General features: G+C 44.5%; 1 long non-coding RNA gene across 1 annotated transcript; it reads left to right on the forward strand.

The window, feature by feature from the left end:
- Window positions 1-28,090: 28,090 nt before the first annotated feature.
- On the forward strand, window positions 28,091-56,632 carry LOC138647474 (uncharacterized). The gene is made up of 4 exons (XR_011314980.1): window positions 28,091-28,181; window positions 46,631-46,751; window positions 55,808-55,921; window positions 56,034-56,632. It is a non-coding gene; the product is annotated as an uncharacterized lncRNA (long non-coding RNA).
- The last annotated feature ends 6,017 nt before the right edge of the window (window positions 56,633-62,649 follow it).

The following is a 62,649-nucleotide window of genomic DNA, read 5'->3' on the forward strand; positions in this document are numbered from 1 at the left end:
AGCGACGCTGCAGCGATACCGACAACGATGTCGATCGCTGCAGCGTCGCTGTTTGGTCGCTGGAGAGCTGTCACACAGACAGCTCTCCAGCAACCAACGATCCCGAGATCCCCGGGTAACCAGGGTAAACATCGGGTTACTAAGCGCAGGGCCGCGCTTAGTAACCCGATGTTTACCCTGGTTACCAGCGTAAAAGTAAAAAAAACAAACACTACATACTTACCTACCGCTGTCTGTCCCCGGCGCTCAGCTTCTCTGCACTCCTCCTGCACTGTCTGTGAGCACAGCGGCCGGAAAGCAGAGCGGTGACGTCGTTGGTTGCTGTCACACAGAACGATTTCCTTAACGATATCGTTGCTACGTCACAAAAAGCAACAATATCGTTAACGATATCGTTATGTGTGAAGGTACCTTAATCAGCAGTCTAGTAGCTGTAAATCATTCAGCTGAGGCAATGAAAACTAAATCTCCGAACACTAACAAATACTCGGAGGTCACACCAGCGTGCTCGGGAAAACCCAAGCAACAAGTACACTCGTTCACCACTAGTAAGTACCAAGTCCAGACGTTGAGATCGCACGATGCCAGGGAGATGGCGGCTGTTTTAAATACCCAACATCTTCCTGTAACAACAGCGGACAGAATGATCTCCATTTTTTCCTGTTTTACTATTTAAAGTCCGCTATCAATCATTAATGTTTGTTTAATCACAATGTGATATAGGGAAATTGATAGCTTGTTATGGAAGCCTAAGCCTACTGAAGACCCCTACTGCTGCCATAGTTGTCTTCCTGGGAAGGCGAGCTTCATAGGAGCTTCATTTTATAAAACTTTTTTTTTGTTATTATTACCGTATTTAAAATGATGTTATTTTAAATAATGATAAGTAAAAAAAATTTCACAATCTGACAAAAAGAAAAATTATTTATACGTTTTTTTAAATAAAAACATAAATATTTGTAGAATTGATGCGTTGGCTATAGGACAGGTAAAGAGAAAATGAATCAAGACACCACAAGTGCAGTTTTTTGATCAAAACATTGTATGTACCCCAAAATGGTATCAATAAAAAAGTCAGCTCAGGGTGAAGAAAATCCACCGTCACACAGCTCCAACAGAAACGTGAAAACAGCACAGACCTCAGACATTATCACTAGGGTTGAGCGAAACGGATCGTTCATTTTCAAAAGTCGCCGACTTTTGGCAAAGTCGGGTTTCATGAAACCCGACCCGATCCCTGTGTGGGGTCGGCCATGCGGTACGCGACTTTCGCGCCAAAGTCGCGTTTCGTATGACGCGCTTGGCGCCATTTTTTTCAGCCAATGAAGGGGCGTGGGCAGAGTGATGACATAGGTCTTAGGGGCGTGGACGCCTATCGCCATGTTGTCGCTTGTGCGCTGTAGCGATTTGCACTGTGTAACACCAGCTTTTCAGTTCAGGGACGGAGGAGAGAGAGAGAGAGAGAGAGAGAGAGAAAGAGAGAGAGAGAGAGAGAGAGAGAAAGAGAGAGAGAGAGAGAGAGAGAGAGAGAGAGAGAGAGAGAGAGAGAGAAAAAAAAAAAAAAATCCCATTGCCTTTGCATTGGGTTTCGTGTTTCGGTCGATCCTCGACTTTTCGCCATAATCGGCCGATTTCACTCGACTCGACTTTTGAGATAGTCGGGTTTCGCGAAACCCGGCTCGACCCTAAAAAAGTCAAGGTCGCTCAACCCTAATTATCACCTGCAGATGAATTATATTTGCACTTACTATTCCAAGTGAATTGGATGCAAATATAATTCCATTGTACGTGATAATATTTGTCTGGTGTTTTCGAACAAATGATATGTCTTGGGAAACTCTGGGCATGTTACATATATTTCTCTCCCTTATACCACTTCATGTGTTGTCAGCAGATACCACAAAGTTTGTATCCAACAATAGTGAACGTCATTATTTATTATGTTGAATTTTATTCCTCATTAATTAGTAAGTTAAAAGACTGGAATCTGAGAACAAACTGGGTGCAACATGAAGCTTCTTAGCAATAATTCAAAATCTGTTTTTGGTCTCCCACCTACCTTGCGCCATTTTAAGTACCACATTTTTAAAGACTAAATCCTGCCCGCCCCGATTCAGCAAACAGTTTTTGCCAGATTTTTTACATAAAACTCAAATTTCACAACATTGTTACACAAAGGTGCTCAAAAATGTTGTGTTTTTGTTGTTTTTTTACACCAGTCCCAGTAAGCTCTGCCAACTTTTTAGAAAATGCGTAGAGCTTAGTTGGGATGGCTGTGACCAAGAATGCCAACAAATCTGTCATGATTTCTACCACAAAAGTGGTGTAAGTTACACCAGAAATGTACCTTAGGCTGGGGTGTGTGACACACTAGGGTCCTGGTTGTCACAGTGGTATTGCTTTCCTCATGGGGAGAGTGATGTCACACTTGGAAGCGATGGAGGATTCCTTTTGACAGGTAATCAGCACATACAACACCGTTCTGACTCCAGGCCAGAAGGGGGAGCTCTACACCCGACTTAAGGGAGCTGCTCTCTCTGGACGGGAGGAGGAGTTAGTTGCTAGGCAGTTGGGAAGATTTAGACAGTTGGCGCGAGACAGCAGACTGGAGCAGTCTGAGGCAGAAGGACGTGTGAGGGGCCATACAGCCTGAGGTGCTGTAGCTCCTGGATAGCGAAATACAGAAGGAAGAACAGCCTTTAGCTAACGTGCCAGAGAGCGAAGCACAGGAGAGTGACAATAAGGGGAATAGCTGCGACTGGGCTACCTCCCTGATAGAGTGCAGATACCGGTAACCAGAAGACCGAGGTTGTGTCATACTCTAGGAGGCACAGCAGAAACCGGTAGGACAGCTAGACTACACGTAACCTGTCCCCCTAATACCCAGGAGACACAGTGACATATAGAGCCCGGGTCATGATAGAGACCCTGTAAAAAGGCTCAAGTCACCTGTTACACGGGTTTGTGTCCCACTTCAATAAAGGACAGAGCTAACTGAGAGGATCTTTCTAAGAAGCCCTTAAGCAGTAAGGGACTATAATACCACGATGCTAATAGGAAAGCTTTTAACTTCACCTGGTAAAGCTGGACTCTGAACTCGCTTCCAAGCCAGCCAGACCCTGCCTGTACCTTTGATTTGGTGCCCTGGACTGTGGCTACCTGTTACCATCAGTAAACCAGATAAAAAAACTGCACAACTGCGTCCTTCATTCTTTACTGTACCACTCTCCATCTTCCATCTATTCACCGGAAGCCCTGGGGACCTACTTCATCTGTGGGAAGTTATACTATCTGGCTGCCATAACATCACCCCAGAGGACCCCTTTAAGCAGCATTGGTCACCTCTGACCGAATACCACAGGTGGCGTCACAAACTTTTTTTATTTCAAAAACCTCTTTAAAGACCTTCCTTTTAACATGGGCGCCCAGGGCCATGGACCGGGTTGCCGCCATGACACAACCCTTTAAGTACCGCACCCGGTACCGAGTAACCCACGGCTCGGGCGGGCGACTCAGTGTGATGTGAGAAACTCGCGTGAGTCTCTCGTGTCAATACCCCGCACTGCTGCCTGCATTCGGGACCAGAGCATGCGGATGCATGTATTTCTATGCAGCTGAACGCTCTGGTCCAAGTGCCGGGGGCAGTAACCGGTATTGATGCAAGAGACTCGTGCTAGTTTCTCTCATCACACTCACAAGTGTGACTCCGGCCTTAGCCCCTGATTTGAGTGCATTTCTTGCGGTAGTACATGACATCAAAAAGATGCACCAATTCATTACAAGAAGTGCATGATTCTCAATGAATTTGGCTCATCATATTCCAGCTCGGATGGACGTAATGCGTGCCGGTATTTTTTTTTTCCACGTGCTAGAATTTTATTTGATAAATGGCGAGCAGTCATCCTGTCTACTTTGGTGCAAAGGTTTCCTAACTTCCAGGGAAAAGTTTGCTACAATTGCAATAATCCACAAACTAAACAATGGTCCTGAAAATTTAAAGGTCTTGTCTCATAAAAATTTATATATTCTCTATGCACAGGAGGGATGATTAATGCATGATGTAGAAACAAAGGATTTTTCCAGCACCGGAGTCCTTTTCTTAAAAAATAATTTTCTTTATTCAGACATTTTCATCAGTAAAAACAGTACATACGGGGGGACCCCCAACGCCTGACGCGTTTCGGACCCGTTAAAAATGCTCCTTTCTCAAATGCCTGAAATGTGTCTGGCGTTGGGGGTCCCCACCGTATGTACTGTTTTTACTGATGAAGATGTCTGAATAAAGAAAATTATTTTTTAAGAAAAGTACTCCCGTGCGGATAAATCCTTTGTTTTTACATGTGCTTATACGTGGTAGTCAGCCACTGAATTCCAGGCACAGACGGTCTCTAGCATATTCTGATGAGCAACTATCCTCCTTCCCCTTCCTTTAATTTGATTAATGCATGATAGCTGGTGCTCCAACCATTGGGCCATCACTGATCAAGAGAATGGTCGTAAGTTCCCCTGTTTGCATGAAGAATTAATGAAGATGTACAACCACTGCTTTATTAAAGGGGTTGTCAGGTCATAGGTATTGATCAATAGTAGATCAGTGGGGTTCAACATTGGGCACCCCCAGTGATCAGCTGTCATTTGCTCAAGTGGTGGCTGGATGTAAACACTATGAACAGAGCTGTTGAGTGATGCTTCACCTTCGGGCCATTTTCTGTTTTTTTTTTTTTTTTACGTCCGCATCAAAGTTAGGGAGCCGACATATGACATACCAGTACATCATATGTCATTATGGGATTAAAAATGTAGTAGCAGCTGCCAGGTACTGCAGAACAGCTAGTGTGCTGCAGTAAGCGGCAGCGGCTGCTACACTTTGCATGATCCTGCTCTTAGCATCCGACCTCCACTGGAGCAAATAACATCTGATCGTGGGGTGCCGATGTCTGATCCCCACTGATTCTGCAATTTATAATGCATCCTATATATAATGTAGGTCAGCAATGTCTATGCCCGGTCATGCAGGCTCAGTAATGGTCTATTTGCACAAGGAGGTTTAGACTCCGACGCTAGACCTCTAGAAATTAGGCATTAATCATTTATGCTTTAGATATGTGAAATATTTTGTTTACGGGACAACCAAATCAAAAACCGTTCCTGTAAACATTGCACTGTCAAAAACGGCTTTACCGTAGGATTTCCAGGACAGCATTTTGATTGATTGATTGATTGATTGTATTTCATGCCCCATTGGATGGAAGTGAAGGCTAAGTGCAGCAAATGGCTAGATTTTGAATGTACCAATTACATATAGACTCGATTCGCGTCCTTCTTCTGACCTTTCTCTGACCCAAAGTCCTAATCTGTGTTGCATCCTATTAGGATGAAAGAAGCCAGGCTTGGCCCTCAGCTTTTGGCCATGTCCACTGCCCTGTACAACCTGGATAATCACTTACACTTTCTGGCACTGAGCAGAAACGGAATTGTGCCAACATGGGTAAGTGGCACGTCACATCGAAATCCAGCAGGCAAATTGTGTCAGCTTCCTGGACGCTAATTCTAATACACGTGAAATAATATTACCTTTACCTACTGACTCCAAATGTCGCCTTTATGACAAACAAATCTATCCTGGTTTCACCTTGCAGAAACAAAAGGATAGGAGACAGTGGACGGCTGCTGGGCATTGCATGCATTAATTATCATATCCAATATAGAGGGGTGGATTTATATCTTTTGCCCGTGGGGATGCGTTTTGCTGCACTTTAAAAAAAAACTGAAGCAGAAAAAGCATCATATGTGAGCCTACCGTTATAGCATCAAGAACATGGAGGCAGATTTATCAATACTGTACATTCTGTAATTACTTACCTATTTGTGCAGATTTTGATACAGGTCTTGCTGCTGAGTTAGCACGTAAAATTAAAAATAATGTTTTACTTGCCTTTCTTGCGACTTCTAGGACACAATTTTGCTTGGTACCGCACTGTTCGATGTACTGTGTTGATGTTCCCATTCCTGTGATGATCGACTGGTTTTCACTACTAATTGCCTCATCTAGGTACAGACTTTTCTTCCAGATTTCCTCAACAGAGCAGAAAATGCAGAACTAGTGAAAGGTCAAGAACGGAGTTGAGGTTTCTACCAGGAGAGCAGACATGAGAAACTGTCCAGAAAAGGAGGTTAGAAAAGTCAAGGATGAAACCAAGGATTAGAACCCTGGTGGAACAAACTGGAGCAATTAATCAGACACAGAAAGTCTACGTAAGGAAGTCAAAATAATGAGCAACCAGGAGCATGGAAACAAGAACCAGGACACTAGACTTCATTAACTAGCTGGGAGACAAAAGCAGGAACAAGGTGGACCAGATAGCAGAAGATACGTCAAACAAAACCAAAAAAAGAACTAATCTGTGCAGGTGTAATGGTCTCATGGGCCGAGGATCACATCAACAACCCTAAACACCAGTTAAAATGGTTCCCTTGCACTCTGGGGGCACTCTTCCCCAGGTGACCGTATACTTCCAGCTTTTGGAAAACCTTGCTTACGGCAGGACAAGAAAGGCTCTAGTTCTTGCTTACGGTAGGACAGGAAAGACTCCAGTTTATAAGAATAAAGTATTTTCTACTCCAAAAATGATTAACAAATATAATAGAGTTGAGGATGGGAAGTGCTTTGACATGCCCAAAGCACTTTAGTCTCATTTGCATAATAAATAAAACAGCGATATTTCAGTCAGGGAGCCACAAATTGCGTAACTAAAGCCATGAATGACATTATCTTTTCAGAGAGCATCATGACCATGTAAACAATTTGGGAGGTGGATCGCCCCAACAAATTCCCTTTAAGAACAGTTTCACATACAGATTTGATTTTTGTGTCATTTGAAATCTAAAGAAAAAACTGCACTCCAAGATTTAAAGTGAATTGGAGTTTATTCACCCAGATGCATGATGCAGCAATTTGGAAGTTCACTTTTTTATGTAAAAAAAATGACTAATTTTAATCAGTGTTGTGGATCGATTTTTACCATCAGTGTTTTTTAAATTCTTCTTGTATGTAAAAAAAAATCTGTCTTAGGTTTCCTAGCTTCTCCTGTCATACAATTGGAGTACAACCGATACCACTACGATGCAACTAGGATGGCGGCCATGTACAATCCGACTTTTACATCGACCCATAGATTTGTATGGTTTAGTGTGATCGGTATTTTCTTTTTCAGTCACCAAAAAATTGGACCTCTAGATTATAATGGAAGGCCGATCTTTCTGTGAAAAATGAGGATTCAACAAGTCTGTGAAAGATGGACGTCTAAATGGGGTTTAAAGGCCTCTATACACATTAGATGCCTGCCGGCCAAACAATGCTGCGGCTAGTCGCCATTTCAACCAACTCTCGTACAAAGGTGCATTCATCCAAGTAAACACTCCTGTGTTCTCCGTGAGAAAGCTGCCAGCTGATACCTATTCTGGCTGCTTATATCCAGAGAAACAAAATCTGACACGCCCGATCAACATCTCCCCAGACAATCATTTGGACAAGCTTCCTTATCTACACGAGAGTGTCTAAGTGCGGTGAGATTGGAATAATATACCGCAATTGTTTTGGGGGTTTCTTTTTATGGCATTTATTGTGTGCTAAAAATGACCTTGCATTATTATTCGCTCTATCAGTATGACTGCGTTGATAGGAAACTTGGATATTTATATTTTTTTATTTCAGTGGTGAAAAGAAAACTCAAATTCGTACACAAAAAAAATGTTCCTGTGTCAATAAGAAGTTCACATTTTTCAGAGGACAGCGATGTGTGAGGACTTGGTCTTTTGTGTGGCGAGCTGACTTTTTTGTTGATGCAGCGCCCCAGAGTCCTGGTCATTGCAGTAATAACGTTTTCCTCTAGGGGGGAGTGATGTTACGTTTGGAGGCAATAAAGGAGATCTCTTTACCAGGTATCACAAACATACAACACATTTCATACTCCAGTCCACCAGGGGGAGCTATGTGCAGCGCCCCAGAGACCTGGTTGTTGCAGTATAGCGCTCTGCCACTAAGGGGAGCAGCGGTACGTCTGATGGCACTAAAGAGTTATCCTAACCAGGTATCACCAGAACACATTACACTTCACACTCCGGCCACTAGGGGGAGCAAAAGGCTTTATTTATTGGGCCACTCCTCACACTGGTAAAACTAGGGGCTGGGGAGGAAGTTAGTCAGAAGCTGACTGGGTTGGAACCAGGCAACATCCCGTGGCAGGGGGTGTTGCAGAGAGAAGACACAGGGGGGTCCCTGTCAGGCGTGGGAACCTGGCAGGTGCCTAGCGAACAGAACAGAACGGAACGGAACCGCGCCTGCACACCTTGTGGCGGTATCCTAAGAGAGAGACAAGAGGGGAAGAATATTGTGGAACAGTGTAAACGAGATCAGCACAAAGGAGAGCCAGTAAGAGTCGTGTTGAGAGAGGAAGGCAACATTTTACTGAGGCGCGTAGTCGGTGGCCGGATCACCGTAGGAGTAACTGACTTCAGGCCTTACTTCAAATTCCGCTGGACAATTGATTATAGGTTGGCTGTCTACCTTCTACATCTACAAAGACATAGGGGGCAACATTGGGAGAGGGGCGTCTCTAGGGTCCCGGAAGACCTCCAAGCCTTCCCGTCAAACGGGTGGTGTCCTAGCCATAACATATCTGGGGGACGTTAGAAACTAGCAACATCTGGAACCAAAGAACGAGAGAGAGAGGGAGAGCTGTAGAGAACGAACGAACAAGAGCAGCAGTTGTGAGGACTATTCCGAATGCTCAGCAGGGTAGGACCACAACACACAGGCGCTATTGGTAGGCAACGATTTCCATCTGTGAGGGAAACTCTGGATGTGCCCATCGGACCGGCCGGTCTCTGAGAGCCCGGTTGAACGTACTCCGGATTGAGGATCCTGAAGCCTTCAGTAAAGAGGTAAAGAGACTGCAACCTTGTGTCCTCGTTATTGACTGCGCCTTACACCATCACCACCCACCTTACTGGGAAGCCCTGGGGACATACTTCACCCGTGGGAAGTTATACCATCCAGCTGCCATTCCATCACCCCAGTGGACCCCACAGCAGCGTCGGTCACCCTGACCAAACACCACAGGTGGCGTCACGAACCATTGATAGACTGTACAAATCCCTTTACTGGACGCCCCTTAGCAGGGTCACGGACCGGGTCTAGCCACCGTGACAGCCTCAGAACCGAACCAGAGAGGCCCGGTACCGAGAACTCGTGGCCCTGTGTCTGGGGGCGCTCCATATGCTCCTATTTATTAGGGCACTCTTCACACTTAGGTAAAACTGGTGTCCTGGAGAGGAAGTTAGGCAGTTGCTGTCCGAGCTCCGCTCAGGTAGTTGGTCCCTGACAGGGGTGGGAGCCTGTCAGAGGCCTAGACAGAAGGTCACGGAGCTGCGCCTGCCCCTCGTGCGGCAGTTCCTAAGAAAGGACACGAACAGAGAACTGTATTGTAGAGAGGGTGAGAAAGAAGTCATAGCAAGTGGAAGTGGAAGCCAGAAGGAGTTCTGCCCTGCACAGGCTGCCTCCTTCTGAGGCGCAGGATCCGGAAGCCGGAACACCGAGAGAGCAACAGTCCTTTATGGCTTGCTCCAGAGACCGGCAGGACAGCTAATTTCACGTTACTGATCTGCCCCATACCAAGTTGGCACCCACGAGAGGCCGGGGCATGATAGAGTCCCTGTAAAAAGCCTCAAGCCACAGGTCATATGGATTTGTCCTATCCATCTGGGGGACAGAGAGGGAGACATAACACCTACAACATCTGTGAGGACCTTATGAGAGGCTCAGCAATAAGGTTCTACAACACCCAGGCGCTAGAGGAAGGCTACTGATTTCCACCTGGATAAGGGGACTCTGGATTTGCCTCCAAACCGGCCAGACTCTGCCTACCCTGTGATCTGGTGCTCTGGACTGCGGATGCTGAAGCCTTCATTAAAGGTAAAGAGACCTCAACCTTGTGTCCTCGTTCTTCACTGCGCCTCACACCATCCATCATCTACACCGGCAAGCCCTGGGGACATACTTCACCTGTGGGAAGGTATACCAACTAGCTGCCATAACATCACCCCAGCGGACCCCTTAAAGCAGCGTCGGTCACCCTGACCGAATACCACAGGTGGCGTCACGAACATTTCCTCTTAAAAGACCTTTCCCCTTTTACAACGGACCTCCCGAGGGCCACGGACCAGGTCAGCCACCGTGACATCCCGCTTGAGAACTGAAAGACCCGGTACCGAGTACCCCACTGCCCTACGGGGGCGCTCCATTGATACCATTTGCAGAAGATATGATGTTTAAATCGCTTCATATTGCATTTTTGCAGAATTACAAACTGAAAAATCGCATTTCTGCTGTTTTCATTTATTTTTTCCTTATGGCTTTTACCTATCTGGTTACATATTTTGATAGATCCCACTTTCACAGACAAGGCAATACCACATAAGTTTATTGTTTTTAATATCTTTACTATTAATTGGTTGGTGATTTGAATATTTAGGCTTTTTTTCATATTTTTTAACTTTTTTAACTTTTGGATACATGCGATCGTCTCTGATCAGTTATACAGAAAACTGCAAATCACTGTCTTCTATGAGTGCCGGTCGCAGGCTGCCATTCATAAGAGCACCGTCATGACAGGCACGGGGTCTTCAGCAGTCATCGGCACCCTGCAATCATGTCACGGCGGGGGGAAACAGAAAATTGTGCCCCTGTGTAGCGTTCTGTAAATGCCGCTATCAGAGATTGATAGTTTGACAGCTGTATTTAACAAGTTAAGAGCAGCAGGACGAACTCAGCTCTAATTACTGCTATAAGAGGTAGATGATGCCTGTATAACACAGCCATCATCTGCTGGGCACTGTGCAGGATCAGCTCCATACACATGCTCTTTGTATTAGATTTCTTGTTTCTTACTCATGCAGAGCCACATTGAAATTCTACTGATTTCCAGACAACCTTTTTAACATACTCTTTCCTAACAGCTAAGGCTTTGCAAAAATACGGTAATGTGCAACGATATTGGATTTCGAGAGAATTATGTAAGACATCCTAAAATTTTAGACTGAAATCACAATCAGCACTTTTATTTGGCAATTTCTAAATACAACAACCAGATAATAGATGGAATATGAGAATGACTACCATTAACTGACCAGAATTTTGGTTTTACGTATGTGTCAAACAGCGAAGATATTGGGAAGGCTTTGTTCAGACTGTTTTCATGAAAATTGGCACCACTGACGCAAAAAAACTCTACAAAAATTCTAAAAAATAGAGTCCTTGTACTAAACTCTATGGAAAAGTGACTTTGTACAAGAACTAGAAGTGTATGTAGTGTGACATTATCTACGCCATGTGTTATTTTGATGATTTTGACACAATTTCCTCTATCTGAAAAGATTCCTTCTAGTAAAGCGTCATTCTTATGTTATATTTAAATGACAACTTTTTCAAGCAGAAAACTCTTCAGGAAACTCAGGATTTTGTTTAGCTGAAGTTTCTTCTGTGTCGGTTATATGGTCGCTTGAGTGTTTTTCTGACGTTTTTAGCCCCAGGTAGTTTTTAGGAGGATATTGTTATGATTTTTGGGAAGTTTTTTCTCTGTCATTTTCTGGTCTTATTTTTCATTCCATTCTATAATGAACAAACCATTAGAGTTTTTTCACTCAAAAACAATAGCAAAATGCTCAAAAAACATTGTTCGTCTTCTGGGCATCTTTTGAGGTTTCCTATTGACTTGGCTTGTAAAGTACAACTGAAATTTGCCAAAAGACTGGACAGTGGACATGCAACTTCTCTGTTTTTAGAAACGTCAAGAGATTAAAAAGTTGTTGGAAAACTTGAGCATCTGCACAACAAGAAGTCTTTACTTAGAAATGCATATGTTCTTTCTTTTGACCTTTTTTGATATTTTTTTCAGGCAGTTTCCTCCTGAAAATACATTATATGCACATAGTCTTCCTGTACTTTTGGTGTGTTTTTTGTGCTGTTTTTGAGCTATGGTAGAAAAAAATTTGCTGAAAAATAAAATGCTCTTAAAAATTAAATTCCCCCTTACAAGTGTTGATAAAATGCTTCACAATGCTCTTGTTTTAATAAGACAAGGCAGAAATATCAGGGGATTTTCTTTGGATTACCATGGCAGAGTAATTTACAGTATAAACAGTAAAATTCAATTATATTTTGGGTACTCTGCAGATTTTCGCTATTTACAAGTAAAAAAAAACCAATGACTATCTGAGCATATCCTGCAGACTTGGTGAATTATATATTGCAAGTGCTGATACTATAATTGATTTTGCAGGTGGGGGGGAGATTGCAGACCAGACCGTATACATGGAGTCCGCTCGGCACAACACACCACAATTCAGGCAGTACACATTAGCTTTCCAATCTAATTTCTGTTACCTCCCCAAAGCAAAAAGCTAATTACACTGCACAGTACACAGCTGGGGCTCGAGTTTATCCAGGATCTCTGTAATTAAAGCACATGCCTTAATTTAATATCCAGCGTCATTACGTATGCAGTGAAAGCGCACACCATTATAGCCACTGCATTATTTAAAGGGGTTGTCCAGTGTAAGATGATAAGTCTGAAGTCACTCTGTGTGACTGCAGACTATTGAGTTGAGCGCTGTGAGTTGCGAGGATTCGCCGATTTCTGAGCCGGGAACGGCGGTGATGTATAACATGTGCATACTCCCGGGAGATGCCGACTAGCAGACTCAAAGTTTATTGAGCGAGGCCATGCCCACGGGACAGCCCACTAATCGACCAGGCCCACTAGATGGCCATGCCCATGTAAGGGGGTGTGCAGGCCACTGGTTTGAGCCCTGTATTCCTGTGCATGCCTACCTAATGAAACGGGGTATGTTTTGTGTTTGCTGTGTGCCCGGTGAGTTTATGATAGCTGACACTGTTTAATATGATAATGGCTGACACTGTTCTGATATCTGTGTGTTGGGGACAGGAATAGGGGCAGTCAGTGGCAGTGGCAGGTCAGTATTGGTAAGGGTTATGGCAGTGTAGTTGTGGGTTAGTGTTAAGAGGGCACTGAGTGCAGAGTAAGAGATTAGATTGTGTTGAGAACTGGTTTCAGAGTAGTGACAGTTGAGAAAGGGGGCGGAGCCAGGTAGCGGCAGGGAGAGCGCCTTCCTGAGGTAATTTTCAGTTAGTGGGAGGAGCTAAAGCTGTGTGAGGAGACTTGTTCTAGAAGGAGCTGTGACAGAAAGCTGAAGAGAGCAACAGTGTAGAGTTAAGAGAGCGAGGCAGCCTGGAAGAATCAGTGGCTCGTCTGTGGGTTACCTCCCGTGACGTCTGGGACTTACGGTCCGAACAGGAATTGCGAAGGCAACCTGAATTTTCACCCAAGATGGGGAAAGTGGACAAGGAGCACTCAGTATCAGCCAGCTGGATGGTTCAGGAAGCTGCGGGCCTGGGAGCCATGGTGCAGGAAGCAAAGCTGAGGGAGCAGACCAGGGAAAAAGCAGGAGATGGATTACTCATGTATTGGGAAAATGGATGGACTGTAAGTGTTATGAAGATGCACGAGTTAAGTAAAGTTTTATTGAAAATTAATCGGGACTTTGATAAAATCATTTGTGTGTGTCTGCGACGGATTGGAGCCCTGTATGCTGTGAAGAATTCTGACTCACAGGTGGGTGAACTACTTGACACACACAGCACACCACAAAATGGACATGATATTTCTGTAGCGGAGCGTCAGGGTGTGATGAGGAAGCAGCAGCAATCCCTCGGTACGGCTACCACCCTGGCCCCCGTTACACCCACTAGACAGCCATGCCCACTGCACGACCACGCCCACTAGTTGGCCATGCCCACTAGATGGCTGTCCCCACTAGATAGCCATACCCACTGGACGGCCATGCCCACTGTACGGCCACTCCCACTGTATGGCCATGCTCACTAGACAGCCATACCCACTGGATGACCACACCCACTTGAAGGCCATACCCACTGGATGGCCGTGCCCACTAGATAGTCATATCTACTGGACAGCCATGCCCACTAAATGGTTGTGCCCACTGGATGGCAGCGCCCACTTAAAGGCCATGCCCACTGGATAGCCATACTCACTAGACAGCCATACCCACTGGCTGGCCATGCCCACTGGACAGCCATGCCCACTGGATGGCCATTCCCATTAGATAGCCATACCCACTGAACAGCCATGCCCACTAGATGGTCGTGCCCACTGGACAGCAGCACCCTCTAAATGGCCATGCCCTCAGGATGGCCATGCTCACTAGACAGCCATACCCACTAGACGGCCGTGCCCATTAGACAACCATGCCCTCGCTCTGTAAACTTGTATGGGGCAAGGCCATACTCACTACGCGGCTTCTTGCCCAAGAGTGTGCATATCGCATACATCACTGCCATTCCCAGCTCAGAAATTGACGAATCCTCGCAGAGCAGAGTGCGTGCACTGAGGGGATTCAAAAATCTGAAGTAAACAGAATGTCTGCAGACTTGTCAATTTAGACTGGACAACCCCTTTAAGGCCTCGGGATAATAATTGCCATGAATTGCTTACATATACCTGAAAGTGATAACTGACATTATTTTGCAGCTCTCTCTCAGGCTACGATCCCTCATTGCGCTTTTGATGACTTTATGATGTTGCAGATTTTCTGCACTGATTAACTATTTTTCTTTGTGTTTTTGAGTGCATTTTTTTACATGTGGTTGTGACGCTGCGGTGTTTCTTTCTTGTTGGTATGTCATGTTATAATTGTAGCTGCTTTGTTTTTGATACCTCCTGCAATTTGGCTTTGACAACATTTTATTGATACAGTCATGTGCGGATTCCATGTGCTTTTTATGCGATTACACCATGGAAACGTGCTAAAATCACGTGTGTTATTTACCTGTGGAATTTCCGCATCTAATGCAAGTGTATGGGGAACATCTGCACATAAAACTCAGTGTACCTGCAAGAGAAATTGACATGTTGCGGATTTAAAACTCGCACCACAGATCAGTTTATGCTGAGTGAAAAAAATATATATAAATCCCGACCCGAGCGTGACAGCTTTATATGTTTCTATGCAGCTGTCATGCTCAGGTCAGGAGAGCCACCGGCCAGTCCGTGCATTGTGGTCCAATCTTGGTACGATTTTAACCGCCATCTGACTGTGCCCTAAACTACGCCATAAGTAAATGTTATACAGTTACAAAGTTAATACAGATTTAAAAAGATATGTGTCCAACTGAGGGTTAGGAGTTGCTACAGAGGATGGGGTATGTATACATATATACAATCGGGTGCATAACAATCGCGGTCACACAGGGTGTGACTGGGCCTGGAGGAAGGGGTGGGGGCGTCAACACCAATTTCACCTGGATGTATTTCAGATGTGGATAACCCTGGGGTGTGGCTATGTAGCTGAAGAGAGAGGACGCACCCTGGGAGAGCTCCTAATATCCTGACTACATCCTGCCATTAAGACCCCTTCTAAGTGTGGGCAGGGCCGCCATCAGGGCATGACGGCCGTGACTGGCGTATGGGGCCCGGTGAGCAGAGGGGGCCCGCATCGGACCCCGTCTTATCTGCTCACCGGGCCCCTACCGGCAGCCGCAGGCTGAACCGGGCCCTTAGCGCCGACGCTGCAGCTGTGTAAAGCTATTGACGTGCGGGCGCGGGCCCGCACGCCAATATTTAACAGCCGCGGCGCCGCCAGCCAATCTGAGGCTGGCAGGCGCTGACGTCAGCCGCAGCGTGCGCGCATGTCGCCGGCGTCTGACATCTTTGTCAGTCGCCGGCGAGTGCATGCACGCTGCAGCTGCGTGGAGACTTCGCCCGCCGCAGGAGCGCGGCAGGTAAGAAGAACTTCTTTTTTTTTTTTTTTCTTGAGAGCGGCGATCCGGGGGTCCAGGGAAGAACGCTGGACACAGGGGCAAAACGCTGGACAGAGATGGGGCAGAGTGCTGGACAGAGATGGGGCAGAGTGCTGGACAGAGATGGGGCAGAGTGCTGGGAAGAGATGGGGCAGAGTGCTGGGAAGAGATGGGGCAGAGTGCTGGGCAGAGTGCTGGACAGAGATGGGGCAAAGTGCTGGACAGAGATGGGGCAGAGTGCTGGACAGAGATGGGGCAGAGTGCTGGACAGAGATGGGGCAGAGTGCTGGGAAGAGATGGGGCAGAGTGCTGGGAAGAGATGGAGCAGAGTGCTGGACAGAGATGGGGCAGAGTGCTGGACAGAGATGGGGCAGAGTGCTGGACAGAGATGGGGCAGAGTGCTGGACACAGATGGGGCAGAGTGCTGGACAGAGATGGGGCAGAGTGCTGGACACAGATGGGGCAGGATTGGACACAGATGGGGCAGAGTGCTGGACACAGATGGGGCAGAGTGCTGGACACAGATGGGGCAGGATTGGAAACAGATGGGGCAGAGTGCTGGACACAGATGGGGCAGAGTGCTGGACACAGATGGGGCAGGATTGGAAACAGATGGGGCAGAATGGAGACAGATGGGGCAGGATTGGAGACAGATGGGGCAGGATGGATACGATGGAGACAGATGGGGCAGGATGGGGAGATCATATGGGGCAGAATGGATACTCATGAGGGCAGGATGGGAGAACATATGGCTGGAGCCTGCAATGAGACACACGGGGGCTAGGATGGCGAATATTACCATAGGGGCTAATTAAGGGATATTATTATTGCAGTGATGTATTTATTTTATTTTTTGAGTATACTGTTTTAAATGGGGGGAGGTCCTGTTACTGTGCAGAGTGATACTATGTCACCTTCTTTAAGTGGTGTAATGTAGAGGCTGTGAAAATTAAGTAATGTATTCTGCAAGTGGAACTCGAGATAACTGTGTTATTTCCTGCAGAGACGAGTCCTGGCTGGAAGAAATGATGGCGGTCTGTGCTGGATGAAAGATGAAGGACTTCACCTAGAGACGTCACTGGTGAGTCAGTGTTAACTATACACTGACACTATACACTGTATACTATATACAGAGGTCCTGTGTACAATGTCACCAGTGATCACTGTATTACTTATACATTATATACAGAGCTCCTGTGTATAATGTCACCGGTGATCACTGTATTACCTGTACACAGACACTGCTTACTAATTACAGATCTCCTGTGTATAATGGCACTGATGGTGATAGTATTGTGGGTTTTTTTTTATTACTGATCAGTATTGTAGTATTCAGTCACTATGTGGTGGTAATATGCGGTCTGGTCATGGTGTTGTGGTATTTGTTCCTTGTGTTTGATATTATTCGGTCACTGTGGTGGTAATATGTCATCTGGTCATAGTGCTGTGGTATTTGTTCTTTGTATGTAGTATTATAGGTCATTTTAAAAATTGAAAAATAAATAAAAATATACCTAAATTGTATTGCATATTTTAACAAATATTTAATAGGTTACAGCAGAGTAGGGCCCGGCCAAAAGTGTGTACCGTGTTCTGGTGGTGGCTTAAAAAATCTTTTGGCCAAAACAAAAGCTGCCGGCTATATGTGTGATCTGGTGATGGGAACTGTCAATGTGTGATAGGTGAGAAGTGGAGATTTTCCAAGAGAGAGCGGTGGGACTGTGGACAGTTTGAGGGGTGGAGCGTGGAGGCGGGGATGGGGTGGAGCCTGGGCGGACTCTCAAGGGGGCCCCGAAAATTTTGCCAGTATGGGGCCCCGAAATTTCTAGTGGCAGCCCTGAGTGTGGGCTACCTGTCGGGCCTGAGACCCCTTGGAACCTGGAGGGTGTGTGGCTGCTGCAGGAAGCGCTGTGAGGACCTGAGAGACACCGGGAACTGAGGGAGTCTGCACGGTCGATGGGATTCATGTGATGCGACAGCCATTTTACAAGAGCGCGCTCTAACAAGCTACAGAGTGGCGCCAACTTCTGCTGGTGCCGGGACTCCCCCCTGAGCCTTAGGAAATCCCTGGTACCTGCGGGTGAGTGCGGCGGGGCGCTGGGAGCTGGAGGGACTCGGACGATGGTGTCGGTGTGAAGCGGTGGTCACTGCACAAGCACGCGCTCTGACAGAAGGAGACGCGATGCTGATCACCATAATTGCAGTGCTGTCTAGGAGGTGAGCACACATTCTGAACTCTATTAAGGGGACGGGTGGTGAGTGCTCTGGAAAATTGGGCCCTGCGCTCCCCTATCAGCAAGACACTTACCCTACCGGTGCTATTGGATCTCCCCCATGGGGCTGTGGGGTACTCGGTACCTGGTCCTTCGGTTCACAGGGGGATGTCACGGTGGCTGACCATGGCCCTGGGACGTCCGTATTAAAGGGAAAGGTCTTTAAGGGGAATGTTCGTGTTGCACCTGTGGTACTCGGTCAGGGTCACCGACACAGCTTTAAGGGGTCCGCTGGGGTGATGTTATGGCAGCTAGATGCTATACCTTCCTACAGGTGAAGAATATCCCCAGGGCTTCCCGGTGTGTATATGGTGGATGGTGAAAGGCACGGAGAAGAACGAAGACACAAGGTTGCAGTCTCTTTACCTTTTCGGAAGACTTCAGCATCCACAGTCCAGGGCACCAGATCACAGGGCAGGCAGAGTCCGGCCGGTTTCGAGGCAAGTCCAGAGTCCCCTTGTCCAGGTGGAAATAAGTAGCCTTCCCTTGTGCTGCAGTGGTGTATTCCCTTACTGCCTATGGCTTCACATAAGGGTCTTACAGAACAGATGTGGTGTCTCTCTCTGTCCCCCATATAGGATAGGACAATACCCATATGAATGGTGGCTTGAGGCTGTTTATAGGGACTCTAGCACGCCCCAGCCTCCATGGGTTGCCAACATGCCTCCTAGGTGTAGGGTGGACAGGTAACTTGCAATTAGCTGTCCTTCCGGTCTCTGGAGCAAATCATAAAGGTCCTTACTCCCTCGGTGTTCTGACTACCAGGATTCTGTGCCTCAGAAGGAGGCAGCCTGTGTAGGGCTGGTCCCCTTCTGGTATCCTCTCCTTTGCTACAACTTCTGTTATGACCTGGTGGTCAGGACAATAATGGACCTGGTGGTTAAGAGCATACGGAATGACCTGATAGTTACTGATAATAAAGGACGAGCTCTGGGACGTGGGAACTCTGCTGACCGCAATCCCTAATCCTATCACACACACTAGAAATAGCCGTGGATTTCTCCTAACGCTCCCTATGCAACTCGACACAGCCTAAGGAACTAGCTAGCCCTGAAGATAGAAAAATAAAGCCTACCTTGCCTTAGAGAAATTCCCCAAAGGAAAAGGCAGCCCCCCACATATAATGACTGTGAGTAAAGATGAAAATACAAACACAGAGATTAAATAGATTTAGCAAAGTGAGGCCCGACTTACTGAACAGACTGAGAATTGGAAAGGTTGCTTTGCGGTCAGCACAAAAACCTACAAAAAGACCACACAGAGGGTGCAAAAAGACCCTCCGCACCGACTCACGGTGCGGAGGCGCTCCCTCTGCGTCCCAGAGCTTCCAGCAAGCAAGACAACAATAAAAATAGCAAGCTGGACAGAAAAATAGCAAACCAAAGAAAATACAAGCAGGAACTTAGCTTCTGCTGGGAAGACAGGTCACAAGAATGATCCAGGAGTGAACTAGACCAATACTGGAACATTGACAGGTGGCATGGAGCAAAGATCTAAGTGGAGTTAAATAGAGCAGCCAGCTAACGAATTAACCTCGTCACCTGTGGAAGGAAACTCAGAAACACCCACCAGAGGAAGTCCATGGACAGAACCAGCCGAAGTACCATTCATGACCACAGGAGGGAGCCCGACAACAGAATTCACAACAGACTTCCTTCACGCTCGCTGCAATACAGTTCTGCCTTCTGAATGTCTCTTTCTGGGAGCTGCAGCTCTGAGGGCATGCACAGCTCCTACTACTGTCTGGAACTCACTAACATTCCCTACAGACTACCAGTTATATATATATGGGGAGTGACCTAATAAATAGGAGCAGAAGCTCCCCCTGGTGGTCTGGAGTGTGAAATGTGTTGCATGTTTGTGATACCTGGATGCAGTTATCCTTCTTTGCCTCCAAACCTAGCATCACTCTCCCCGAGAGGAAAGCAATACCACTGCAACGTCCAGGACCCTGTGGTGCCGCACTCCCCCCATATTAAATCCAGTACTCCCAGACTGGGAAAAGATAACAACAGTTACAGGTTAGCAAAAGACATACAAAGTTTTGAAATGCTATAAAACAAATTAATATTATATCTAAGCTACCCTTTATGGGAGGTGAGGACTCTTTAACGTGGCGTAACAAAACATATTTACATTGTGGATCCACTTTTAAACATAAAACAACTTAATGGAACAGTGCAGCAATTAACTAACGATGACACACGATTACCCGGACGGGTATACTATCTTAGAACTTCAGAGTGTAAAACTTCCATTATATTCGCTATCTGCACCCAACTCTATCTAGAACAAACACATTCTTTATTCAAGTGCAGAACTTCATATCAACCCCCACGGGCTCACTATATTTTCTCTTTATTTTATTCAAGGTTCATTACCATATCAGACTATCTAACTAACGGCTATATAAAACATTACCACTTTAAGAAAGTGCAACAAATAGACTTCCCCTTTACGGGTGCAAACTATATTCAAGTCCTTTTCCTTTTGAGGTAGTGCAAATGTACCAATACTCAAGTCAATTAATAACGTTGTAACAGCAGAAACAATGCGAGGGACCCATCATTAACCCTCAATGTTGGTCTTGGGTGGACTACAAGGCGTGTATGCTGACCCAGAATTCTGCCACACCAACGGGTTTTTTTTCAGGTCTCTGTAAAACAAAACACTTTCTAGCAACATTAGAACAGTCTTTATAGAAGCGGTCTCTGTAAAAGCTTCCTCTTGTAAAACCAGTAGGAAGCACCCTTAAGAAGGTGCAAACTATTTACAAGACAGTTTGTGAATCATTCACTGTCCATGACTCCAATGTTCTTTAAATAGAAGGTAACTGTGCAAAACACAGGATCCCTTTAAACGTGGGACCCCTTTAAGAAGACACCCTGGTTGGGATTATGAACTTATAAACGGTAGAAGCAAAAAGTTAACCGTTAACTATATACAGTCATTTTCAGATTCTTCTTTTACTTTCTCTTATGCTGGGAGCGGGCCTACCAGTGACTCGTCGGCCTGCAGCGTGACAGTCAGAGGCCTCGGTGAGATAAATCACTGGAGTGGGGTCAGTAGCTGTGGCAGGAGCAGCTGCGGGAGCGGGGCCAGTCACCGGGGCAGGGTCGTTCCTCATACCTGCTTCAGATGCGGTCTCTCCGGTGACGGTCAGCTCCACCTCCACTGGGGTCTGGAACGCTGGTTGCAGGGCCTTGTGCTGCGGCGCTGTTATCTCTGTTTGCAGCATCTTGCTTTCTGGCAGGGCCTTGCTTTCTGGCTTCAGAGCCCCGGAACTTCTTTCTTGCTCTGGACCAGACGAGGCTGCCGACGGACGTCTGGTCAGGCTCCCGATGGAGGTCTTCTTCCACCCGGCCACAGCTTCCAGCTCCTGGTGCACGAGCTGATAGATGCGTTCTTCCTCTTCTTTCCGCAGGAGGTCCGGATTCATCATCGGTGAAGGGTGCAGTTCTTGCAAGTCCTGGCTGGGAGAGTCCTCGTGCTCCATCCCACACTCCGGGGTCCGCTCACCTCCCTCCTTCCTCACATCACAGTCTTGAAAGGGGGCGGGCATATTTTTTGCGCCGCTCTGCTGGACCCACCCATGATGGCACGCCTTCTTCTCCAGCGCTCCTTGTGGCGCTGTAATGGCGGTGGTTTTGGCGGCAATTTTGGCAGCCTTTTGCAATACACAGTCTTTCAATAAATCACAGTTCAGGCACAATTCTGGCACAATCTTTAGGTGCACATGACCCGATTTGCAGGCTTGAGTAGATCCTATTCGTGACGCCAAGGTTGGATCGCCCCCATGAGGCCGTGGGGTACTCGGTACCAAGTTCTTCGGTTCACAGGGGGATGTCATGGTGGCTGACCCGGTCCGTGGCCCTGGGACGTCTGTATTAAAGGGAAAGGTCTTTAACGGGAATGTTCGTGTTCGTGACGCACCTGTGGTACTCGGTCAGGGTGACTGACGCTGCTTTAAGGGGTCCGCTGGGGTGATGTTATGGCAGCTACATGGTATACCTTTCCACAGGTGAAGTATATCCCCAGGGCTTCCCAGTGTGTAGATGGTGGATGGTGAGAGGCGCGGAGAAGAACGAGGACACAAGGTTGCAGTCTCTTTACCATTACTGAAGACTTCAGCATCCACAGTCCAGGGCACCAGATCACAGGGCAGGCAGAGTCCGGCCGGTTTGGAGGCAAGTCCAGAGTCCCCTTATCCAGGTGGAAATCAGTAGCCTTCCCTTGCGCCGCAGTGGTGTAGTCCCTTACTGCCTATGGCTTCACATAAGGGTCTCACAGATGTAGTGTCTCTCTCTCTGTCCCCCGTATAGAATAGGACAATACCCGTATGACTGGTGGCTTGAGGCTGTTTATAGGGACTCTAGCACGCCCCGGCCTCCATGGGTTGCCACCGTGCCTCCTGGGTGTAGGGCGGACAGGTAACTTGCAATTAGCTGTCCTGCCAGTCTCTGGAGCAAAGCATAAAGGTCCTTACTCCCTCGGTGTTCTGGCTACCAGGATTCTGTGCCTCAGAAGGAGGCAACCTGTGTAGGGTTGGTCCCTTTCTGGTATCCTCTCCTTTGCTACGACTTCCTTCACGCTCGCTGCAATACAGTTCTGCCTTCTGAATGTCTCTTTCTGGGAGCTGCAGCTCCGAGGGCATGCACAGCTCCTTTGGACCCTCTGTCCACCTCAGACTACTGTCTGGAACTCACTAACTTTCCCTACAGACTACCAGTTATATATATATATGGGGAGTGACCTAATAAATAGGAGCAGAAGCTCCCCCTGGTGGTCTGGAGTGTGAAATGTGTTGCATGTTTGTGATACCTGGATGCAGTTATCCTTCTTTGCCCCCAAACGTAGCATCACTCTCCCCGAGAGGAAAGCAATACCACTGCGACGACCAGGACCCGGGGGCGCCGCACTATTACTTTGGAGGGTTTGGCCCCCCTCCTTGCTGTTGCCTCTGCAGCTGCTGTGGGCCCCCCCTGGTGCATGGAGCTCTAGTGCAGACTGGGAACTGTTTCAATTATTACTCTGAGCACCTCACCCATTTAGTGCCGCCTCATAATATAATATAAATACTTTACACCAGCCCTGCTATCTCTGTGACTAGAACTTGGCATTATTCCATTATATGACTTCAGTTATTTTGCTGCCTCTCACTTCTGTCAGCTATGCAGCACTCCAAGGGATCAGGTGCTGCTGACAGACTGAAAAGATATGCCAGAGATGACCCCTCGGATGGTATGCGAACCCTTAGAAATAATCCCTCTCTGGCTCAGCACAAAAGCCGCCCTTCTGATAGTAATGAGGAGGGGGAACAAGAAGAACTGACCCTCAAACAGGCATCTGAACAATTAATGCAAGCTATCTCCTTAAGCAGATCATCTCTTAAGGTACCTTCACACTAAATGATATCGCTAGCGATCCGTGACGTTGCAGCGTCCTGGCTAGCGATATCGTTCAGTTTGACACGCAGCAGCGATCAGGATCCTGCTGTGATGTCGTTGGTCGGGGCTAGAAGGCCAGAACTTTCTTTGGTCGCTGGATCTCCCGCTGACATTGCTGAATCGGCGTGTGTGACACCGATTCAGCGATGTCTCCGCTGGTAACCAGGGTAAACATCGGGTTACTAAGCGCAGGGCCGCGCTTAGTAACCCGATGTTTACCCTGGTTACCATCCTAAAAGTAAAAAAAACAAACGCTTCATACTTACCTTCCGCTGTCTGTCCTCCGGCGCTGTGCTTTCCTGCACTCACTGTGAGCACAGCGGCCGGAAAGCAGAGCGGTGACGTCACCGTTCTGCTTTCCGGCCGCTGTGCTCACAGCCAGTACAGAGAAGCAGAGCGCCGAGGACAGACAGCGGAAGGTAAGTATGAAGCGTTTGTTTTTTTTACTTTTAGGATGGTAACCAGGGTAAACATCGGGTTACTAAGCGCGGCCCTGCGCTTAGTAATCCGATGTTTACCCTGGTTACCGGCATCGTTGGTCGCTGGAGAGCTGTCTGTGACAGCTCTCCAGCGACCAAACAGCGACGCTGCAGCGATCCGGATCGTTGTCTGGATCGCTGCAGCGTCGTTTAGTGTGAAGGTACCTTTACTGAAAAAATAGAAGATGTGCACACTGAGGTGGGCCTTCTAAGGCAGGATATGCAAGCCATGAGAGGACGTATCACAGAGGTCATAAATAGTAGAATCACCATCACGCCCATGGAGGCTAAGTTGACAAAGGTGGCTGGCTCTATAAATGCCTGGAAACAAAAAGCAGATGATTTGGAGAACAGACTGCATCGGAACAATATCTGAATTATTGGTTTGCCAGAACGCTCAGAGGGCCAGCAACGTGAGCAATTTTTAGAGAGCTCGCTTAAGACCTCTCTGGGAGATGAATTCTCCTCAACATTCTCTGTAGAGAGGGCCCACAGGGTTCCCAGAAGACCTCTCCCTCCTGGAGCTCCACCGAGACCTTTTTTTGGCGCGTCTTCTCAACTGCAACGATAGAGACACTATTCTATGACTGGCATGGCAGAAAAGCCCTATCAAATTTCATAACGCCACAATCTCAATTTTTCCGGATTTTTCAATGGAGCTTCAGAAACAGCGGGCGCAGTTCATGGAAATAAAGAAACAACTCAGAGACCAAAATGTTATGTACTCCATGATTTATCTAGCTCGACTACGAATTGTTCATGAGGGTTCTTCTATATTTTTCACTGATCCGGAGGAAGCGGCTGAATGTCTTCGGACCCACCGGGCGTCCAATGCAAAGATATCCTAATGTATTTATGATTCTACCAGAATTCTTTTTTCATCTTTTTCTGACAACTGTATAATGGAGCTCTCTGTGTGGGCGTCCAACCCAACAACGATACCGGACGCTGAACCTAGCGAGGGTATCCCCGTTTTCACTTAGTAATAGGAGCACAGGACTTCACTCCTATATGGTTTGGTTTTTGCTCTTTTTTTTCTTTTATGTTTGTTCTATTTGCTATTTAGGTAGAAATCGCCGCCAACAGTTCTCTTGTCCTCTGTGTGATGTCCCTAGACTCTGCCCAGACACTAATGTATACCATATTTTGACATGTAAGTATGGGATCTGAAATAGTATGTATGACCTGGAATGTGCGGGGTATCAAATCTCCCCGGAAAAAAATCAAGGTATTTTCACAGATCAAACGCTATCATCCTAATGTCGTAGCGTTGGTAGAGACACATTTGACTAGAGACACGGCCCGATGTGTACAGAAACCATGGGTACAATGGTCCATTCACGCGTTTTACACTAGCTACTCGAGAGGGGTTTCATTGCTAATTCACAGAGATGTTAGATGGGAAGTTAGGGAGGCCCGGAGGGACTCTGAAGGTCATTTCGTTTTTGTACATGCATTAATTAATACGTAATATTATGTGTTTATAACCCTCCTCCAGCTAATATATCAGTTCTTCGGATGGCAATGGCTTTTGCCCTGAACTTCCCAGATGCAAATCTCATTTGTATGGGGGATTTTAATCTAGTTATGGATAACCGCCTTGACAGACTGAGATTAGGTGATGAGATAGTTGGAGAGCCCCCCTCTCAGGCCCCATCCCAATTGGCTTTATTTATGGGGGGAAGTGGATGGCTGGATTTGTGGAGAATACACCACCCTGAGATAAAAGGATATGTCTGTCACTCATCCACCAGACGTTCCCTCTCGCATAGACTATATATTTGGATCCGAGGGATTGGCAATGTGGGTGGATAGCATTGAACATGGTATTAGGGGAATATCAGATGTGGATAACCCTCAGACACATGTTCAAGTGATATGTATTACGAAGCAGAGACCCACCGGATCACTGTGCTGCAATACACTCTGCCAGACAATCAGAGGCCGGCACCTTACCAGTGCTGCGCAAAACATGGTAGCAATGTCATGCGCCGCCTGTGCCAAAGTCTGCTGCTGGCTCCTGCGCCTGCTACAGAGAAGAACGCTACATGGTCTGGGTGCAGGGGAAGGTGAGTAGAATTGTTTATTTCTTTTTTAAATGTGCTGGAAAAGAATGGAAGGAGCCTGGGATGAGGGGCATTATAACAGGATGGGAACATAATACCAGGATGGGAACATTATAACAGGATGGGAACATTATACCAGGATGGGAACATTATACCAGGTTGGAAACATTATACCAGGATGAGTGCCATTATACCAGAATGGGGGATATTATACCAGAATTGTGAATATTATACCAGGATGGGGGACATTATACCAGGATGGTAAAATTGTACAAGGGTGGGGAGATTAACCCAGGATAGTAAAATTATACCAGGATGGGGGCATTATACCAGGATGGAGGATATTATATCAGATTTAGAGACATTTTACCAGGATGGGGGAATTATAATAGGGTGGGGTATATTATACCAGAATGGGTGGCATTATACCAGGATGGGAACATTATACCAGGATTGTAACATTATACCAGGATGGGGGACATTATCTCAAGATGGGAACATTATACCAGGATGGGGACACTATACCAGGATGGAAGATATTAAATCAGAATTGGGGACATTTTACCAGGATGGGGGAATTATAACAGGATGGGAACACTATACCAGAATGGGAACATTATACCAGGATGGGAACATTATACCAGGATGGGGACACTATGCCAGGATGGGGACACTATACCAGGATGGGGACACTATACCAGGATGGGGACACTATACCAGGAAGGGAACATTATACCAGGATGGAAAAATTATACCAGGATGGGGACACTATACCAGGATGGGAACATTATACCAGAATGGGAACATTATACCAGGATGGGAAAATTATACCAGGATGGGAACATTATACCGGGATGGAAATATTATACCAGAATGGGGGATATTATGCCAGAATGGAAATATTATACGAGGATGGAACATTATACCAGGATGGGGACTCTATACCAGGAAGAGGCCTAGGATTGGGAAATGATATAGGATAGGGCCCAGGATGGGGGCATTATTAGTGTAAAGGTTCAAGGACATCATTACTAGAAGGGGCACAGGATGGGGGAGGTTATTCAAGTTATAAGAAGGAGCAAGGACAAGAAACATTTAATACATGGTTTGCAAAAACGAATGTCTATGTCATCAGACCAACATGCTGGTGGCAGAACAGGTTCAAATTTTGCACCAGCGCCTATTGGACTCTAGTTACGCCACTGTGCACAACCACAATGCATAATTCAGTACGCCCCAAAAGACCTAATCTATCCCTGCTAATCCCAATTGTCCAAACATTCAGCAAAGAACTTTACACAATTGCGTAATGTTTTTTTAATCTGTGAAGAAGTCGCTCATCCCACTTTCCCGACTCTTTTGGAGGATTCGCTGACTCTAAACTACAAGGAAAAAATGTGAGTTCCACATCATGGCAACAGCTACAACATATTAGAGCCATACTATTACACCCATTCCGCCTGAAGGGAGAAACCAAATGATCTCATCATATAAATCACATGCATCATTTGGCTTGGATCAGGGAGTAGGACAGAATTACACGTATCAATACAGGAATCGCTCAGGGACATTTCAGCACCGCGGACAGCAGACGCAGCGGATAGTCTGTACATGGGTACATAATAAGGCTTGCAGGCATAATATTCATTATGTGGAAGTGATTACGCTGCACAAAATCCGCCTCGATGTCTGACCGACCAATGATGCAGACACCAGTGTGATAGATAGGGGTCTGGTTTATGTACACGTGAAATGCTGGCGTACGTCCCCGGGTTTGTGTATTGATGATTAGGTTGGTCGCTTGTGATAGGATGATTGAAGGCCTGGCTCAGAGGAAGAGGACGATCTCTCGGCGTTTCTAATATTATTTCACTTCATTGGACAAATCCTAATGTTGGGGGAGGGGTGGAAACAGCACATTCCCATGTTTGTGTCTCCAGTGGATGTGGAAGCAGCTGTATACAGAGGTTGCTCTCACCTCCCCGGCAAGAAGAGAAGCAGCAGACATTCTACAGATGCAGGTGAGGACCACATCTCAGGAGGATGCTGAGACCCTGAGTGAGTTCATTCGTCTCTGCTTGTTTCTTCTACCATTATTTCATCCCAGATTCCATTATAACCGAGCACCGATAGTGACATCAACCATTCACATCTGGCCTCATGCATTCACCAGACCCTTGTTACATGGATTTGCAGAATTACGGCAGCCCACCCTCCCCTTGTAGCTACGCTTCTGGATCATATTTGTGCAGCTTAGGAGCTTGTGCCTTCTCCAAATTAATAATTAACCTACTTAATTTGTGAAATGGTAAAGCAAGAAAAAAAAAAAAGAAAAGTCATTATTGTGATTTCTGGATGAAACTTGATGGATGGGTATGAGAAATAAGAGTTGTGGAGTGTAGACGTTGTAGAAAAGATCCATACAAAGGAGAGAGGGGGAAGCAGGGTCCGGGCGTCAGGAATTAATGGCACCCATACCTCCAGAGTGTGGAGATTGTCTTCGTTTTTCACATTCTTCCTTACTCCTCTGGTTTCTTTCATGCAGATTTAATTTAAGTGTGAAAACGGAAACACCATGAACCGAAATGAAATGCACATTCTGGGCTTTTTTCTATTGCAGAAATACAGACACTTTCAGGGTTAATTATTTGTTTATGTATTTATTTTACTTAAAGAGTAAACATTGTTTTAATTTTTATTTTATAAATCAACCATAAACATTAGCATAAGCGACTTTGTAATATATCTTATCAGAGAAATCTGTTTCTTTCACCTTCTGGATTGGTCTTTCATCCTCAATTCATGGATAAAATCCTATCACTGAGACAAGAGATGACAGTTAGTGCTTGTGAACTTCTATGGAGCGGAGAGGGGCGGAGCTGGAGACAGACACATTCTGCTGCCAGCTCGCCTGAAGTGACAGCTACAGCTCTCCATAGAACTTTATAAGCACCAATCGTCATCTCCAATCCCGGGAGAAAATCTCCTGTAATGGGGAAAACATGAATGACAAATTTTGAGAATAAATGATCAGTCCAGGAGGAAAAAGTAGATTTTGCTAATAAGATGTATTACAAAATGTTCTTATTTTCACATGTACTATTGATTTATAAAAATGAATATATAAAATGACAATTACTCTTTAAATGCATGTATAATGAGATTAAAAATAATTATTTTTTCAAATGGGTTTTATTAAAAATAGCGCACCGTTTGGTTTTGAAGGCCGATTGTTTCTCTGCTGAATGATAATTACTGACAATCCGTCAGTGAGCTCTTTCTGAGTTTGTAAATATGCACACAACAATCTGAGAAAAATGGTCTGATTATTCTGATGAGAGTTTGGTCAGAGTGGCATCAGTTTTTCTCAGAGGTGGAAATAAAAAAAAAAAAGTTTCCCCACTTTCTCCTAACAGTCGGTGAAAATCGGACTGCACTCGGATGTCATCCAAGTGCAGTCTGATGTTTTCCATGGACCCATAGACTTGCATTGACAACTTTTGATCCAACAAATTCAGACATGTCTTCAAAAATCAGACATGTGCACAGCCCCATAGAATATCATAGGTGCGAGTGCTATCCATGGAGCCACGGGTAGCACTCATCCGGTATAATTGTTCGTGTGCACAAGCCCTGTTACTGAGTTCATTTCAATTTATTTATGACCACAGACCACAACAAAGGAGAGTTGAACGCTCATGTGGTCATAAATCAGCTAAAAGGAGCTCAGAAAACAAGTAAAAGAGTTACAAGCGAGCTTAATCTGGTTTCACATTTGCGTTTTTTGCCACTACGTTTTAACGCATATAAATGCATGTGTTTTTTTCCCCTATATTTAACATTAAAAACGCATGCTTTTTTTTGTATGCGTTTTGCCGCGTTTGACGACGCATGCGTCGTTTCTATGCTTGGTTTTGTTGCTGAAATGCAACATGTAGGAATTTCTAGAGGCGTTTTTTTGCCGCAAAAAAGCATGCTTTTTTTGTGGCAAAAAAACGTATCGCTCTCTATGTAAACGCATGTGTTTTTAAGCACATGCGTTTGTTTGTGTTTTTAAACGCATGCGTTTCAATAGAGAAAAACAAGTCTACACAGTGATAAGCCACCCCCACCATCAAGGTGATAAAGGGATCCAAACCCTAACCCTAGCCCTAACCCTAACCCTGGGGATCCAAACCCTAACCCTAACTCTACCCCTAACCCTAACCCTAACCCTAGGGATCCAAACCCTAACCCTAACCCTAGGGATCTAACCCCTAACCCTAACCCTAAATCTAACCCTAACCCTAGCCATTTCTATTTATAGTGGGTTTTCTAGTTGATTTTTATGATTGGCAGCTGTCACACACTAATTTTTATTCCAAAAAATATTTTTTGCGTTACCACATTTTGAGAGCTACAATTTTTCCATATTTTGGTCCACAGAGTCATGTCACACGCCCTCTGTAGTCCCATTGGCGGTGTCTGGATCTTGATTTTTCTCTTGTGAAATTTCTCATCATGCGTATCAAAGACGCAAACGCGGTAAAAAACACATGTAAACGCGTAAAAACGCGGCTTTTTTTTACCGCATACGAAAACGCATGCGTCTAAAAAACGCAGCGTTTGTACGCATTTACATGTGCTTTTTTCACCACCTGCAGATGCGTTTTAAATGCTGCGTTTTGAAACGCAAATGTGAAACTAGCCTTACTGATGGATTCTTAGTTATCTCATTCTTCAGCTGGCAATGAGCAAGGAAACAAACAGCCCACTAAGCCAAACGATGCCAAATTTTGAATGGAACCAATTTGCTAAAATTATTTATAGCCCAAAATGCATATAATTAAGCAACAAAAATGGCTATATCTTATAAGACTCACATTTTTTCTAGCTGTTACTTGAGCAAAATATTCTGCCAATTTATAATCCCAATGTTGGAGAATCATAATTCAATCAGTAATGGCTAAAGATCTCTCCAAAACATTAGATGTTTAGGCAAATAAGTCGCTCATCAATAGATGTTTTTATATGAGAGTTACATCCACAAGCTAGGGTTATGTGTTTATCTATTCTACCATTTTTACCCCTTTTTTGATACTTATAAGGACATGAACTGCAGTATCAGGCGCTGCTGCATGTACGGATACGCTGCGCTGTTTGGCAAAATGTTGGAATTTTGAAAATTTTGCAAAAACACATTGCGAGTCCCGTGGGCTGATTCCCGCACCCATCACTGATGTAAGGAGAGGCCAACAACGTGTATCTCTAAATGCTCAATAGTACAAAAGGAAAAGTGATTCCAAGAAAAGCAACGTCTCTAGTTATTATTTGCCCCCGTGCTTCCAGCAAGGATGAGAAGACATTGATTTTCCTTTTCCTTCCTTATAGACCAATGAATCATTTTTTGCTCACTGTGATAAGGGGTCAAGATAGGAGTGGGGTCATAGCACCTTTAAAATGGGGCCGGGGGTCATCTCATACTGGCCAGAATTGCGTAGCTGGAGCCTGTGGGCGAAGATCCGAGTGCTGACAGCCGTGCCCTCGTCACACATGATGCACAGAGATGTTCATTCATATCACTGAGCAGAACACGCTCTTATCTCCCACACATTCTGTCCACAGCCCAATACAGCTTACAGCAGTTTAATCAGTTCCCAGTGTTCACTCTTCTCCGCTGATTAAAAGAATATACAAGTGCTGCCATCTCTGCCTGTTCAGGTAAAAGCCTGCTAGGCCTGGTGGAAAATAAGAATTGCGTATGTGGCCCTTAAACAGTAATTGTTTTTATTTATTTATTTTTTTTATAACTCAATAGTGAACGTGAAAATAAGAAACTTTATAATTTTTCTTATCAGGGAAATCCACGTCTTTGTCCTTCTCAAAATTCTCAACTCATGGGTAAAGTCTGCTTTCAGTCTCATTACAGAGATAGGAAGTGACAGTTAGTGCTCGTAATGTTCTATGGAGAACTGTAAGATTTTGCAGCAACATTTCTGTCTGCCTCCATCTTTTTCCTCCTCTCTCCATAGAATCTTAAGAACACCAACTATCATCTTCAATCTCAGTAATGGAAAAATACTCAATAAAAGATTTTGCCATTTTTACCCATGAATTCAGAGTGAAAGAATCAGAAATATATTACAAAGTTACTTATCCTCATGATTTATTATGTTAATTAATGAAATAAAAAATAAAAACGGCGGTTACACTTTAAATATCTGTTTGAGTGTAAAAAAAAATATTTTTGCAATTGGGTTTTATTAAAAATGTTGCACAGTTTGCCTTTAAATGGACTTTCTATTTTACAGTCTATTGCTGGTAGCAGAATGAGTTAACTTATCCATGAGTGAGCTCATTCTGAGTCTTCTAGGAAAGTTTTTAGGTTTCTCTATGTCTTTATTATGGGCGCCTTTTGGGTATGTCTACATGACGTCTTTTAAACCTGCCAAGTTTTTGAAGCAGAAGACGCTTCAGGAAACTGGCGTTTTTTTTTTCTTGGATGGTTTTCTGAGAGTTTTTTGCAATTATTTTTGTCACTAACGTTTTTTTGGAGGCTTTTTTTATAATGTGTTTTTTTTTACTGTAATTTTCTGGCTATTTTTTCCACTCCGTTCAAACATATTATTATTTGAGCCAAAAAACGGAGATGCTACGGGCCTAGGAATGGATAATGGTGACATAAGCAAAAATGTGTTTTTACGAATTTCCCCCCAAATTTTCACCACTTAAATAAAAAAATCAACAACTACCATACACTACCGTTCAAAATTGTAGGGTCACCTAGACAGTTTTGTGTTTTCCATGATAACTCATACTTTTATTAATCAAATGAGTTTCCAAATGAATTGAAAATCTAGTCCAGACATTGACAAGGTTTGAAACAAAGATTTTTATTTGAAATAATTTTCTCCTTCAAACTTTGCTTTTGTCAAAGAATGTTCCCTTTGCAGCAATTCCAGCATTGCAGACCTTTGGCATTCTAGTAGTTAATTTGCTGAGGTAATCTGGAGAAATTTCCCCCCATGCTTCCAGAAGCCCCACCACAAGTTGGTTTAGTTGATGGGCACTTTTTCTGCACCATACGGTCAAGCTGCTCCCACAACAGCTCAATGGGGCTGAGATCTGGTGACTGTGCTGGTCACTCCATTACAGATAGAATACCAGCTGCCGGCTTCTTCCCTAAATAGTTCTTGCATAATTTGGAGGTGGCTTTGGGTCATTGTCCTGTTGTAGGATGAAATTGGCTCCAAACAAGCACTGTCCACAGGGTATGGCATGGCGTTGCAAAAAGGAGTGACAGCCTTCCTTACTCAAAATCCCTTTTACCTTGTACAAATCTCCCACTTTACCAGCACCAAAGCAACCCCAGACCATCATATTACCTCCACCATGCTTGGCAAATGGCGTCAGGCACTCTTCCAGCATCTATTCAGTTGTTATGCGTCTCACAAATGTTCTTCTGTGTGATCCAAACAGTTCAAACTCGGATTCGTCTGTCCATAACACTTTTTTTCCAATCTTCCTCTGTCCAATGTCTGTGTTCTTTTGCTCATATTAATATTTTCCTTTTATTAGCCAGTCTCAGATATGGCTTTTTCTTTGCCACTCTGCCCTGAAGGCCAGCATCCCGGCATCGCTTCTTCACTGTAGACGTTGACACTGGCGTTTTGCATGTACTATTTAATGAAGCTGCCAGTTGAGGACCTGTGAGGCATCAATTTGTCAAACTACAGACTTTAATGTACTTGTCTTGTTGCTCAGTTTTGCAGCGGGGCCTCCCACTTCTCTTTCTACTCAGGTGAGAGCCTGTTTGTGCTCTCCTCTGAAGGGAGTAGTACACACCGTTGTAGGAAATCTTTTTGGCAATTTCTCGCATGGAATACCCTTCATTTCTAAGAACAAGAAAAGACTGTAGAGTTTCGCATGAAAGTTTTGAGAGTTTAATGGAACAAATGTAATGCTCCAGATTCTCAACTAGCTCAAAGGAAGGTCAGGTTTATAGGTTCTCTAATCAGCCAAACTGTTTTCAGCTGTGCTAACATACTTGCACAAGGGTTTTCAAGGGTATTCTAACCATCCATTAGCCTCCTTACACAGTTAGCAAACACAAAGTACCATAAGAACACTGGAGTGATGGTTGTTGGAAATGGACCTCTCTACATCTATGAAAATATTGCATTACAAACCAGACATTTGCAACTATAATAGTCATTTATTACATTAACAATGTACAGAGTGTATTTCTGAATCACTTAATGTTAGCTTCATTGGAAAAAACTGTGCTTTTCTTTCAAAAAAGAGGAAATTTCTAAGTGACCCTAAACTTTTGAACAGTAGAGTATATATGTTTGGTATCTGCGTAAATGTAATGACCTGGAGAATCGTACTACCAGGTCAGTTGTACCATACAGAGGTATAAATGTAAAAACTTACATAGGTAGAAAAAAGACCTAGGTCCATCTTTAAATATCGTGCTCAGAAGGAAAAATAGTAATCAGAAACTAAAAAAAAGCCCTCATACGGCTATGAGGAGGGAAAAATAATAAAGTTATGGCTCTTGGAAGAAAGGGAGGAAAATACAAAAAAAATTGGAAAATCGAGGTGAAGGGATCAATACAGCTCATTTCTATACAAGTGTACGAGGATGAGCTACTTTGCCAAACAAACACCGAAAATGGGCACGAGCGATGATGTATCTGAAAAAATAAATATTGTATATCCTTTTTGTAATTTCAACTCATTGAAATTGTAATGTCAAAACACAGTCTGTATGGTGCCCTAGTACCCAAAAAGACCAAAATTTATGGCTCTCCCAAGAGTACATAAAACCTATAGATATACAGAGAGTGCTAGCCAAAATTTCTTTGAAAATGTCATTTTTTTATTACACAAATATAAACATACACTAAGGATAAAAATACATATAAAAGAGAGTGTCAGACATAAGCTAACACCATACATTTATTCCCACATTAAATGATAGAGAGTTTCTACACATGATATTAGTCAGAATAATTAGGTCAGGTCAGAATAGGCTAAAAATTAAAAAATGGATAGTGGAATTTTATTTCTACTTCTATAATATAGACCCAACAATAGTGTTTTAATCATGTGTGGAAAACATCCAAAAATGATGACAGAGGTAAGGAAGGAAGTGGAATGCGAAACGCGCGTCAGGGTGCGCCGTCGCTACCATACAGGTTCTAGATGTTTCCCGTGAAGCATCACCATTGTATTTTTGCATGCGTTACTTTTATAGGGCTGTGTCTGTGCTGTTATACCATCCTCGGGCTCACCATATAACTGTGCCCATAGTTTATCCTCTCGAGCACCAATGACTGTGGTCTACTGTTCACTGAGTGCTTGTTTGATATGTGTACAATATTCATTTTGGCGCAATAGTATCCTTGATTCTGTGATATTATGGGAATCAATTGAGTATTTAGTCCTAATATCATTGTGACTCCTCACAGTGCGCGATGTGAGGAGTCACAAGGTTGCAGCCACTTAGTAACTGCAGACTTGTAGCCTAAGACCATACAACCCCTTTAAGCACATGGGGCTGTGCTTCCATACCAAACACAGCTAGGAGTGCTGCTGGCCCTGGAAATTATTGTGTTTAGGAATCATGTAAGGTTTTTCCTGCACTCACTATACATCAGTGTGCATGGCCAGATTTACGTAACTGAAGCCTATTGGCGAATGTCCTGATGTTCGGAGCCTCGTACAATCATTAAACATTGCATGACAATACAGCTAAACCTGGGAGCAAAAAAAATCAACTGATACAAAAAAACACACAAAAAAATTTACTTGGCTACCCCCATACATATAAGGGGAAAATTATCACACGTGAAAAGCTGACAAACGGTTATTGAGAGGTTAATGTCGTGGATATCTCCGTTTTCATGCTTTTTTTGGCGCAAATATAATTAGCTAAATAAAATACAGGATCCATTTACAGAAATGATATAGATTATTAAAGTTGTTGCCATAATTAAAGTTCTGGAATAGTTACATAGTGAGAATTCTACTTTGATGACCCTGGCGTGTTGGATAACGAGAGTATTTTGATTGGATGGTCTTGACCTCTTTCCGCTATCGCTCCTTTACAACAAACCGCTAGTACAAGTCCCCAGACACAAGACGAGCCCTTGATTGATGTTATAGGAACGCTGGCATTTGTACCTTTCACTTCCTATCATGTGCCTGACCGCTTTCTCAATCCTATTCTTCGGCTTGCCCCCGCTCGGAGCTCACCAGAGACCGAACAATCATTTAAGAATTTCTTTGCAAGCTTTCAAAAACATCATGGTTAATTTTCTACGCTACGCTACCATAGCTCTTACATTTTTTTTACATCCGCGCTGGGATTTGTTGACCAGTACATATTGGAGCAGTGATACATCGCAGATCCTTAAATAACCATGCAGAAATGCTTAGTTTGTCCTTCAGAATTGACGATGATTTTCTATTTTGCGGACCAGTTACCTGAGCCGTGTTACACAGGGCAAAGAAATACTTGTACTGAAATGTACAAGGGCCCAAAATGTTATCACAATGAACCAAAAAGCTAAATAAAATCAAGGCTGAAATGATGTTATCGATGTAAAGGACTTTTTTCAATTTTAAGCAAGGGGAGTTGTATCGTGCAGGGAGGTGCAATTTATCAGCAACCCCTTATTTGACCAGGGGCGAAAAAAACTTTTGCTCCTTTAGCAGATTTGTAGATGACGTCTTCTTCAGGCGACTTCCGCATGAAACCCTCCTGAAAAAGTGCCGCAAGAAGTGTTCCATGAAATAATGCGCAGCAAAAATACATTGCTGTGCACATGTTCTGTATTATGTCACTACTTTTAAAGGGTGTCTGTCATGTGAAAAAAAACTTTATTAACCTACAGATAATGGGGTTAATCTGCAGGTTAATAGTGTTCTGAACCTGCACGGTACTCGCACGTAGACCCCCGCTGCAGGAAGAAAATGAACTTTATTCCCCCCCCAGTGGCAGTAAATTTTTAGCCATAGGGATAATGACAGTGCGGGTTCTGTGTATAGAGAGAGAGGTAACTGTGCCTCCAGCACTGACAGCCAGCTCTATTGCTGATCCTGCCATCAGTCAGTGCTGGAAGCGCAGTTTCATCTACTGCTTTCTGTACACAGAGCGGTCACTGAATCTGGTCTGGAGCTATCTCTGTGACTGAATGCTGAACGCTAAGGGAGGGAATAAAGCTAATCCCCACCCCACAAACTTTCTGCTGCCCCACTTACACATACCAAAGCTCGCAAAATCAACAGACAGCCCTGGCACACCACCCTGACCAAAGAACTGAGGCGAGCTTCCAGGGCTGCTGAGCGCAGATGGAAAAGATCCCACTCCAACGAGTACTTCATCGCATTCAAACAGTCCCTCACTACTTTCAAGACCACACTCGCCACAACTAAACAAACCTACTTCTCATCTCTCATATCCTCCCTGTCTCACAACCCTAAACAGTTATTCAACACCTTCATTTCTCTCCTCCGTCCCCCAGCACCTCCTCCCTCCCCACTCATCTCAGCTGAAGACTTTGCCTCATTTTTCAAGCAGAAGATTGATAATATCAGAGACAGTTTTGGTCAACAACCCCCAGAGCCCTTCCTCCTGACTTCCCAGCCCTACACCTCCAAATCCAACTTCTCCACCATTACAGAAGATCTACTCTCCACTCTACTCTCAAGATCACATCTCACCACCTGTGCACTTGACCCGATCCCATCCCACTTCATCCCAAACCTCACCACAGTCTTCATCCCAACCCTAACCCATCTCTTCGACCTATCACTAACAACTGGTGTTTTCCCCTCAAGCTTTAAACATGCCTCAATCAAACCTATCCTCAAAAAGCCCTCTCTTGACCCATCCTCTGTATCTAGCTATCGCCCTAAATCACTTCTCCCCTCTACCTCCAAGCTACTGGAACAACACGTCTACCTTGAACTGTCCTCCCATCTCTCTTCTTGCTCCCTCTTTGACCGCTTACAATCTGGCTTCCGGTCACACCACTTCACTGAAACTGCCCTAACTAAGGTCACCAATGACCTCTTAACCGAGCAAGTGACACTACTCTGTCCTCCTCCTCCTGGACCTGTCGGCTGCCTTTGACACAGTGGACCATTCCCTATTAATACAGACCCTCTCATCCCTTGGCATCACAGACTTGGCCCTATCCTGGATCTCATCATACCTAACAGACCGGACATTCAGCGTCTCACACTCACACACCACCTCCTCACCTCGCCCCCTATCTGTCGAAGTCCCACAAGGTTCAGTCCTAGGGCCCCTGCTCTTCTCCATTTACACCTTTGGCCTGGGACAACTCATAGAATCTCATGGCTTTCAGTATCATCTCTATGCTGATGACACACAGATCTACATCTCTGAACCAGATATCAAATCACTACTAACCAGAATCCCTCAATGTCTGTCACTATTTCATCCTTCTTCTCCGCTAGATTTCTGAAACTTAACATGGACAAAACAGAATTCATCATCTTTCCCCCATCTCACGTGACTCCCCCCCCAACGAACCTATCCATTACAGTAAATGGCTGCCCACTCTCCCCAGTCCCACAAACTCGCTGCCTCGGGGTAATCCTTGATGCTGATCTCTCCTTCAAACCACATATCCAAGCCCTTTCCACTTCCTGCCGACTTCAACTCAAAAATATTTCACAAATCCGTTCATTCATCAACCAAGAATCTGCAAAAACCCTAGTCCATGCCCTCATCATCTCTCGCCTTGACTACTGCAATCTCCTGCTCTGTGGCCTCCCCTCTAATACTCTCACACCCCTCCAGTCTATTCTAAACTGTGCTGCCCGACTAATCCACCTGTCCCCCCGCCATTCCCCGGCCTCTCCCCTTTGTCAATCCCTTCACTGGCTCCCCATTGCCCAGAGACTCCAGTACAAAACCCTAACCATGACGTACAAAGCCATCCAAAATCTGTCTCCTCCATACATCTGTGACCTCGTCTCTCGGTACTTACCTACACGCAATCTCCGATCCTCACAAGATCTCCTTCTCTACTCCCCTCTTATCTCCTCTTCCCACAATCGTATACAAGATTTCTCTCACGTATCACCCCTACTCTGGAACTCTCTACCACAACATATCAGACTCTAGCCTACCATTGAAACATTCAAAAAGAACCTGAAGACCTACCTCTTCCGACAAGCCTATAACCTGCAGTAACCACTGATCGACCAAACCGCATGACCAGCTCTACCCTCGCCTACTGTATTCTCACCCATCCCTTGTAGATTGTGAGCCTTCGCGGGCAGGGTCCTCTCTCCTCCTGTACCAATTATGACTTGTATTGATTAAGATTATTGTACTTGTTTTTATTATGTATACCCCTCCTTACATGTAAAGCGCCATGGAATAAATGGCGCTATAACAATAAATAATAATAATAATTTTCTCCCGGCAGTGGGGGTCTAAGTGCAGGCTCTGGGAAGGTCCAGAACACTAATAACCTGCAGATTAACCCCATATCTACAGGTTAATAGCATTTTTTCACATGACAGGTTCCCTTCAACTGCGACAGTGATTGACTACTGAGTAAAAATAGTGGAAGCACTGCAAGAACAACAGCAAAACTACCAGCAAAGCCACTTCAGGGAAACAACCGCCGGCATCTTCCTGAAGTGACCTTGCCTGGGATCTCTAGGCATATAAATTGACCTTATCAAACCATTTTATTTTCCGCTTCTCTTCTATGTGTAGGTTATAAAGGTCCGGGGGGAAAAAATGTTTTTTGGTTTTTATACTTGCATTATAATTAGAAGCATTTCAGGTCTTACAATTCATAGGAGAATTATCTTAGGGCAATAATTTTACCTACAATATGGACTATGACCAATTCTTTCAAGTGAGTCAACCATTAATATAAAACAGTCATCTCCTGTATGTACATTGGTTGGCGCCTGTTAAATGCAATCCTCTTTCTGTTATGAGAAGACGAGTGAGTGAAAGAGGGTCTCCCCGTATCCCCAGCAAATGGAGCTAAGAGACTTTTCCTGATTTGCTGCCCCAATGATTTAGCTCCAACAATGAGAAATACCCATTTTCTACACGTACTCCCTTAAAAAAAAGAAGAAATTGAATGGGTAACCATTTATGCCAACATCCGTAGGGTTACAAAGGTTGTACGTGCACCAAAGCCCTAGAATGTGGACGAAGTCAAAAGCTGAACTACTGCAGAATAGCAGTGTGTCGTCCCTGGACTGTAACTGCACTTTGTATTGTTAATTTGTTATATAACCTTGTGCATTACTCCTGAGTCGTGATATTACTGCATGAATGATCCCTGTTATATGATATATGTGTTTATTACCCCTTTATAGTGACATCACTGTGAGCATTACTCCTGTGCTGTGCCATTACTGCATAAATGATCCCTGCTACATGGCATACTTGTGTTTATTACCTTTTTGCTGTGATATCACTGTGTGCATTATCCATGTATTCGTACATATGCTCACACAGTTTTTTAAGCCAATTTTGGAACAAATTCTGCAGCAAATTCCACATCAAAAACTGTTTAAAAAATTTTTTAAGTAAATTTTCTCTTGATTTAAATAGGAAAAATAACATATCGGTTCACTCAGGCAGTTCTTTTCCCAACAATATATAAAAAATTATGCCGCACTAAGGTTTCTATCCTTTAAAAGTGAACTTTTAATCCACTCTGCATATGCAAATGAGTGGACTCAGAGTTAGTCCAGCTTCCCAGAGATCAGTCCTTCCATATGGAGTTAAGAACTGGCAGGCAGGAAGTTTTTACCTACCTGCCTGTTCTGCTGGGCAGCAATTTCTGTCAGCTCAGAGAGGTCATGGATGGCTCCTGCGATTTTCCTGCTTCTGTTGACGTCATGAGGACAGAGCAGCATTTTCTCTTCTGCTCTGCTCTGTCGATATCATGTTGATTGACAGCCAGCTCCCCGCTGCCTAAGTGCGGAGAGCCAGCTGTCAATCAACATGACGTCTGCAATGATGCCCCATCAACAGAGCAGATCGGGAGAGGAAGATCTGCTCTGTTGACAAAAGGTGAAATGAAGCAGGAAAATCGCAGGCTGAGCCAGCACAGATCATCTCCATACAGAACAGGCACATAGTAAACAACTACCTGCTTGTTCTTGGCCCCTTAAACAAAAATAATAAAAGCCCTGGATGTCCCTTTTAGCTAAAACTTCATGTGGATTGCATGGCTTTTTATAATTTGCTATATAAGGTATGTGCTGACTAAGAGATACTTTGACTTAATTTAAACCAACTTCTTATAATCCAGGAAATTAATTTCTTGGAGGCATCAGTAATTAGATGATACGCCTAGCCAAGCAGTTCTCAATATAAATAGTACAAATCATGTAAAACATGGAGGTATTGTAATGTGTCCAGGGCGGTAGTCGTGGGCGAGGGCCCGCTGTGTTACCACACCCTGGCACTTTACATTAAAATAGTGTCCCAATTCTCCTGTTCCATACTTGTGATGCATAATACTCACGTTTTTGTTGCAGGCCTCTACTGCCTCCAGTTCTTGAGCAAAAAGGATTGGGCAAAAACTTTTCAATTTTTATAGCCCATATTTATATCCGTTGTTCGCTCGCCCTGAGCTATCACTGCCCTCACTGGCATCTCTGGTCACTGGGATACTCTCCGCAGCTTCCATGGGTCCAGTCCCAACTCCCTTATGCGAAGTCCACTCTGGCTTTCTCTCCGAGGAAGATAACGAGGCACGCTTCTCAGTACCTCCGATGGGCCGTAGGCCCCGTACATCCAGGAATATCCTCTGAAATTTGTGGCTGAAGCTTTACTGCTGCTAACTAGTGATGAACGAATACACTCATTACTCTAGATTTCCTGAGCACGCTCGGGTGTCCCCCGAGTATCTTTTAAGGCTCAGAGTTTTAGTTTTTATTGCCGCAGCTGAATGATTTACATCTGTTAGCCAGCTTGATTACATGTGGGGATTCCCTAGCAACAAGGCAACCCCCACATGTACTTATGCTGGCTAACAAGATACACATCATTCAGCTGCGGCAATAAAAACTAAATCTTTGAGCACTAAAAAATACTCGGAGGACACCCAAGCGTGCTCGGGAAATCTCGAGTAACGAGTATATTCACTCATAACTATTGCTAACCCTTCCGTGCTCTTCATGCCCTTCAGCCCTCTGTCCTTGAACTGCTGCTATCTCTTCTCTGAATCTAATCTCTCATTCTCACTCAAAAAAAACAGGAAGTCATTGTCTTTTTGTCCCACTTGCTCCCTGCAAATTGTGGGCTAGTGCTAAGCATTAACTGTCTTTACTCTATTTGTCCCAGCAGTTTGTTCCTGGGGAGCCATAACCTTTCACCTCCATAACTGCAGTCACTATCCTCTAACAGTATGCACTGGACACCGCACGTTACTCTGGATCCTAAACCCTAACCTATAGGGTCCTAAACCCTAACCTATAGGGTCCAAAACTCTAACCTATAGGGTCTTAAACCCTAACCTATATTTCCACCTGTGCTTCCCCTGCACTTTCCCTAATATCTTCAACGCTTATCACACTCTATACATTTTACATTTCACATGACACAGTAAAACGCTTGACAGTATTCACACCACTCAATTGTTGCCTTCAGGGGCAGGAACACAACAATCCATGTCACGCCCTTACAGCATCTTGACAACAAGCGAGTGTCTTCAGTCTCACTAGGATACTTTTTTTCCTTGTGCAGATCCAATCAAAAGTAGGGAGACTTTACAAAAATGGTACTTGGGGAAAAATAGCATGTTCTATTCCTTAAAGGGATTGTCCAGTCCAAATTGATAAGTCTGCAGTCACTCTGTATGACTGCAGACTTATGAATGCCCCCAGCACATGCACTGGGGATTCACCAGTTTCTGAGCCAGGAACGGTGGCTATGTATAAGTTATACATACTCTGGGTCAGAGCCCGTCAGTGGGCACAGTCTCACTCCATACACTTGTACACAAGTGTATGGCAGCAAGGCCGCTCCCACTGGCCAGGAGTATGCATAACTCATACATACCCTCCGGTACTGGCACAGAAACTGATGAATCCAAGCAGCGCACAATGCGTCCGCGTTGGGGAGTCATAAGTCTGCAGTCACACACAGTGATGGTAGACATTGATTTGGACTGGACAACCCCTTTAAAGGTGTTATCCTCAAACGATAGTCATCACCTAACACTGGAGGTCTGACCCCTGGGACTCCACCGTCCATGAGAATGAGGGTCTTGTGCCTCTTACAAGTATCAGAGCAGTAATCTACATGCATGACCACTGTTCTATCCAAGGAAGTGGTGGTCACACGTGAGCTACGGCGTCCATGAGAACCTATTTAATGAAACGATAGGTGGGCTTCTGTGAACTTTCACTCCATCACAAGCTTCTTGTGATCATTGGGAATTCCACTGGTTGGATCTCAGTGATCATACTGTATACAGCACTGTCGAAAGGTGATTAATGATGTTAGTTGGATGCCTGACATTGTGCCACATGGAGGGGAGAGCTGGAAGAGGTTTTCTCCTTCCAAAAAAAAACATTTATTTAATAAATAATTATAACAGATCGCTTGAATATAAAAACATGGCTTCCGGTTATCTCTGGCTGCAGGTCCTATAGAAATGTTCCCAGATCTGCTTCTGTGGAGAAGAGAACTGCACTGCAGAAGAAAAGCGGCTGGCAGCCAGTGGAGGAATTGGAGGAGAAGTGCATTAACCATGCATGCGCTGGGAAGGATTGATGTTAGCGGGAAGGTCATTGAGGGGATGCAGCTGTAGCCTACAATGGACACGATCAGAGAATATACAAGCATTTCTCTTACATTTGTCTTAAGTCTTAAAGCAGAGATAATAATCTTTATTTTATAATAATCTTTATTTTTATATAGCGCTAACATATTCCGCAGCGCTTTACAGTTTAAGTACAGAGATGAGAAAACAATGTGTGTTTTTTATGTTTTTGGAAAGGGTGAAATCAAGAGTTATAGAGATACATTAGACCTGTGAATCTTAGGACCCCCGCACAGATTAGATGTTAGCTAAACCCGCCAATTTTGGCAGAACTGGTTAACCATTTATTGTGTATGGGGGTTAATTCCCACATAGATGATGTTGGGGGAGAGAAGGATCTGGACATTGCAATTTCATCATCCGATCCTTTTGTTTTCCATAGCGGATGTGAAAATAAGTTATCGCCGATCCCAAGGTGCACTCAGTTTTTTTCTAACAGCCCCGTGAATGTTGAAGCAGTGGAGCGTGCGTACTGCCACTCCATTTTAATAAGGGTAAAAGTCCCCCTTTCTACCGATCGGCATGGTCCCAGCAGTCTGACTCCCACCAATCTATAAGTTATCCCCCTTAAGGCCCCGTCACACATAGCGAGATCGCTAGCGAGATCGCTGCTGAGTCAAAAGTTTTGTGACGCAACAGCGATCTCAGTAGCGATCTCGCTATGTGTGACACGTAGCAGCGATCAGGCCCCTGCTGTGAGATCGCTGGTCGTGTCGGAATGGCCTGGGCCATTTTTTGATCGTTGAGGTCCCGCTGACATCACTGAATCGGCGTGTGTGACGCCGATTCAGCTGTCTTCGCTGGTAACCAGGGTAAACATCGGGTTACTAAGCGCAGGGCCGCGCTTAGTAACCCGATGTTTACCCTGGTTACCATCGTTAAAGTAAAAAAAACAAACACTACATACCTACCGCTGTCTGTCCCCGGCGCTGGGCTTCTCTGCTCTGGCTGTGAGCGGCGCGCAGCCGGAAAGCAGAGCACAGCGGTGACGTCACCGCTCTGCTTTCCGGCCGCTGTGCTCACAGCCAGAGCAGAGAAGCCCAGCGCCGGGGACAGACAGCGGTAGGTAAGTATGTAGCGTTTGTTTTTTTTACTTTAACGATGGTAACCAGGGTAAACATCGGGTTACTAAGCGCGGCCCTGCGCTTAGTAACCCGATGTTTACCCTGGTTGCCCGGGGACTTCGGCATCGTTGAAGACAGTTTCAACAATGCCGAAGTCTTTCCCCTGATCGTTGGTCGCTGGAGAGCTGTCTGTGTGACAGCTCTCCAGCGACCAAACAGCAACGCTGCAGCGATTCGGATCGTTGTCGGTATCGCTGCAGCGTCGCTATGTGTGACGGGGCCTTTAGCTGTGGATAAGTGATAACATCTCTTCACCAGATAACAATTTACATTATCCTTCAGCCACACATCTATGGTCCCCTCATAGGACCATACGTGCAGGTGTACACGTCCGTGTATTCTCTCATCTGAGAAATTCGGGTTGATAATGTAAATGACATTCTGATAAAACTCTGATCAGAATGTCAGCGTAGTGTGATCCAATTCTCTCAGATGAGGAAAAAGTAGGGAAAAGAAAGTCTTCTTCATTCTTTGAGGCCGCAGAACTTGGACTGCACTCAGATGTCATCCGAGTGCATCCTGATGGTTTCCATGCACTCATTGACTTTCAATCCAAATATTGGATCAAAATCAGACATGCTCGGTTCGAGCAAAAAGATGGACTTGTGCGCGGCCCCATAGAATAATATTGGTCCAAGGGCTATCCGATGTTTTGTCAGATCGCACGGAAAATGCAGTGGTGTGAGCAAGCCCTAACGGGGATAGATAGCGCTAAATGCAGTTTTAACTCTTTATAGAAGGGGAAAGTCACAGTAAGATACTGTTCATGTATCGGAGCTGCAATGCATCATTCCCTGTATTTCTGGGCTAAGATAAGGTGTGATATTCACATATTGTGTCAGGCACACGGTCCTATAGACTTTCTTTTAGCCCAGATTTTATACTCCGGTTATCTGCCTGTTTAGTGATAGAATACATAAGGCACTGATCACTAATATGGAAAAATTCTGATATCTACACTATTATTGTTAGCTAATATTTAACATGGACACTTGCACAGAAAAACATTGTGTCAGATCCATTATTGTATGCCAGGTATACACATATTTCAGTTTACTTCTATCTTATATATGTGAACAATGGGGCCTTGTTCTTAGGAGTCATCCGCACTGCAGAGCTCTGGGCAGGCTGTACAGCGACACATGGCGACATTACAATAAGTCACATATTACATTATAGAGTATACAAAAAGGTATGACACAAGTAATGAAAGTTGGGGGGGGCAGCCGCGTGGTTCGCTGTTTTCTCGTAGAACCCTGTTTTGAATCTAAGGACAAATCTGCGTGGAGTTTGTATGTTCTCCCTGTGTATGTGGTGGTCTCACTCCGGGACCCTGGTTTCCTCCTAGACTGCAAAAATATAAGAAAATTGTCCCCTACTGTGTGATATAGATATATTGTGGGTCCATTGGCACAGAGACTGATGGGACAGATACCGCACATCATAGTCATAGAGGGAGCTGAGATGTATTTGTCACATGTTGTAACACAAAGCTTTTATACTGATCCACAGAACACACCTGGATAGCTGAATTCAGCGGATGTTTTACGTAACCCAAGAAAATCTAATTGCTCCACGTCCGCTACATCGGAGACCCAACCCATCTGCTGTACCTTGACCTGCAGTATCTGTGGTATGACTCATTTCTGCAGCAACTATCATGCATCTTTATTACTGTACAATGCAATTATCCAGTGTTTATTACACTGACATGTTTAACCCTAACAGGGATGGCATGTTCTGCTCTTCCTTAGACAATCTGGTAGTGAGAATGCAAACCACACAGTGAGGCCAAATCTGTGAAGCCATGGAGAAAATCTACATCTTGGATTATGGGACATAATGACATTTGTTAACATTTGTTAATTCACATAAACTGGAGGAGTGTGAGACAGCATGGAGAGGAGAAGTGGGAAGACTGCAGTTGTCCTTGAACATGGCAGCTGTGTTGTCAGGAACATCTTCACAGACGCTAACAAATTATGCATTTCTCAAAATTGCAATATAAGCAGTTAATGAAATACACAACACCACATGTACATTATAGTGAGAAAATCCTGGAAATGTAAAAAAACAAAAACATCCTCTTGTCTGCATGCACTCAGTTGCCCTGGAGTCTTTATTCACTCAGATGCTTTCAGCTCTTCATGCACTTTGTTGTTCTCAGCTCTTCATGCACTTTGTTGTTCTCAGCTCTTCATGCACTTTGTTGTCCTCAGCTCTTCATGCACTTTGTTGTCCTCAGCTCTTCGTGCACTTTGTTGTCCTCAGCTCTTCGTGCACTTTGTTGTCCTCAGCTCTTCGTGCACTTTGTTGTCCTCAGTTCTTTGTGCACTTTGTTGTCCTCAGTTCTTCGTGCACTTTGTTGTCCTCAGTTCTTCGTGCACTTTGTTGTCCTCAGTTCTTCGTGCACTTTGCTGTCCTCAGCTCTTCGTGCACTTTGCTGTCCTCAGCTCTTCGTGCACTTTGTTGTCCTCAGTTCTTCGTGCACTTTGTTGTCCTCAGTTCTTCGTGCACTTTGTTGCCCTCAGTTTTTCGTGCACTTTGTTGTCCTCAGCTCTTCGTGCACTTTGTTGTCCTCAGTTCTTCGTGCACTTTGTTGTCCTCAGCTCTTCGTGCACTTTGTCTTCAGCTCTTCGTGCATTTTGTTGTCCTCAGCTCTTCGTGCACTTTGTTGTCCTCAGTTCTTCGTGCACTTTGTTGTCCTCAGTTCTTCGTGCACTTTGTTGTCCTCAGCTCTTCGTGCACTTTGCTGTCCTCAGCTCTTCGTGCACTTTGTTGTCCTCAGTTCTTTGTGCACTTTGTTGTCCTCAGTTCTTCGTGCACTTCGTTGTCCTCAGTTCTTCATGCACTTTGTTGTCCTCAGCTCTTCATGCACTTTGTTGTCCTCAGTTCTTCATGAACTTTGTTGCCCTCAGCTCTTCATGAACTTTGTTGTCCTCAGTTCTTTGTGCACTCTGTTGTCCTCAACTATTCATGCATTTTGTTGTCCTCAGTTATTCATGCACTTTGCTGTCCGAGGCTCTTCATGCATTTTGTTGTCCTTGGCTCTTCATGAACTTTGTTGTCCTCAGTTTTTCATGCACTTTGTTGTCCTCAGCTCTTCATGCACTTTGTTGTCCTCAGTTCTTTATGCACTTTATTGCCCTCAGCTCTTCATGCACTTTGCTGTCCTCAGCTCTTCATGCACTTTGTTGTCCTCATCTCTTCATGCACTTTGTCAACCTCAGCTCTTTTTGCACTTTGTTTTGCTCAGCTCTTTTTGCACTTTGTTGTCCTCAGCTTTTCGTGCATTTTGTTGTCCTCAGCTCTTCATGATCTTTGTTGCCAGAAGCCCTTCATGAACTTTGTTGTCCTCAGTTCTTCAAGCACTTTGTTGTCCTCAGCTCTTCATGCATTTTGTTGTCCTCAGTTCTTCATGCACTTTGTTGTCCTCAGCGCTTCATGCATTTTGTTGTCCTCAGTTCTTCATGCACTTTGTTGTCCTCAGCTCTTCATGCACTTTGTTGTCCTCAACTTTCATGCACTTTGTTGACCTCAGCTCTTTTTGCACTTTGTTGTCCTCAGTTCTTTATGAACTTTGCTGCCCTCAGCACGTTTTGCACTTTGTTGTCCTCAGCTCTTCATGAACTTTGTTGTCCTCAGCTCTTCATGAACTTTGTTTTCCTCAGTTCTTTGTGCATTTTGTTGTCCTCAGCTCTTCATGCACTCAGTTCTCCTCAGCTCTTCATGAACTTTGTTGTTCTCAGCTCTTCATGAACTTTGTTGTCCTCAGCTCTTCTTGCACTTTGTTGTCCTTGGCTCTTCATGCACTTTGTTGTTCTCAGCTCTTCCTGCAATTTGTTGTCCTCAGCTCTTCATGCACTTTGCTGTCCTCAGCTCTTTTTGCACTTTGTTGTCCTCAGTTCTTTATGAACTTTGCTGCCCTCAGCTCTTCGTGATCTTTGTTGTCCTCAGTTCTTCATGCATTTTACTGTCCTCAGCTCTTCATGAACTTTGTTGTCCTCAGTTCTTCATGCACTTTGTTGTCCTCAGCTCTTCATGCACTTTGTTGTCCTCAGCTCTTCATGAACTTTGTTGTCCTCAGCTCTTCATGAACTTTGTTTTCCTCGGCTCTTCATGCACTTTGTTGTTCTCAGCTCTTCTTGCAATTTGTTGTCCTCAGCTCTTCATGCACTTTGTTGTCCTCAGCTCTTTTTGCACTTTGTTGTCCTCAGTTCTTTATGAACTTTGCTGCCCTCAGCTTTTCGTGATCTTTGTTGTCCTCAGTTCTTCATGCATTTTACTGTCCTCACCTCTTCATGAACTTTGTTGTCCTCAGTTCTTCATGCACTTTGTTGTCCTCAGCTCTTTTTGCACTTTGTTGTCCTCAGTTCTTTATGAACTTTGCTGCCCTCAGCTTTTCGTGATCTTTGTTGTCCTCAGTTCTTCATGCATTTTACTGTCCTCACCTCTTCATGAACTTTGTTGTCCTCAGTTCTTCATGCACTTTGTTGTCCTCAGCTCTTCATGCACTTTGTTGTCCTCAGCTCTTCATGAACTTTGTTGTCCTCAGCTCTTCTTGCACTTTGTTGTCCTCGGCTCTTCATGCACTTTGTTGTTCTCAGCTCTTCTTGCAATTTGTTGTCCTCAGCTCTTCATGCACTTTGTTGTCCTCAGCTCTTTTTGCACTTTGTTGTCCTCAGCTCTATTTGCACTTTGTTGTCCTCAGCTCTTCATGCATTTTGTTGCCCTCAGCTCTTCATGCACTTTGTTGTCCTCAGTTCTTTGTGCATTTTGTTGTCCTCAGCTCTTCATGCACTCAGATCTCCTCAGCTCTTCATGAACTTTGTTGTCCTCAGCTCTTCTTGCACTTTGTTGTCCTCAGCTCTTCATGCACTTTGTTGTCCTCAGCTCTTCTTGCGCTTTGTTGTCTTCAGCTCTTCATGCACTTTGTTGTTCTCAGCTCTTCATGCACTTTGTTGTCCTCAGCTATTCATGCATTTTATTGTTATCGGTTCTTCATGCACTTTGTTGTTCTCGGTTCTTCATGCACTTTGTTGTCCTCAGCTCTTCATGAACTTTGTTTTCCTCAGTTCTTTGTGCATTTTGTTGTCCTCAGCTTTTCATGCACTCAGTTCTACTCAGCTCTTCATGAACTTTGTTGTCCTCAGCTCTTCATGAACTTTGCTGTCCTCAGCTCTTCTTGCACTTTGTTGTCCTCGGCTCTTCATGCACTTTGTTGTTCTCAGCTCTTCTTGCAATTTGTTGCCCTCAGCTCTTCATGCACTTTGTTGTCCTCAGTTCTTTGTGCATTTTGTTGTCCTCAGCTCTTCATGCACTCAGATCTCCTCAGCTCTTCATGAACTTTGTTGTCCTCAGCTCTTCTTGCACTTTGTTGTCCTCAGCTCTTCATGCACTTTGTTGTTCTCAGCTCTTCTTGCGCTTTGTTGTCTTCAGCTCTTCATGCACTTTGTTGTCCTCAGCTCTTTTTGCACTTTGTTGTCCTCAGCTCTTTTTGAACTTTGTTGTCCTCAGCTCTTCATGCATTTTGTTGCCCTCAGCTCTTCATGCACTCAGATCTCCTCAGCTCTTCATGAACTTTGTTGTCCTCAGCTCTTCTTGCACTTTGTTGTCCTCAGTTCTTTATGAACTTTGCTGCCCTCAGCTCTTCGTGATCTTTGTTGTCCTCAGTTCTTCATGCATTTTACTGTCCTCAGCTCTTCATGAACTTTGTTGTCCTCAGTTCTTCATGCACTTTGTTGTCCTCAGCTCTTCATGCACTTTGTTGTCCTCAGCTCTTCATGAACTTTGTTGTCCTCAGCTCTTCATGAACTTTGTTTTCCTCAGTTCTTTGTGCATTTTGTTGTCCTCAGCTCTTCATGCACTCAGTTCTCCTCAGCTCTTCTTGCAATTTGTTGTCCTCAGCTCTTCATGCACTTTGTTGTCCTCAGCTCTTTTTGCACTTTGCTGTCCTCAGCTCATTTGCACTTTGTTGTCCTCAGCTCTTCATGCATTTTGTTGCCCTCAGCTCTTCATGCACTTTGTTGTCCTCAGTTCTTTGTGCATTTTGTTGTCCTCAGCTCTTCATGCACTCAGATCTCCTCAGCTCTTAACGAACTTTGTTGTCCTCAGCTCTTCTTGCACTTTGTTGTCCTCAGCTCTTCATGCACTTTGTTGTCCTCAGCTCTTCTTGCGCTTTGTTGTCTTCAGCTCTTCATGCACTTTGTTGTTCTCAGCTCTTCATGCACTTTGTTGTCCTTAGCTCTTCATGCACTTTGTTGTCCTCAGCTATTCATGCATTTTATTGTTATCGGTTCTTCATGCACTTTGTTGTTCTCGGTTCTTCATGCACTTTGTTGTCCTCAGCTCTTCATGAACTTTGTTTTCCTCAGTTCTTTGTGCATTTTGTTGTCCTCAGCTTTTCATGCACTCAGTTCTCCTCAGCTCTTCATGAACTTTGTTGTCCTCAGCTCTTCATGAACTTTGTTGTCCTCAGCTCTTCTTGCACTTTGTTGTCCTCAGTTCTTTGTGCATTTTGTTGTCCTCAGCTCTTCATGCACTCAGATCTCCTCAGCTCTTCATGAACTTTGTTGTCCTCAGCTCTTCTTGCACTTTGTTGTCCTCGGCTCTTCATGCACTTTGTTGTTCTCAGCTCTTCTTGCGCTTTGTTGTCTTCAGCTCTTCATGCACTTTGTTGTCCTCAGCTCTTTTTGCACTTTGTTGTCCTCAGCTCTTTTTGAACTTTGTTGTCCTCAGCTCTTCATGCATTTTGTTGCCCTCAGCTCTTCATGCACTTTGTTGTCCTCAGTTCTTTGTGCATTTTGTTGTCCTCAGCTCTTCATGCACTCAGATCTCCTCAGCTCTTCATGAACTTTGTTGTCCTCAGCTCTTCTTGCACTTTGTTGTCCTCAGCTCTTCATGCACTTTGTTGTCCTCAGCTCTTCTTGCGCTTTGTTGTCTTCAGCTCTTCATGCACTTTGTTGTTCTCAGCTCTTCATGCACTTTGTTGTCCTTAGCTCTTCATGCACTTTGTTGTCCTCAGCTATTCATGCATTTTATTGTTTTCGGTTCTTCATGCACTTTGTTGTTCTCGGTTCTTCATGCACTTTGTTGTCCTCAGTTCTTCATGAACTTTGTTGCCCTCAGCTCTTCATGAACTTTGTTGTCTTCAGTTCTTCATGCACGTCGCTGTCCTCAGCTCTTCATGCACCTTGTTGTCCTCAGCTCTTCATGCATTTGTTGTCCTCAGTTCTTCATGCACTTTGTTGTCCTCAGCTGTTCATGCATTTTGTTGTCCTCAGTTTTTCTTGAACTTTGTTGTCCTGAGCTTTTCTTGCACTCAGCTATCCACAGGTCTGCCTATTACATAAACTTGAGTACTGTATTATCTGATTAATGGCAGACAAACTCATGATAGCAAAATTTATTATTCATCCTCTTGTGTTACAGGTAACTGCGTGTGGTTTAAGCATACCTGAAATCTGAATTATTTGAAAACTATGTAAATATGAATTGATTGGATAGACAGACAGACAGATGAAGATGATAGATAGATAATAGATAGTCTAAATTTACCAGATGGAACCCTTGCAATATACCAATCTTCAGATGATTCATAAATTCTGATTGGCCACAATCTGCTTATACATGTGACTCATCCATAATGTTTTAATCTCATCTAATATGTTGTGACTTAGCGATCCTTCTTAATGGACATTTAATAGGAATTACAGTTTAGTATAATCCTAGACCATAGGGTAGACCAAAGTAGAGAAACACTATTCAGGATGTGTTTGAACTTTCCGGTATTAGTGATGTAGATAAGAAGTATCTCCTGCCAGTTCCAGTGCTCATCCTCTCGATTCAGCAACAATCCACTTATTCCCCAGAAATTCCAGACATTATATGGCCAGATTTAGATATTATTTTGGGGGATTTTAAAATACTTTTATTTCTTATACCAATCTATATAATGCATCCCAAATGTGTATTACTGTTAAGTCTCATAAGGAGCTCTACAAAATAGAGAAAGATTTAAACTCTTTATACATATATGAGTACCTTTGCACATTAGATACACTACATGGCAGAGCCGTAGCTAGCGGTTCAGCTTGGGGGGGGGGCAAAACATGAGTGGACCACTAACCAGGTAACCCTGATTTAAACTATGGTGGTGCACCCTAAATGTGGGTATAGGGGAACCTCAGCAGATGACCACGCTGTTACCAAAAATAAATCTCTACTCGAAGACCAACACTGATATTACCGCTATATAGTGACCATATTGTGGTAGATATCAGTCCTGCAGAACATGTAAGAGATTATTGCACAGTTGTAGATGGTGACTTACAGAGGAAGTTCTTTCTGATGGAATCGTTCACTTTTCCCCTCTTTTCCATCTGGCCCAGACCAACATGACAACTTCTTCCAGCCAGGACTAGTCTGCAGAGATTACAACAAAGACACATCTGACTTCTCACATTTCAGGCACTGTCCCCATCTATTCCCAACCTGCACAAACTCCTCATCCTGCTAATACCCAAATACTGAGCCCCTGCTGCCATATGTGTCTGTATTACTCACCTACTGTGTGGTAGCAAAACCGTTCTCCTCTTACTGCCACACATAATAATGCCACCACTGTGCCCTTACATAGTAATAATGCCTCCTTTGTGCCCTCTAGATGGTAAAATTGTCCCCTAGAAAATATCAATGCTCTGTGCAAGTGCCCTAAAAATAGCGTCCACATTTTGCCCCTAGAAAGTGATAAAGCCCCATGTGCACCTTTGACAGTCACGATACTCTGAGTACTCCATTAATGTCATATAGAAAAAACAAAATCCATAAAGGCATCTTTAGAAAAAAGAAGAACTGACATTTAAACCTCTATTGAAGAAGATCTTCACATTGAACATATGGTATTAATTAGACTCAGCCACAGAGGGACTAATTAAAGCAGGGGAAGTAAAGAGAGAGAGCTAGCACTTCAAACTCCATTGAAGTAGGGGCCTCCTGCAGTGATTAGATAATTACAGCAGGGAGATTTGCTAGGAAGAAGACAACCTGTCTGAGATCTGTTTACACATAGGCAGATAATTTCAGGGGCTTCCTTTGTTCCAAGGAAGAAGCTTCTTCTCTTCAAAGAAAAACTTGACAATTGCAGTTTAACACTCTGTCTCCTGTGTCCAGTTATGAATATTGGGGTTTGCATTGATCAGAGATTTATGGTACAAATATTTTCATCATCGTAGTGAAGGTATGAACAGAAGTCATTCACTCACATCACCGTAAGGCCATTCTAACCCCACCAACTTAATATCGTCTGATAGATGATACCATACATACCATGTTTTGTCTTTATAGAAAGATAAAATTGTGATAAGAAACATGGTGACAATAGCTACCACCTCGCACCTCCAGGGGTGAAGATATACTGTAAATTGGGGAACTTATAAAAACAAAAAGAAATGAGCATATACTATACTGTAAATAAATCAGTAAATAATAATACTACATGTAAATAGCATAGGGTACCTAGTTAATGTTATTTTGATTAAAAAAAAACATAAAAGCCATCCTATCAAGACAAGGTGTACCCATCAGGATGGTCCTAACCTTTCCATCACAAGGTGTACCCATTGGGATGGTCCTAACCTTTCCACCACAAGGGGTACCCATTGGGATGGTCCTAACCTTTCCACCACAAGGTGTTCCCATTGGGATGGTCCTAACCTTTCCACCACAAGGTGTACCCATGGATACGGTCCTAACCTTTCCACCACAAGGTGTACCCATGGAGATGGTCCTAATCTTTCTACCACAAGATGTACCCATGGGGATTGTCCTAACCTCTCTCTAGTATTAAACCCTTATCATGTGTCAAACAGCTTCAATATGAATAAGGGCAGAGCAGGATGGTGCCCCGACTGAGACACCCATTTACGGGTAGGTATATAGATTAAATAATTAGCTTAGCAAGGGGGGCACACCCCTTTTTTGTAAAAAGTACAAGATATTGCAGCAAAACCAAAGAAATGAGCAGGAGCATAAGTTGATACACGTGCAATGTGTAAGATCACGTACACACTGTGGCCATTTCACAGACAAAACCTAAGAAAAAAAAAACAAAGTGAGCCTATACCCTACAGGAAATAAATAAGGAAATTTCAATAGTACATGTATATTACTACATAGGTACTTAGTTAATGCTATTTTGATCGAAAAAGCATAAGTAGAAAAATAAAGATATTCCTAAAAAAATTATTCTGAAAAATAAAGATTAAATTATATTGGGTAAATTAATTATTCCATTCTGATAATATTTCCTGCCTCGCTGTTTTGTGTAGATTTTCACCCACTGAGCACCAAAGCGTTGCCCTCGCCACATACCTCTCTTACAGAAGTAGTTGGGTATCTGTCTCCGTAGATCCCCGCAGCGATAACGTTCCCGCTCTGAATGCTGAGCGTGTAAATTACCGTATCAAAGAGCAGCCATGTAAATTGCCTTCCCAACTCCTGCAGTGAAGCTGCAAATTTGTCCATTACATGAAATCATCCTTTTTTTGTTGCCGGTGATTTAACATTAACATCGCACCACTAATTCGGCAGAGACGTGCTGCTTCTCCTTTGTCTTCCACCATCTCCCAGAGCGCTATAGATAATGTAGATTAGGTATATTGTTAAATATTCATTTTTCATTTTTTTTAGGTTTGATGGGGGATTGTTCGGATGACAGCTGGAACTGTTGTGATCACAGGAGGAATCCTAGCAACTGTGATACTTCTATGCATCATCGGCGTACTGTGCTACTGCAGACTTCAGGTGAGAGTATAACCCGAGGACTAGATGATCAAATATTAATGTCTTGTAGCATAGATAAGTATTAATATATTAAATATAAAAAAATAATAATAAAAAACTATTTTCCATACAGTATTACTGCTGTAAGAAAGACGACCTAAATGGGGAGGCAGAGGAGGACTCAGGCCACCAGCCTCACTCACACTTCCCTTGCCATGACTGCTCTTCATCCCACCTGGATGGAGGGTTCCCTCCGTATACAGCTCCAGCCTACTCTCCATACGGCTCCCCATATATCATACGGACTGCAGATACCATGTGCAATGGAAGAGAGAGAGATTCATACACTCCGCCTCACTACACAGAAGCAGGACCCCTTCTTGTGATGGGGGGTACCCCGAGCCTCTCTAGGGGGCTGCGCGCTCTCAGTACACAGGTATGAACTGGAAATGACCAACACAACCCTGAGAAGTTCTAAACCTGCCAAGGATTTTAAACCACTATCGTGGATCCACGCAAGCCAGCCATTTTTATTCATGGGCGTTCCCTGAACCGTTTTGGAACAAAAATCTTTACAACATAACCTGTAAAAAAACAAAAAATGGTAAATGTACTGTACATATCGACGTGTTTATTGTAAGAGCGATATTGTGATCATGTCGAAGATCAATTCGATGGCGGAGAAGAACGGGGGATGATGCCTTTGCTTGAACAAGATGTATTTCACCACCAGCTTGTGTTTGACTTTATTTTTTCATGGAAGGAAAGAGGAAAATAAAATACAATATTTATGGGGCTTTTAATTCGACATTATTGCGGGTGTATACGAATATCATATGGTACATTATAGAGACTTTTTCTAAGTTAACTAGACTTTAACCCCTTCCCGACCCATGACGCCACGTAGGCGTCATGAAAGTCGGTGCCATTCCGACCCATGACGCCTATGCGGCGTCATGGAAAGATCGCGTCCCTGCAGGCCGGGTGAAAGGGTTAACTCCCATTTCACCCGATCTGCAGGGACAGGGGGAGTGGTAGTTTAGCCCAGGGGGGGTGGCTTCACCCCCTCGTGGCTACGATCGCTCTGATTGGCTGTTGAAAGTGAAACTGCCAATCAGAGCGATTTGTAATATTTCACCCATTATAACGGGTGAAATATTACAATCCAGCCATGGCCGATGCTGAAATATCATCGGCCATGGCTGGAAATACTAGTGTGCCCCCACCCCACCCCTCCGATCGCCCCCCCACCCCCCCGATCTGGCCGGTACACTGCTCCGGCTCCCCTCCGCCCTGTGCTCCGCTCCCCCCCGTGCTCGTGTCCGCTCGCCCCGTGCTCCAATCACCCCCCCGTGCTCCAATCACCCCCCCTGCACTCCGATCCACCCCCCCCCCGTGCTCCGTTCCACCCCCCCGTGCTCCGTTCCAGCCCCCCCGTGCTCCGTTCCACGCCCCCCGCGCTCCGTTCCACCCCTCCCGCGCTCCGATTCCCCCCCCCGTGCTCCGATCCCCCCCCCCCGTGGTCCCCCCCCACCCTATCATACTTACCGATCCAGCCGGGGTCCCGTCCGTCTTCTCCCGGGCGCCGCCATCTTCCAAAATGGCGGGCGCATGCGCAGTGCGCCCGCCGAATCTGCCGGCCGGCAGATTCGTTCCAAAGTGCATTTTGATCACTGAGATATAATCTATCTCAGTGATCAAAATAAAAAAAATAATAAATGACCCCCCCCCTTTGTCACCCCCATAGGTAGGGACAATAAAAAAATAAAGAAATTTTTTTTTTCCCACTAATGTTAGAATAGGGTTAGGGTTAGGGGTAGGGGTAGGGTTAGGGTTAGGGGTAGGGTTAGGGGTAGGGTTAGGGTTAGGGGTAGGGGTAGGGTTAGGGTTAGGGGTAGGGTTAGGGTTAGGGGTAGGGCTAGGGTTAGGGCTAGGGTTAGGGTTAGGGTTAGGAATGTGCACACGTATTCTGGTCCTCTGCGGATTTTTCCGCTGCGGATTTGATAAATCCGCAGTGCTAAACCGCTGCGGATTTATGGCGGATTTACCGCGTTTTTTTCTGCGCATTTCACTGCGGTTTTACAATTGCGATTTTCTATTGGAGCAGTTGTAAAACCGCTGCGGAATCCGCAGAAAGAAGTGACATGCTGCGGAATGTAAACCGCTGCGTTTCCGTGCAGTTTTTCCGCAGCATGTGTACAGCGATTTTTGTTTCCCGTAGGTTTACATTGAACTGTACACTCATGGGAAACTGCTGCGGATCCGCAGCGTTTTCCGCAGCGTGTGCACATACCTTTAGAATTAGGCTATGTGCACACGGTGCGGATTTGGCTGCGGATTCGCAGCAGTGTTCCATCAGGTTTACAGTACCATGTAAACATATGAAAAACCAAATCCGCTGTGCCCATGGTGCGGAAAATACCGCGCGGGAACGCTGCGTTGTATTTTCCGCAGCATGTCAATTCTTTGTGCGGATTCCGCAGCGTTTTACACCTGTTCCTCAATAGGAATCCGCAGGTGAAATCCGCACAAAAAACACTGGAAATCCGCGGAAAATCCGCAGGTAAAACGCAGTGCCTTTTACCCGCAGATTTTTCAAAAATGGTGCGGAAATATCTCACACGAATCCGCAACGTGGGCACATAGCCTTAGGGCTAGGGTTGGAATTAGGGTTGTGGTTAGGGTTAGGGGTGTGTTGGGGTTAGTGTTGTGGTTAGGGGTGTGTTGGGGTTAGGGTTGTGATTAGGGTTATGGCTACAGTTGGGATTAGGGTTAGAGGTGTGTTGGGGTTAGTGTTGGTGGTAAAATTGAGGGGTTACCACTGTTTAGGCACATCAGGGGTCTCCAAACGCAACATGGCGCCACCATTGATTCCAGCCAATCTCGTATTCAAAAAGTCAAATGGTGCTCCCTCACTTCCGAGCCCTGACGTGTGCCCAAACAGTGGTTTACCCCCACATATGGGGTACCAGCATACTCAGGACAAACTGCGCAACAATTACTGGGGTCCAATTTCTCCTGTTACCCTTGTGAAAATAAAAAAATGCTTGCTAAAACATAATTTTTGAGGAAAGAAAAATGATTTTTTATTTTCACGGCTCTGCGTTGTAAACGTCTGTGAAGCACTTGGAGGTTCAAAGTGCTCACCACATATCTAGATAAGTTCCTTGGGGGGTCTAGTTTCTAAAATGGGGTCACTTGTGGGGGGTTTCTACTGTTTAGGCACACCAGGGGCTCTGCAAACGCAACGTGACACCCGCAGACCATTCCATCAAAGTCTGCATTTCAAAAGTGACTACTTCCCTTCTGAGCCCCGACGTGTGCCCAAACAGTGGTTTACCCCCACATATGGGGTATCAGCGTACTCAGGAGAAACTGGTCAACAACTTTTGGGGTCCAATTTCTCCTGTAACCCTTGGGAAAATAAAATATTCTGGGCTAAATAATTATTTTTGAGGAAAGAAAACGTATTTATTATTTTCACGGCTCTGCATTATAAACTTCTATGAAGCACTTGGGGGTTCAAAGTGCTCATCACACATCTAGATAAGTTCCTTTCAGGGTCTAGTTTCCAAAATGGGGTCACTTGTGGGGGGTTTCTACTGTTTAGGCACATCAGGGGCTCTGCAAACGCAACGTGACGCCCGCAGAGCATTCCATCAAAGTCTGCATTTCAAAACGTCACTACTTCAATTCCAAGCCCCGGCATGTGCCCAAACAGTAGTTTACCCCCACATATGGGGTATCACCGTACTCAGGAGAAACTGGACAACAAATATTGGGGTCAAATTTCTCCTGTTACCCTTGGGAAAATTAAAAAATTCTGGGCTAAATAATTATTTTTGAGGAAAGAAAACGTATTTATTATTTTCACGGCTCTGCATTATAAACTTCTATGAAGCACTTGGGGGTTCAAAGTGCTCACCACACATCTAGATAAGTTCCTTTGGGGGTCTAGTTTCCAAAATGGGGTCACTTGTGGGGGGTTTCTACTGTTAAGCCACATCAGGGGCTCTGCAAACGCAACGTGACGCCCACAGAGCATTCCATCAAAGTCTGCATTTCAAAACGTCACTACTTCACTTCCGAGCCCCGGCATGTGCCCAAACAGTGATTTACCCCCACATATGGGGTATCAGCGTACTCAGGAGAAACTGGAAAACAACTTTTGGGGTCAAATTTCTCCTGTTACCCTTGGGAAAATAAAAAATTGCAGGCTAAAAGATCATTTTTGAGAAAATAATTTTTTTTTTTATTTTCATGGCTCTGCGTTATAAACTTCTGTGAAGCACTTGGGGGTTCAAAGTCCTCACCACACATCTAGATTAGTTCCTTTGGGGGTCTAGTTTCTAAAATGGTGTCATTTCTGGGGGATCTCCAATGTTTAGGCACACAGGGGCTCTCCAAACGTGACATGGTGTCCGCTAATGATTGGAGCTAATTTTCCATTTAAAAAGCCAAATGGCGTGCCATCCCTTCCGAGCCCTGCCGTGCGCCCAAACAGTGGTTTACCCCCACATATGGGGTATCAGCGTACTCAGGACAAACTGGACAACAATATTTGCGGTCCAATTTCTCCTATTATCCTTGGCAAAATAGGAAATTCCAGGCTAAAAAATCATTTTTGAGGAAAGAAAAATTATTTTTTATTTTCATGGCTCTGCGTTATAAACTTCTGTGAAGCACCTGGGGGTTTAAAGTGCTCAATATGCATCTAGATAAGTTCCTTGGGGGGTCTAGTTTCCAAAATGGGGTCACTTGTGCAGGAGCTCCAATGTTTAGGCACACAGGGGCTCTCCAAACGCGACATGGTGTCCGCTAACAATTGGAGCTAATTTTCCATTCAAAAAGTCAAATGGCGCGCCTTCTCTTCCGAGCCCTGCCGAGTGCCCAAACAGTGGTTTACCCCCACATATGAGGTATCGGCGTACTCGGGAGAAATTGCCCAACAAATTTTATGATCCATTTTATCCTACTGCCCATGTGAAAATGAAAAAATTGAGGCGAAAAGAATTTTTTTGTGAAAAAAAATTACTTTTTCATTTTTACAGATCAATTTGTGAAGCACCTGAGGGTTTAAAGTGCTCACTAGGCATCTAAATTAGTTCCTTGGGGGGTCTAGTTTCCAAAATGGGGTCACTTGTGGGGGAGCGCCAATGTTTAGGCACACAGGAGCTATCCAAACGCGACATGGTGTCCGCTAACGATGGAAATAATTTTTCATTCAAAAAGTCAAATGGCGCTCCTTCCCTTCCGAGCCTTACCATGTGCCCAAACAGTGGTTTACCTCCACATGTGAGGTATTGGTGTACTCAGGAGAAATTGCCCAACTCATTTTAGGATCCATTTTATCCTGTTGCCCACGTGAAAATGAAAAAATTGAGGCTAAAAGAATTTTTTTGTGAAAAAAAAGTACTTTTTCATTTTTACGGATCAATTTGTGAAGCACCTGGGGGTTCAAAGTGCTCACTATGCATCTAGATAAGTTCCTTGGGGCGTCTAGTTTCCAAAATGGGGTCACTTGTGGGGGAGCTCCAATTTTTAGGCACACGGGGGCTCTCCAAACGTGACATGGTGTCCGCTAAAGAGTGGAGCCAATTTTTGATTCAAAAAGTCAAATGGCGCTCCTTCCCTTCCAAGCCCTGCCATGCGCCAAAACAGTGGTTTACCCCCACATATGAGGTATCAGCGTACTCAGGACAAATTGGACAACAACTTTCATGGTTCAGTTTCTCCTTTTACCATTGGGAAAATAAAAAAATTGTTGCTAAAAGATAATTTTTGTGACTAAAAAGTTAAATGTTCATTTTTTCCTTCCATGTTGCTTCTGCTGCTGTGAAGCACCTGAAGGGTTAATAAACTTCTTGAATGTGGTTTTGAGTACCTTGAGGGGTGCAGTTTTTAGAATGGTGTCACTTTTGGGTATTTTCAGCCATATAGACCCCTCAAACTGACTTCAAATGTGAGGTGGTCCCTAAAAAAAATGGTTTTGTAAATTTCGTTGTAAAAATGACAAATCGCTGGTCGAATTTTAACCCTTATAACTTCCTAACAAAAAAAAATTTTGTTTCCAAAATTGTGCTGATGTAAAGTAAACATGTGGGAAATGTTATTTATTAACTATTTTGTGTCACATATCTCTCTGGTTTAACAGAATAAAAATTCAAAATGTGAAAATTGCGAAATTTTCAAAATTTTCGCCAAATTTCCGTGTTTATCACAAATAAACGCAGAATTTATTGACCTAAATTTACCACTAACATGAAGCCCAATATGTCACGAAAAAACAATCTCAGAACCGCTAGGATCCGTTGAAGCGTTCCTGAGTTATTACCTCATAAAGGGACACTGGTCAGAATTGCAAAAAACGGCAAGGTCTTTAAGGTCAAAATAGGCTGGGTCTTGAAGGGGTTAAAAGTTTGTGTTGGCCATGAGCAAGTATCAGAACAGAGAATTGAAAGAGTCCAACGGGGTCTGACGTTAGTAGAAAAAGCCTCCTCCAGGGGTCTGACGTTAGTAAAGAAAGCCTCCACCGGGGGGTCTGAAGATAAGAGAAAAGGCCTCCACTGGGGGTCTGACATTAGTAGAGAAAGCCTCCACTGGGGTCTGATATTAGTAGAGAAAGTCTACATCGGGGTCTGACATTAGTAGAGAAAGCCACCACCGGGGTCTGATGTTATTAGAAAAAGCCTCCACCGGGGTCTGACGTTATTAGAAAAAGCCTCCATCGGGGTCTGACGTTAGCAGAG

The sequence above is a fragment of the Ranitomeya imitator genome, chromosome 8, assembly GCF_032444005.1.
Source record: "Ranitomeya imitator isolate aRanImi1 chromosome 8, aRanImi1.pri, whole genome shotgun sequence".
Lineage (NCBI taxonomy): Eukaryota > Metazoa > Chordata > Amphibia > Anura > Dendrobatidae > Ranitomeya > Ranitomeya imitator.